Source organism: Lampetra fluviatilis, chromosome 54, assembly GCF_964198595.1.
Source record: "Lampetra fluviatilis chromosome 54, kcLamFluv1.1, whole genome shotgun sequence".
Lineage (NCBI taxonomy): Eukaryota > Metazoa > Chordata > Hyperoartia > Petromyzontiformes > Petromyzontidae > Lampetra > Lampetra fluviatilis.
In genome coordinates this window covers 6,799,297-6,871,385 of record NC_136328.1, presented here as the reverse complement: position 1 = coordinate 6,871,385, position 72,089 = coordinate 6,799,297, and the positions used below count along the sequence as shown (strand labels likewise).

The following is a 72,089-nucleotide window of genomic DNA, read 5'->3' as shown; positions in this document are numbered from 1 at the left end:
GACTCATCTCGCCCACCCAGAGATCAAGACCACAAAAGCCGCCGTGGCCGACATTGGAGTCACCACACCGATCACAATTGAGCCCCTCGATCCGATTTGAGAATCACGTTTTTTTCGTTTGCCCCAATGCGATTCGTGCGGTGATCTCCAGTGCAGAATCCTCCGGACAGTACAAACGGCAAATAATCGCTTCGCGCGCGATCGACTAATGGACACGTGTATCGGTGCGGAGAGGACTACCCCGATAGGGCGGGCCGATCCGAATAGTTCAGTTCCAGCGCTCGGAGTAACACGCCGCACGAAGCCGGACACGCTCATCGTACAGCCGGACACGCTCATCGTACAGCCGGACACGCTCATCGTACAGCCGCACACGCTCATCGTACAGCTGCACACACTCATCGTACAGCCGCACACGCTCATCGTACAGCCGCGCACGCTCATCGTACAGCCGCACACGCTCATCGTACAGCCGCGCACGCTCATCGTATAGCCGGACACGCTCATCGTACAGCCGCACACGCTCATCGTACAGCCGCACACGCTCATCGTACAGCCGCACACGCTCCTCGTACAGCCGCACACGCTCCTCGTACAGCCGCACACGCTCCTCGTACAGCCGCACACGCTCATCGTACAGCCGCACACGCTCCTCGTACAGCCGCACACGCTCCTCGTACAGCCGCACACGCTCATCGTACAGCCGCACACGCTCATCGTAGAGCCGGACAGCGGCACGAGCGAGAAAAATTGCTCAGGAGCGGAGTGCAGGAGTTGATCGCAGGGCCATTCCAACGTAAACTCGGGGCATCCTGAACACGGATCGGCGGCCGCCGCGCTCGCCGTTCAAAAAAACAACCCGGCCTAGCGGAACAAAAAACACGTGGAGTGAAATGACGCGTGCTGGCCACAGCTGGATGGGGTTTGGCAGTCGACACACTGGTGGGGGGTGGGGGGGGGGTGTTGGCAAGGTGCCCGTGGGTTATTCAAGTTTTTCGATTCGTACGCTTTGCGTTCATGGGTTCTCACGTTCACCCCCTGCGGCCACTGGAGGTGGACACCGCTCAACCCCGCGGCACGGGCTGAAGCAGTCGACAGACGGATTCTCAAAACGGATCGTCACCATTCGCTGAATCGCCACACAGACCCATCACACAGAGACCCACAGACTCGCCACAGAGACCCATAGACTCACCACACAGAGACCCATAGACTCCCCACACAGAGACCCATAGACTCACTACACAGAGACCCATAGACTCGCCACACAGAGACCCATAGACTCACCACACAGAGACCCATAGACTCGCCACACAGAGACCCACAGACTCACCACACAGAGACCCATAGACCCACCACACAGAGACCCACAGACTCACCACACAGAGACCCACAGACTCACCACACAGAGACCCATAGACTCACTACACAGAGACCCATAGACCCACCACACAGAGACCCACAGACTCACCACACAGAGACCCATAGACCCACAGACTCACCACACAGAGACCCATAGACCCACAGACTCACCACACAGAGACCCATAGATCCATAGACTCACCACACAGAGACCCATAGACCCACAGACTCACCACACAGAGACCCATAGACCAACAGACTCACCACACAGAGACCCATAGACCCAGACTCACCACACAGAGACCCATAAACCCACAGACTCACCACACATAGACCCATAGACCCACAGACTCACCACACAGAGACCCATAGACCCACAGACTCACCACGCAGAGACCCACCATCCGCGTGTGGAGCGCCGAGTGTTCCACGGGCCTCTCAAAGGTAGCCCTGTGATATCCGCTTCCGCGGGTCGGTTGTACGGTTGACACTGAAGGGTCGTTGCTGCGCTCTGAGGAATCCCATTGGATGCTTCGTCTCGTAGCGTCACGCTGACGGCCACGATTTATAGTGGCCCCGTGATGTGGGAGGGGGAGCGGGAAAAGGAAAATTGTTTTAAAGTAAAGAAAAAAAAATTCAAGTGAGAAGTGCATAAAGTATACAACTGCTGCCTGTCGATTCAAACAAAACGTATACTTGCTTTCCAAACTTTGCGTAAATGTATGAATGTGTCGTTAAACCCGCCACCACCCGACACAGCCAAACTAGTAAGGGTTGTCATGTAAACGGAACGTGGCAGTAATTACAAGTAGCCTGATGAAGCTGGTTGTAATTACTGGCGAAACGTCGTACTCAGATTGTAAATGTTGTGGCTTGGCTCTCCAACACACCGGTTAGTGCTGTACTAGTACACTACACTATACACTACACTACTATACACTACTATACACTACACTACTATACACTATACTACTATACACTACTACACTATACACTACACTACTATACACCACACTATACACTACATTACTATACACTACACTACTATACACTACACTATATACTACTATACACTACACTACTAGACACTACACTATACACTACTATACACTACTATACACTACACTATACACTACACTATACACTACTATACACTACACTACACACTCCACTATACACTACACTACTATACACTACACTACTATACACTACACGACTATACATTACACAATGCACTACATTATACACTACACTACTATACATTACACTACTATACATTACACTACTATACACTATACTACTATACACTACACTATACACTACACTACTATACACTACTATACACTACACTACTATACACTACACTGCTATACACTACACGCTAGTGCTGTACTAGTGACAAATTGGCCACGTTCTGTTTACGTGACAACCCTTACTAGTTGGCTGTGTCGGGTGGTGGCGGGTTTTAACGACACATTTATATATTTACACGCTCTAATCCAAAAAAAACTGTATTATGGATGATATTGGTCGCGAAAGCCTCCGTGTTCAACCGCCCACGCGTTGATATTAAATCGTGAATAATTTTTATAAAATTGTAACGCTGCTGATGACGATCTAAATAAAAAAAACAATCGCAAAGAGTTATTCTTTTTACATGCTTCCATTTAACTCACTCTGTTGTCGTTGTTGTCGTTGTCGTATCCTCAAATATTGTAACTCAAATTTAACCCACTTCCCAATGTGGTATCGACTGCAAACTGTGGTATCGACTGTATACTTAAGTCATAATTTTTTTTTTACATTCTTTTTTATATGTTGTGTTTCGGCTTGGGTCTAATTGTCCACGGTCAACTGACGTTGGCTGTAAATTACCACAGTTCCTTACGTTGTGGCAAGCCTCGGGGCCACTTTTTGGAGTCGTGGAGTTCTGCCATTACTAGTAAGGGTACATTTCATTAAAGCGTGTTTAAAAAAAAAAGTGTTTTTAAATATTATTTTAAAGCGACTCGTCTTTCGATCCAAGCGCTGGGTGAACAATTGCTGCTTGATCTTCTTGGTTCTTTCGGTAAAGTCACGTAGAAGGGAAATAATAAAATAATAATAATAAACATCATAAAATACAATTCTCACGACGTTTCGGCCACAACGCAAGCAGCCGTCCTCAGGTGAAGAACAGGTCTGTCGGAAAGACAGCGTCTGAATGAACACCACCAAGCTTGGCAGCGTATATTTAAGCTGGGTTAGAGGGGGAAGGGCGCCTTGACAAATGAATTTTTCTTCACCTGAGGGACGGCTGCTTGCGTTGTGGCCGAAACGTCGTGAGAATTGTATTTTATGATGTTTTATTATTTCCCTTCTACGTGACTTTACCGAAAAAAACCTAAGAGTATGAATCCTTGCAGTCACGAAAGCTTCAAATCTAGAACCAATTACCCCTGGGCAGAAATACAGCAGTGATACATTCATTCGCTTATACATTATACTATACAGCGAGCAACTCCATGTATATGTAGGGGTGTTAGAGAGAGAGCCGTTATGCATGGCAGCTTATGGGAAACAAACACAGTGGGCGGGGCTACGTGAGTGCACGGAGGGGGTGCTCTCAACGACGTCCGCACCAGGCAGCCCGGGGCCCCACCCCTCAGCGGGGGTTGAGTATAAAGGGGGATGTGTCAGAGGGCTCGGGGCAGAATGTTAAAGCTAAACCAGTGAAGACCGAAGATCGTCTAGCTAGAGCCCTGGACTCCCCTGGGACGCCGCCCTTGTCAGGGCCGCGCAGGACCGAGCCAGCGGCGTGGTCCCGAGAACCAGAGCTAGTGCTCTGGGACTCCGGGTACCGTAGCCCGACTTACCAGTGTCGGGCCAGACAGCCTCCTCTAGCCCGTTAGTGGAGGACTAGGAGGTAGGTCAGAGATAGCTAGCAGTGTATTCCCACCAAGCCGGGTGAGGGGGCCGATACCCCCTCCAGTATTGTATGTCCGCGGTTGTGACAACTGTTGCGGAATAAATACGTGTGCCTCAATCCCGGGTGTCCAAGAGTCCTCAACGGTATTACATCTGGTGTCAGAAGTAAAAATCTATGAACATGGACACGCGCCGGTCAGCTCGGGTCAGGATACCGGGGGCGGAGGACACCGCTGCAGTCGGAGAGCCCGGGACGGGTGAAGAGAGCACGGAGCAGTCGGGGCCAGATACGGCTACGCCACAGCAACAGGAGGGTGGAGAGGTGTCGGCAGAGGGGCTGAGGCAGGCGCACACCAAGCTCATGGAGCTGCTGCACGCCGCTGCCAGCATGCTGGACCACATCACTCAGCTGGGGGCTGCTGGACCGCCACGGGGCGACGAAAGCCGACGACCACAGCGCCTTCCCGCCATTTCGGCGGAACACCAATTTGAAAATCCCGCCATCACCGCAGCTGCAGTTGAGGGCGTGGCCGGCCTGAGCATCGCGTCCAACGGCGGGCATACAGTACCTGCCGCGTCATCGCCAACGGACGGGACGTCACCACGGGTGCGACCGGCGATGCCATCGGTCGTGCGCGCCGAAGCAGAGCCGGGTGAGGGGGACGAGGAAGGGCGACCTTCTGCGGCAGCCGCTGCGCTACATCAGCGACTGCCTCCACTCAAAGAATTTGTGGGCGAGGAAGGCGACTGGGGCGGCTTCCAGCGGCGCTTCCTCGCTCACCAGGAGATGGCGAAGTGGACGGACGCCGAGGCTCTCCGTGCGCTGCCAGCACTCCTCGACAGCGACGCCCTCGCCACTTTAACATCGGCACCGAAGGAGAGGCGCTCTACGCTGCAGACGGCGATGCAGGTGCTGGCTGCAGTTTACGGTCCGCCGTCAGACTGTCGCCAACTCTTCTACGATCGCCAGCGGGGGGCAAAGGAGTCGCCTCTGGCGTACCGCACAAGCCTCCTGGCACTGGCAAAGGCGGCCTTTCCACGGATGGACAACGAAGGTGTCGACGCCATGGTTACAGAGAAGATACTCCTGCTGGCGGACGACTTGGAGATCGTCATCATCGCACAGGACGACGCGGAGATGTGCTCCCTCCAAGCAGCACGACTCCTCCACGCAAACCTGCTCGCGCAACGACGCAAGGCCAGCAAGGCGGCGAGCGGGCGTACCGTGGCCGCAGCCACCCTCCCGGCGGAGGAGATCTGCGCCATCGACCATCAACGGCGGCAGGGAGCGGGAGTACGGGCGGACCGGGGCGGCTCGAGCCATCCCGATCATCCGTCGTCGTCACCAGCGCTCCCGCGCTGCTACAACTGCGGCATCCGGGGCCATGTCGCCTCGGGGTGCCGCTCTCCTCGGCAGCGAGGGACGACACCTCGACGGGACGCCGGCCCTCTTCCCAAGCTCCATCATCATAACCCGGCGAGTCGCGGCACCTCACATGTTTGGCCCACGCACACACCCGCCACACACTCATACACCGCACCGATTGGGGGGCCAATATTGCGCACCATCGCACCAACACGCACCGCTCTGGGTACTCAGATTGAACCCAGCCAGTGGTCCGTGTTGGCCCATCGTGTTGTAGCCGCGTCGTCGGGGTCGTCGGCCGTTGTGGGGCACATCGACGGGGTCGAGGTGCGCATCCTGGTCGATACGGGAGCATCGGCGACCATTATTTCGGAGTTAATTTACAATATTCTCCCTGCCCAGAGCCGTCCTTTGATGCCTGTTAACGTGCCATTAATTGCTGCTAACGGGGACTCATTGGCATCATCGGACAGATTCGAGCCCTAATTTGTATCGGGGATATTAAATTGTCTGGCCCGATTTTTGTTTCCTCCTCGCTGGCGGTTCCGTGCCTGCTGGGGACGGACTTCCTGGCCAAAATGCCGATTAGGATATTAATCGACCAGGGATGCATTGAGCTCCCGTCGGGCCGACGCATGGCGTTTCTGCCATCCCCCGGTACGAGTCGGACGGCGTTCGCAACGGTGCCGGCGTTTGTAGATAGAACGGTGCGCGTTCCTCCGGGGGCACAAATGTTGGTTCCTTTGAAACTTCGGCGGCCCTTCGCTAAGAGCATTGGGGCCCAAGGGGTTCTGCTGGGGCCATCTAGGGCCGGGGTTAGTGGACCTCATTTACTTCCGGCCCAGACCATAGTAAGAGGGGACGGAGACCCCTTCATCGCGGTCCTCAATGTGGGCTCGCAGACGGTGGTGGTCTCGCAGGGGACCGTGCTTGCTCACGCGACGCCGGTGCCCTGTGAGGAACCCGTTGCGAATCATGTGAGTGCTGTCCCTGCGCCGCGACCACATTCGGACAGCGATGAAGGGTGGCTCGAGGCGCTTTGTGCGGGATCGACGGACCTGTCAAATTCAGAGCGTCAACAGCTTAAAACGCTACTGCGGGAATTTTCCGACGTTTTCAGTCGGGACAAATACGATTTGGGTTGCACTCATCTGCTGCGTCACCATATTGATACGGGTGACAGCGCGCCAATACGCCAGAATCCGTTTCGGTTAAGTCCCGCCGAAAAGGACCATGTCAAATCGGCTATTGATGACATGTTAGCCGCCGACATCATTTCTCCTTCCACCAGCCCTTGGGGAGCGCCGATCATCCTGGTTAAAAAGCAGGACGGCTCGTTGCGGTTTTGCGTTGATTTTCGGCGCCTTAACAAAATTTCGGTTGCCGACGCATACCCGCTCCCACGGATGGACGAATCGCTGGACGCCTTGGCGGGAGCGCGATTCTTCTCCACATTGGATTTACTTTCGGGATTCTGGCAGCTTCCTCTGGACGATGATTCAAAGCCTAAAACTGCTTTCCGTACACCGCACGGCCTGTTCCAATTCAACCGGTTGCCGATGGGACTCCACTCAGCGCCGGCAACTTTCCAGCGTTTGATGGAATTGGTTTTGGCTGGATTGCAATAGGATTCGTGCCTGATTTATTTGGATGACGTTATCGTCTTTAGTAAAACTTTTGACGAACATCTCCAGAGGTTGCGGGCGGTTTTCCTAAAGATGCGGGCTGCTAATTTGAAATTCAAACCCCAAAAATGTCATCTGTTACGCGATTCGGTGCGTTATTTGGGACACATCGTGGGGCGCTCAGGTATTGCTACCGATCCCGCCAAAACGCAGTGCGTCAGCTCCTGGCCGACTCCCACCTCGGTGGGAGAGGTCAGGAGTTTTATTGGCTTCGCGTCGTATTACCGACGTTTCGTCGCAGATTTTGCGACCATTGCGAAACCCCTACACGCTTTAACATCAAAAGGGGTTCGGTTCCACTGGGGTCAGGAGGAGGAGGCTGCTTTCTGCTCCCTTCGGGACGCCCTGGTAAAAGCTCCTCCCTTGAGTTACCCCGATTTTTCTAAGCCTTTTTTGCTCGACACCGATGCGAGCAACACAGGTATTGGGGGCGTGCTTTCCCAGGTGGTTGACGGCGTGGAACGGGTGGTTGCGTACGGCAGTCGGGTGTTGTCTCCGGCGGAGCAAAGATATTGTGTCACCCGTCGGGAACTGTTGGCAATTGTCTATTTCATCCAACAGTATCGCCAATATCTGTACGGTCGGCATTTCACCGTCCGCACAGATCATGCGGCACTGCAGTACGCCCTGCGAGTTCAACAGCCATCGGGACAATTGTCCCGATGGTTGGAGATCCTCCAGGATTTTGATTTTGAAACCACGTACCGTAAGGGCGTTCGCCACACAAATGCTGACGCTCTGTCGCGCATGCCAACCACCTCCGAATGTGCATGCCTCCTGGGGTCGGGACGTTGCAGGCCAGCAGGGGACATACCAGTTCCGGTCCTGGCGGCCGCCGGCCATGACGAAACATTGGTTCCAAATTCAATCGCACAACAGGGAAAAGATTCCCTGTTGGGGATGCCCGTCAATGAATGGGGGCGCCTCCAGATGGAGGATACCTCTCTCCTCGGGTTGCGTCGTCGCGTCGGCTGTGCTGGGCAGGGCAGGGGTGATGCCGACGCATGGGAATTGGTGCATGGTCTGCTGATGCACTGGGACGGAAAATCCCATCGACATCGGCTGGTGGTCCCTTCGGGGTTGCGGGGCAAGGCGGTGTGGGCCGCACATGAGCGCCTCCTACACCTGGGGACCCAAAAGACCCTCGCCTTACTCCAACTCGATTATTTTTGGCCAGGCATGACGAAGGATGTCGGGGATTTACTGGGGTCATGCCCTCGGTGCGCGCAACGAAAACCGCCAGCACGTGTGTCTAACCCACCCTTGCAGTCAATCAAAGTGTCCAGAGTTAACGAACTCGTCGCGCTGGATATGTTGGGCCCATTCCCCGCCACACCCAGGGGCAATAGATATTTGTTAACTGGTGTGGAGTATTTTACACGCTGGCCTATGGCCTGGCCCCTTGCCAACCAGTCAGCAGCAGCCATCGTGGAGGCCTTTGTTCAGGGTTATGTCCTGGACAAAGGTGCTCCGGAGCGGCTGCTGACCGACCAGGGCAAAAAATGTTCCGGTAAATTGCTCAAAGAAGTCTGTGAGCTCCTGGGCACGAAGAAAATTCGTACCTCCCCGTATCACCCGCAGACTGACGGGATGGTCGAGCGTCTGCATCGGACCATCGCGTCAATGTTGTCACAGCAGGTGTCGGACTCACAGACCGATTGGGACTTGCAAATTCAAGGGGTATTGGCGGCGTACCGGACGGCCCCCCACGCAGCTACGGGATTTTCACCCTTCTACCTCATGTACGGCCGCGAACCTGACCCGCCTGTTCGTGCCCAGCTGCAGATCCCCGCGCGTCAGGGAAAAACTAAATTGGCTGACCATGTAAAATTTAATTTGGCCAAATTGACAGAGGCACAGGATGCTGCCATGCAAAACTCTGACCTCCGTCAGAAAGCGAATGAGCGGCTCAGACTGGGTCGGGCGCACATGCTGCAGTGGAAGCCGGGGGACAAGGCATGGCTGCACTGTCCCCAGGTGCCACTCGCAACCTCCTCTAAGCTGGTGCGGCCGTGGCGGGACCCTGTGGAGGTGGTCGAGGTTTTGCGACCGCAGTGCGTGCGCATCAAATGGGGGAAGCGGCGGTGGTTCGTCCACCCCTCTAGATTAAAACCCTTCGTTGCGGTACACATCCCCACTTCACACACGCGTGGCCAAACATGTGGGGGGTCGACCGACTCACTGGGTCCGTCTCCGTCGCGCTCACCTAATGCCTTGCCGGCTGTGCCACCTCCAGGTGCATCAGGAATGACGGGCTCACGCCCGATCACCCCTCCTGGGGATGCCAAGGGTCACGCGGCGTCGGATGAGGACTCACTCCGAGACGGACAGTTGCCACCTGACGGTCCACCACCCGGGGTTACCCCGTGTGAGGGGCCCGCTGCACGGACACGCGCTAAAATGCGCAGACTGTTGTGAGGCCGGAAGATGTGTACATAGGTTGTGTTCATTGCGTGTTGTGTGTGTGGTGGGTTCCCTGCAAATTGTGTATAGACTGTTTTTACGGAATTCGTATTTAATCGGGGGGGGTGCGTCGGGTTGTTTTCTCTTCTTGCTGTTGCGTTCTTGTTGTGTTGTTCTTGTTATTGTTGAAAAATAGTGAGGCACACGCGCGGTCAGGGGGTAAATGCGCTTTTATTGTCGTTTTTTTTGTATGTTGGCAGCCGGGACGGCTGCAAGCTATGCGGGGGGGGGGGTGATGTAGGGGTGTTAGAGAGAGAGCCGTTATGCATGGCAGCTTATGGGAAACAAACACAGTGGGCGGGGCTACGTGAGTGCACGGGGGGGGTGCTCTCAACGACGTCCGCACCAGGCAGCCCGGGGCCCCACCCCTCAGCGGGGGTTGAGTCTCAAGGGGGATGTGTCAGAGGGCTCGGGGCAGAATGTTAAAGCTAAACCAGTGAAGACCGAAGATCGTCTAGCTAGAGCCCTGGACTCCCCTGGGACGCCGCCCTTGTCAGGGCCGCGCAGGACCGAGTCAGCGGCGTGGTCCCGAGAACCAGAGCTAGTGCTCTGGGACTCCGGGTACCGTAGCCCGACTTACCAGTGTCGGGCCAGACAGCCTCCCCTAGCCCGTTAGCGGAGGACTAGGAGGTAGGTCAGAGATAGCTAGCAGTGTATTCCCACCAAGCCGGGTGAGGGGGCCGATACCCCCTCCAGTATTGTATGTCCGCGGTTGTGACAACTGTTGCGGAATAAATACGTGTGCCTCGACCCCGGGTGTCCAAGAGTCCTCAACGGTATTACATATACACCAACACACACATTTATTGACACAAATGCACTCAAGCACAGACGCAGACGGAACTTGTACATACAATAGCCGTGCTGTGCTGTCCCTCTGCATCTCTCTCTCTCTCCCCCACTCTCTCTTTTTTTTACGATCAGAGGAAACAAGAAGATGCTCGGTTTAGTCGGCACTTTGCTTCGTTCATCATTGCGGGGTTTTTCACAATGCTTTGCTTTATGTGCACCCCCCCCCCCCTCCCCCCCTTTTAAATGCAAGATTTTACGTGTTTTGCCAAAATCAATCTGTGCTACTTTCTTCGTAGACACAAACATCAACACGAAGAAGCACCTCTGCTCCTCCTACTTACCCCTTCCCTCTCTCTCTACCCCCTCTGTCTACAGCCCCTCTCTCTCTACCCCCTCTCTCTCTACCCCCTCTTTATACCCCCTCTCTCTCTCTACCCCCTCTTTCTACCCCCTCTCTCTCTACCCCCCCTCTCTCTACCCCCTCTCTCTACCCCCCCTCTCTAAACCCCCCCTCTCTCTCTACCCCCTCTCTCTACCCCCCCTCTCTAAACCCCCTCTCTCTCTCTATTCCCTCTCTCTACCCCCCTCTCTAAACCCCCTTTCTCTCTCTACCCCCTCTCTCTACCCCCTCTCTCTACCCCCTCTCTCTACCCCCTCTCTCTACCCCCTCCCTCTACCCCCTCTCTCTCTACCCCCCCCCCCCCCCTCTCTCTATACCCCCTCAACAAATGTCTCCTGTAGCCAAACGCTGCGGTGACCTCCAGTGGAGGTTGGCACACTACACGTTGCCATCGGCCGTGTGGCTCAGCCGAATCTCGCCAGGGGTTTCAGACTTGTGCATTTCCTGCGGTGCCAGGGAGGATCTGCCCCACCGGTACTTACACTGCCAGCGGCTCAAACCAATGTTCCACCTTTTGGGGGACATCTTCAGGAAACTGGGGGTGCCCTTCTACAACAGCAGCTTCGGATATGGGGTGGAGCCTTACCTAGCTAACAAGCGCCATGACCTCGCCAACTTCGCCTCTGCTCAGGCGAAGATGGCGGTGTACAGAACGAGGAAAAATATGCTGCAAGGTGACACTGACGGCTGCTCTGCGCTTCCAGTGTTCAGGGGCCTGCTCAAGGCGCGGCTCCGGCTGGAGCACGCCATGTACCACACACATGTCAGTGATGTGCAGCGCGTCTTCTTCGAACGCTGGGGAGCCGGACAAGCCCCTCTCTGCACCAGCGTGGATGGCACCCTCGTGGTGTTCACCTTCTGAAGCGCTCGCTCGTCACCGTGGCGTGCGCGATGACCACCTGTGATGCCGCCGCCACGAAGCCGTTCGGCCGGCACCCCATCCCCGACCTCGCCACCACCAAGCAACCGAGCCAACCCCTCGTCCCCCTCACCTCACCTCACATGAACACACCCGCACGCATTTCCCCCCCCCATACAGCTGGAAGGGAAGGTCACCTGATTGACCGGTTTTTATCTGAGAAACCCTTATCGGGATTAACTCTCACGGTTTCCGGCGATCAGGGAATTGGACGGCCTCCCCCGACGCTACGTTGCACCGCGGCGCTGCGACCTGCCTTAAGATGGTGTGGCCGCGGCGAGGGGCATTCGGCCACCGCGGTTGAAGCGCATCCCCCACACACACCACCCACGTGTCGACGGGGCAAGCAGGGGAGGGACGGGACAGCATGAGTAGCGGGACCGCAGGGGCTCTTGCGCATAGTCACGGATGGTTGGGATAATTACGCTTGAGCGCGCAGGCACCATTGTTAGGGAGGGAAAGGGATTAATTAGAATTTACGCCGCGCAACGCCGCACATTGATTAGCATATCACAGGCGCCCGGAACCGCGGTGCGCGTGCTAGAGGACGCGAGCCCATTGTTAAGGAAAAGCTGAGGGCCGCCATCCGGCGCGAAGCCGCATCCCTTTGATGTAGGGAGGATAAAAAGGGGGGCAAAGGAGAGATCGAGCTCTCTGACTCCAGCGCCAGGCGACCAGACGCAGCTCCAGCCAGCGACCCGGACGTCCGTGCGACGCACCGAGGTACGCTGTTAGCACAAGGATCAGCGGACCGCCGTGGACACTTAACGGTGAGTAAGGAGGTAAAAGTAGGATCATAGCCGATAAATAGAGAATAGATTCAGGGGTGGTAGAATAGGCCAGCCTCGTCGACTCAAACTGATTTAACATCAATTCGCAGGTAGCAAATAATAAATCATTCATAGCGAAGCGTGGCCTCGCGTGATCTTGTCGAGCAGTGGGAACGTGTGGGTGCGCGTGTGTACACAGTGGTTCGCCACGTGAGTGAGCGCTGCGTAGAGCGGCACACGAGTGGGTGTCGCGTGTGTGCAGGTGTGTGCGCTCGTAGTGTGGGGGAAGGGGTCGGTGCGTCCGCAGGTCCCCGCTCCGTCTGTCGCCGCCGGGACTCGCGCAGTGTGAGGGCAGCGTCGTTCGCCCTCCGACCCCTGACCCCCATTTAATAGCGCGTGAGCCGTGGAGAGACAACGCAGCGTTTGCAGGTGAACGAGAGCGAGCGGCGAGCTATGCCTCTCACACGAGCTCGCGGAGGGACGGACCAGGGAGGGGAGCCGTCGGGCGATGAGCCCAGCGACGGCAGCAGCTGCTCGCAGAGCAGCGAGGGGTCGGCGCACGGCGTAGCCCCTGCCATAGGCACGGAGCAGGGAGGGACTTCGGGGACCAGCGGCCCTAACACACCACCACGTGGCTTTTCTTTTGTGTTGTGTGCGGTGCTTTCAGCACCACAGCACGTAGATTTGTAACGATATGTAACGTTTGTTTTCTTTCGTTTGCTGGTGACTGGTTTTCATATTGGAATCGCCTCCGGTGCTTTTGCTGCTGGCGGCAATAAAAGTTGTTTAAAAGTCAAAAGTCTATCCCCCACTCTCTCTCCCCACTCTCTCCCCACTCTCTCTCCCCACTCTCTCCCTCTTTCTCTCTCCCCACTCTCTCCCTTTCTTTCCCCCACTCTCTCTCCCCACTCTCCCCACTCTCTCCCCACTCTCTCTGCCCCACTCTCCCCCACTCTCCCCACTCTCTCCCCCACTCTCCCCAACTCACTCCCCCACTCTCTCCCTCCCTCTCTTTTGTTACTTCGCTCCGGAGTGTGGTCAAGCGCTTCCGTTCCCTCCGTGACCCCCCACAATGCATCGGCTCCCAGACTCTCGGGGCGACAGATGGAGGTCAGGGCCCCGACTCCCGCTGGGCCTCGAGGAGGGGGAGGGGCTGGGGGGGCGAGGGGGGGGGGCGAGGGGTGGTGGTGGGGGGGGTCACTTCTGATCAACAGCAGGCAGGGTACTCACACAGCAGGTACTTACACAGCAGGTACTTACACAGCAGGTATCCGCACAGCAGGTACCCACACAGCAGGTACCCACACAGCAGGTACTCACACAGCAGGTACTTACACAGCAGGTACCCACACAGCAGGTACCCACACAGCAGGTACTCACACAGCAGGTACTCACACAGCAGGTACCCACACAGCAGGTACTTACACAGCAGGTACCCACACAGCAGGTACCCACACAGCAGGTACTCACACAGCAGGTACTCACAGCAGGTACCCACACAGCAGGTACCCACACAGCAGGTACCCACACAGCAGGTACCCACACAGCAGGTACCCACACAGCAGGTACTTACACAGCAGGTACCCACACAGCAGGTACTCACACAGCAGGTACTCGCACAGCAGGTACTCACACAGCAGGTACTCACACAGTAGGTACTTATGTAGTGACAGTACGCGCTGGCAGGGGTGGATCGTGTGAGAGCGCGTCGGGTGTGGCTACATCGCGGTCTGCAGGCAGATGTCCACATCGCGGTCCGCATAGGCCCCGCCCCCTGGAGCGGAGGACTATTTAGGGCGATGTGCAGCAGCACTCGTGGAGTTGGTAACCAGTGAAGACAGAAGACGGAGGAGGAAGAGATAGGGCCCTGAGACCCCTAGCCCCGCTGTCCTTGTAAGGGCGGGACCCTGTGTGGTTCAGAGGCGAGACCGTGGGACCCGGGGCCGGACGTCCTTGTGGGGGCCGGCTGTGGGACCCAGTGGTCGGGACCCATACCCCAGCCGGGGTGGGTCTGTGAGTTCCCCTGGAAGCTACGGGGCCGGAGAGCCCGTGGGTGTGTAGCCGGGTGGAACGCGTAGCGTAGGCTGTAGTTGGCTACACGTGTTATTGTGGCTAAGTGGGTGTTAATAAAAGTGTGCTACCCGTCAAGTGGTCTCCTGCCGTAATTACTATATTACACTTACACAGCAGGTACTCACACAGCAGGTACTCACACAGCAGGCACCCACAGCAGGTACCCACACAGCAGGTACCCACACAGCAGGTACTCACACAGCAGGTACTCACACAGCAGGTACCCACACAGCAGGTACCCACAGCAGGTACTCACACAGCAGGTACCCACACAGCAGGTACTCACACAGCAGGTACTCACACAGCAGGTACTTACACAGCAGGTACCCACACAGCAGGTACCCACACAGCAGGTACCCACACAGCAGGTACTCACACAGCAGGTACTTACACAGCAGGTACCCACACAGCAGGTACCCACACAGCAGGTACTCACACAGCAGGTACTTACACAGCAGGTACTTACACAGCAGGTACTCACACAGCAGGTACCCACACAGCAGGTACCCACACAGCAGGTACTCACACAGCAGGTACTTACACAGCAGGTACCCACACAGCAGGTACTCACACAGCAGGTACTCACACAGCAGGTACTCACACAACAGGTACTTACACAGCAGGTACTCACACAGCAGGTACTTACACAGCAGGTACTCACACAGCAGGTACCCACACAGCAGGTACCCACACAGCAGGTACTCACACAGCAGGTACCCACACAGCAGGTACTCACACAGCAGGCACCCACACAGCAGGTACCCACACAGCAGGTACTCACACAGCAGGTACCCACACAGCAGGTACCCACACAGCAGGTACTCACACAACAGGTACCCACACAGCAGGTACCCACACAGCAGGTACTTACACAGCAGGTACTCACACAGCAGGTACCCACACAGCAGGTACCCACACAGCAGGTACTTACACAGCAGGTACCCACACAGCAGGTACTCGCACAGCAGGTACTCGCACAGCAGGTACTCACACAGCAGGTACTCACACAGCAGGTACCCACACAGCAGGTACTTATGTAGTGACAGTACGCGCTGGCAGGGGGGGGATCGTGTGAGAGCGTGTCGGGTGTGGCTACATCGCGGTCCGCAGGCAGATGTCCACATCGCGGTCCGCATAGGCCCCGCCCCCTGGAGCGGAGGACTATTTAGGGCGATGTGCAGCAGCACTCGGGGAGTTGGTAACCAGTGAAGACAGAAGACGGAGGAGGAAGAGATAGGGCCCTGAGACCCCTAGCCCCGCTGTCCTTGTAAGGGCCGGGACCCTGTGTGGTTCAGAGGCGAGACCGTGGGACCCGGGGCCGGACGTCCTTGTGGGGGCCGGCTGTGGGACCCAGTGGTCGGGACCCATACCCCAGCCGGGGTGGGTCTGTGAGTTCCCCTGGAAGCTACGGGGCCGGAGAGCCCGTGGGTGTGTAGCCGGGTGGAACGCGTAGCGTAGGCTGTAGTTGGCTACACGTGTAATTGTGGCTAAGTGGGTGTTAATAAAAGTGTGCTACCCGTCAAGTGGTCTCCTGCCGTAATTACTATATTACACTTACACAGCAGGTACTCACACAGCAGGTACTCACACAGCAGGCACCCACAGCAGGTACCCACACAGCAGGTACCCACACAGCAGGTACTCACACAGCAGGTACTCACACAGCAGGTACCCACACAGCAGGTACCCACAGCAGGTACTCACACAGCAGGTACCCACACAGCAGGTACTCACACAGCAGGTACTCACACAGCAGGTACTTACACAGCAGGTACCCACACAGCAGGTACCCACACAGCAGGTACCCACACAGCAGGTACTCACACAGCAGGTACTTACACAGCAGGTACCCACACAGCAGGTACCCACACAGCAGGTACTCACACAGCAGGTACTTACACAGCAGGTACTTACACAGCAGGTACTCACACAGCAGGTACCCACACAGCAGGTACCCACACAGCAGGTACTCACACAGCAGGTACTTACACAGCAGGTACCCACACAGCAGGTACTCACACAGCAGGTACTCACACAGCAGGTACTCACACAACAGGTACTTACACAGCAGGTACTCACACAGCAGGTACTTACACAGCAGGTACTCACACAGCAGGTACCCACACAGCAGGTACCCACACAGCAGGTACTCACACAGCAGGTACCCACACAGCAGGTACTCACACAGCAGGCACCCACACAGCAGGTACCCACACAGCAGGTACTCACACAGCAGGTACCCACACAGCAGGTACCCACACAGCAGGTACTCACACAACAGGTACCCACACAGCAGGTACCCACACAGCAGGTACTCACACAGCAGGTACCCACACAGCAGGTACTCACACAGCAGGTACTCGCACAGCAGGTACTTACACAGCAGGTACTCACACAGCAGGTACCCACACAGCAGGTACCCACACAGCAGGTACTCACACAGCAGGTACTCACACAGCAGGTACTTACACAGCAGGTACCCGCACAGCAGGTACTCGCACAGCAGGTACTCACACAGCAGGTACTCACACAGCAGGTACCCACACAGCAGGTACTCGCACAGCAGGTACTCACACAGCAGGTACCCACACAGCAGGTACTCGCACAGCAGGTACTTACACAGCAGGTACTCACACAGCAGGTACCCACACAGCAGGTACCCACACAGCAGGTACTCACACAGCAGGTACTTACACAGCAGGTACCCGCACAGCAGGTACTCGCACAGCAGGTACTCACACAGCAGGTACCCACACAGCAGGTACTCACACAGCAGGTACCCACACAGCAGGTACTCGCACAGCAGGTACTCACACAGCAGGTACCCACACAGCAGGTACTCACACAGCAGGTACTCACACAGCAGGTACTCACACAGCAGGTACCCGCACAGCAGGTACCCGCACAGCAGGTACTCACACAGCAGGTACCCACACAGCAGGTACCCACACAGCAGGTACCCACACAGCAGGTACTCACACAGCAGGTACTCACACAGCAGGTACTCACACAGCAGGTACCCACACAGCAGGTACCCACACAGCAGGTACTCACACAGCAGGTACCCACACAGCAGGTACCCACACAACAGGCAGGGTACCCACCATTATACAGAGGCCTTACTAATACTAAACACACCGATACACAACATTATACAGATGCTGCCCTACCAACAATCGCATTGACTGTGGGTGTGGACACGTGGGGGTGGAAGTGGCCAGGGAGGAAGGGGGGCTCACCAATAACACCGAGAACGGCTGATACGACAGGAAGCAATTCATATGCTTCGGTTTTTTCGGTAAAGTCACGTAGGTAAAAAAATCAAAATTAATAAAAGTAAAATAAAATAAAAATCACGACGTTTCGGAGGCAACACAAGCTTCCGTCTTCGGGTGGAACCGTCACAGCCACGCTTGCTGTGTCAAGTAAATGAGAGATTCGAAGGGATACTACCCCGTATATATAGTGGTTTAGGGGAGGGGGATGGGCCAGGACCGGCCCACTTTTATTGTTATGGTAAGGTGCAATTCAATCTAAAAAGAGGGGGGGGGGGGGCGGGGTAAGAAGAGGGAGGGCCCCCCACGCCCCCCAAAATTAAAAATCCTATAACCACCCACGGCCACCATCAAACCTAATCAGGCCGTGGGGTGTTGGAGGGGAGGTTGGTGGTGGTGGTTGTGTTGGTTGGTGGTGGTTGTGGTGGTGGTGGTTGGTGGTGGTGGTGGTTGGTGGTGGTGGTTGGTGGTTGGTGGTGATGGTGGTTGGTGGTGGCTGGTGGCTGGTGGTGGTGGTTGGTGGTGGTGGTGGTGGTTGTGGTGGTGGTTGTGGTGGTGGTTGGTGGTGGTGGTGGTTGTGGTGGTGGTGGTTGGTGGTGGTGGTGGTTGGTGGTGGTGGTTGTGGTGGTGGTGGTTGGTGGTGGTGGTTGTGGTGGTTGTGGTGGTTGGTGGTGGTGGTTGGTGGTGGTGGTGGTTGGTGGTGGTGGTTGGTGGTGGTGGTTGTGGTGGTTGGTGGTGGTGGTTGGTGGTGGTGGTGGTTGGTGGTGGTGGTGGTTGGTGGTGGTGGTTGTTGGTGGTGGCTGGTGGTGGTGGTTGGTGGTGGTGGTGGTGGTTGGTGGTGGTGGTTGGTGGTGGTGGTGGTTGGTGGTGGTGGTGGTTGGTGGTGGTGGTTGGTGGTTGGTGGTGGTGGTGGTGGTTGGTGGTGGCTGGTGGTGGCTGGTGGTGGTGGTTGGTGGTGGTGGTGGTTGTGGTGGTGGTTGTTGTGGTGGTTGGTGGTGGTGGTGGTTGTGGTGGTGGTTGGTGGTGGTGGTGGTTGGTGGTGGTGGTTGTGGTGGTGGTGGTTGGTGGTGGTGGTTGTGGTGGTTGTGGTGGTTGGTGGTGGTGGTTGGTGGTGGTGGTTGGTGGTGGTGGTTGTGGTGGTTGGTGGTGGTGGTTGGTGGTGGTGGTGGTGGTTGGTGGTGGTGGTTGTTGGTGGTGGTGGTTGGTGGTGGTGGTTGGTGGTGGTTGGTGGTGGCTGGTGGTGGTGGTGGTTGGTGGTGGTGGCTGGTGGTGGTGGTGGTTGGTGGTGGTTGGTGGTGGTTGGTGGTTGGTGGTGGTTGGTGGTGGTGGTTGGTGGTGGTGGTGGTTGGTGGTGGCTGGTGGTGGTGGTGGTGGTGGTTGGTGGTGGTGGTTGGTGGTGGTGGTTGGTGGTGGTGGTTGGTGGTGGTTGGTGGTGGCTGGTGGTGGTGGTGGTTGGTGGTGGTGGTTGGTGGTGGTGGTGGTTGGTGGTGGTGGTGGTTGGTGGTGGTGGTTGGTGGTGGTGGTTGTGGTGGTTGGTGGTGGTGGTTGGTGGTGGTGGTGGTTGGTGGTGGTGGTGGTTGGTGGTGGTGGTTGGTGGTGGTTGGTGGTGGCTGGTGGTGGTGGTTGTTGGTGGTGGTTGGTGGTGGTTGGTGGTGGCTGGTGGTGGTGGTTGGTGGTGGTGGTTGGTGGTGGTTGGTGGTGGCTGGTGGTGGTGGTGGTTGGTGGTGGTGGTGGTTGGTGGTGGTGGTGGTTGGTGGTGGTGGTTGGTGGTGGTGGTGGTTGGTGGTGGTGGTTGGTGGTGGTGGTGGTTGGTGGTGGTGGTGGTTGGTGGTGGTGGTGGTTGGTGGTGGTGGTGGTTGGTGGTGGTGGTTGGTGGTGGTGGTGGTTGGTGGTGGTGGTGGTGGTTGGTGGTGGTGGTGGTTGGTGGTGGTGGTTGGTGGTGGTGGTGGTTGGTGGTGGCTGGTGGTGGTGGTTGTTGGTGGTGGTGGTTGGTGGTGGTGGTTGGTGGTGGTGGTTGGTGGTGGCTGGTGGTGGTTGGTGGTGGTGGTTGGTGGTGGTTGGTGGTGGCTGGTGGTGGTGGTGGTTGGTGGTGGTGGTGGTTGGTGGTGGTTGGTGGTGGCTGGTGGTGGTGGTGGTGGTTGGTGGTGGTGGTTGGTGGTGGTGGTGGTTGGTGGTGGTGGGGAGCGGAGTGGAGAGGAGCCCCAGACCCCCCCCCCCCCCCCCCGTGGTTTTGGGCGAGTCGGGCGGGCGGGCAGACGCCGGTAGGAGGGCAGAGGCGGTGGATTGGATGGGTGGGGGTGGATTGGGATGGGTGGGGATGGGTGGGGATGGGTGGGGGTGGGTGGTGGTGGGTGGGGATGTGATGGGGATGGGTGGGGGTGGGATGGGATGGGTGGGGATGTGATGGGATGGGTGGGGATGTGATGGGATGGGTGATGGGATGGGATGGGTGGGAATGGGTGGGGATGGGATGGGGATGGGATGGGAGGGGATGGGATGGGATGGGTGGGGATGGGATGGGGATGGGTGGGAATGTGATGGGATGGGTGGGGATGGGTGGGGATGTGATGGGATGGGTGGGGATGGGATGGGGATGGGATGGGTGGGGATGGGTGAGGATGTGATGGGATGGGTGGGGATGGGATGGGGATGGGTGGGAATGTGATGGGATGGGTGGGGATGGGTGGGGATGTGATGGGATGGGTGGGGATGGGATGGGGATGGGATGGGTGGGGATGGGTGAGGATGTGATGGGATGGGTGGGGATGGGATGGGTGGTGATGGGTGGGAATGTGATGGGATGGGTGGGAATGTGATGGGGATGGGTGGGGATGGGTGGGGATGTGATGGGATGGGTGGGGATGAGATGGTATGGGTGGGGATGGGATGGGATGGGTGGGGATGGGTGGGGATGGGTGGGGATGGGATGGATGGGATGGGATGGGTGGGGATGTGATGGGATGGGATAGGTGGGGATGTGATGGGATGGGTGGGGATGTGATGGGATGGGTGGGGATGTGATGGGTGAGGATGGGTGGGAATGGGTGGGGATGGGATGGGATGGGTGGGGATGTGATGGGATGGGTGGGGATGTGATGGGTGAGGATGGGTGGGAATGGGTGGGGATGGGATGGATGGGATGGGTGGAGATGGGTTGGGTGGGGCTGGGATGGGATGGGTGGGGATGGAATGGGATGGGTGGGGATGGGATGGGTGAGGATGGGTGGGGATGGGTGGGGATGGGATGGGTGGGGATGGAATGGGTGGGAATGGGATGGGTGGGGATGGGATGGGATGGGTGGGGATGTGATGGGATGGGTGGGGATGGGTGGGGATGGGTTGGGATGAGTGGGAATGGCATGGGATGGGTGGGGATGGGATGGGATGGGTGGGGATGTGATGGGATGGGTGGGGATGGGTGGGGATGGGTGGGGATGGTTGGGGATGTGATGGGTTGGGTGGGGATGGGTGGGGATGGGTGGGGATGGGTGGGGATGGGTGGGGATGGGATGGGTGGGGATGTGATGGGTTGGGATGAGTGGGGATGGGATGGGATGGGTTGGGATGGATAGGGATGGGTGGGGATGTGATGGGATGGGTGGGGATGGGATGGAATGGGTGGGGATGGGTGGGGATGGGTGAGGATGGGATGGGTGGGGATGTGATGGGTTGGGATGAGTGGGGATGGGATGGGATGGGTTGGGATGGATAGGGATTGGTGGGGATGTGATGGGATGGGTGGGGATGGGTGGGGATGGGTTGGGATGGGTGGGGATGGGATGGGTGGGGATGGGATGGGTTGGGATGAGTGGGGATGGGATGGGATGGGTGGGGCGGGGTGGGGATGGGATGGGTTGGGATGAGTGGGGATGGGATGGGATGGGTGGGGATGGGATGGGTGGGGATGGGTTGGGATGGGTGGGGATGGGATGGGTTGGGATGAGTGGGGATGTGATGGGATGGGTGGGGATGGGATGGGTGGGGATGGATGAGGATGGGTGGGGATGGGATGGGATGGGTGGGGATGGGTGGGGATGGGTGGGGATGGGTTGGGATGAGTGGGAATGGCATGGGATGGGTGGGGATGGGATGGGATGGGTGGGGATGTGATGGGATGGGTGGGGATGGGTGGGGATAGGTGGGGATGGGTGGGGGTGGGATGGGATGGGTGGGGATGGGTGGGGATGGGTGAGGATGGGATGGATGGGGATGTGATGGGTTGGGATGAGTGGGGATGGGATGGGATGGGATGGGTTGGGATGGATAGGGATTGGTGGGGATGTGATGGGATGGGTGGGAATGGGTGGGGATGGGTTGGGATGGGTGGGGATGGGATGGGTGGGGATGGGATGGGTTGGGATGAGTGGGGATGGGATGGGTGGGGATGGGATGGGTTGGGATGAGTGGGGATGGGATGGGATGGGTTGGGATGAGTGGGAATGGGATGGGATGGGTGTTTCTGGGGTTTGTGGGGAGAGGCAGGAAGAGGGAAACGGAGCTGGCCAAATTATTGCCACGTGCCGCTCCCCGGCTGCAGCGCTGGGGACAGACACCGCGTGCCTCGTGCGCCGATGTTGCCGGTCTCTTGTGACTGGAGTTGTCGTGGTCGCGGGGGTTGTGGTGGCTGTGGCCGAATTGTTGTGCTTGGGGTCGTCGTGACTGGGGTTGTGGTTGTGGTTGGGGGGGTTGTGGTGGCAGGGTATTCTCGCGGCTGTCTCTGGTGTGGACCAATCAGTTTAAAAGACAATGCATATATTATCAGAGCGTGTGTTTTTGTTTGCATTCTGACCACACGCATTGTGGTCAATCCAGTAACGTGATTCCTTCTAAAGGGTTTCAGTCTGGTGTTTTGACATCTCAACACCTGTTTTCTTACCAGAAAAAATAGGGGAAACCTCAAACCTCGTATATAATTTTATTATTTATTTATTCTTAGACCGATTTGCAACATTTCGGTGACAGAGGCAGTGTCGGGTGGCCGTCATCATTGCCGCCCGCCGGCAGGCGAGGAGGCGCTGGTGTCGAGCGACTTGCCCGCAAGCGGAGTCCTCAGCTCGGCTTCAGGTCGAGCGTCAATGGGAGGGGACCCCCCCCCACCCCCCAGGGCGCTCGTGAAGCGGTGGGGGCTCCCTCGCATTTTGGGGGGTGGGGGGGTGACAATCACAGAGACACGAGCCCCACTGAGTCTGCACTGTTCGTCTCTGTGTGTGAGTCTATGGGTCTCTCTGTGAGTCTGTGGGTCTCTGTGTAAGTCTATGCGTCTCTGTGTGAGTCTGTGGGTCTCTGTGTGAGTCTATGCGTCTCTGTGTGAGTCTGTGGGTCTCTGTGTGAGTCTATGGGTCTGTGTGTGAGTCTATGCGTCTCTGTGTGTGAGTATATGCGTCTCTGTGTGAGTCTGTGGGTCTCTGTGTGAGTCTATGCGTCTCTGTGTGTGAGTCTATGGGTCTCTGTGTGAGTCTATGGGTCTCTGTGTGAGTCTATGGATCTCTGTGTGAGTCTATGCGTCTCTGTGTGTGAGTCTATGGGTCTCTGTGTGTGAGTCTATGGGTCTCTGTATGAGTCTATGGGTATTTGTGTGAGTCTATGGGTCTCTGTGTGAGTCTGTGGGTCTTTGTGTGAGTCTATGGGTCTCTGTGTGTGAGTCTATGGGTCTCTGTGTGTGAGTCTATGGGTCTCTGTGTGTGAGTCTATGGGTCTCTGTATGAGTCTATGGGTATTTGTGTGAGTCTATGGGTCTCTGTGTGAGTCTGTGGGTCTTTGTGTGAGTCTATGGGTCTCTGTGTGTGAGTCTATGGGTCTCTGTGTGTGAGTGTGCGGGTTGTCTGTACGAGTCTATGGGTCTCTATGTCAGTCTATGGGTTTCTGTGTGAGTCTATGTGTCTCTGTGTGAGTCTATGGGTCTCTGTGTGAGTCCATGGGTCTCTGTGTGAGTCTACGGGTCTCTGTGTGAGTCTGTGGGTCTCTGGGAGTTGATGGTCTGTGTGAGTCTGTGAGTCTGGGAGTTGATGGTCTGTGTGAGTCTGTGAGTCTATGGGTCTCTGTATGAGTCTATGGGTCTGTGTGTCTGAGTCTGTGACTCTCTGTGTGGTGAGTATAAATGTGTGTGTGATTCTGTGGGCCTCTGTGTGATTCTACGGGTCTCTGTGTGCGTCTGTGGGTCTCTCTGTGAGTCTATGGGTCTCTGTGCGAGTCTATGGATCTGTGTGTCTGAGTCTGTGACTCTCTGTGTGGTGAGTCTAAAAACATGTGTGTGTGTGTCTGTGTGTGTGTGTGTTATGTATGCCGATGATTTGGTAATAGCTGCTCATTCAGAAGAGGAGTTGGAGACGCTGCTGCTGAGACTGCAGCGTGCCACTAAGAGGTGGGGCCTTACCATCAGCCCCACCAAAACTAAGCACCTGCCTGGGTATTTTGTACCATCGGACACTCCACCCCCACAACTCCCAATCGGCGATGGGGCAGTAGTTGAGAGAGTGGAGAGTTTCCCATACTTGGGCAGTGTGCTTATGACCGGCTCCAGTTTAACAGCAGAGGTCTCACTCCGAATCAGTCGAGCGGCAATATCTTTTCATCGGTTGCGTAACGCTGTGTGGAAGCTACCTGGTCTGTCGCTTCGCACGAAGCTTGAGGTCTTCTCGGCCACAGTCATTCCCTCCCTTCTCTACGCTTGCGAAACGTGGACCCCCCTAATGGAGCATCTTCGCCGGTTGGAAACATTTAGGCTGGCCTGCCTACGATCCATCCTGGGTTTAACCAGGCTGGATTGTGTGAGGAGCTCACAAATCTTTGAAAGATCTGGGCAAAGTCCCATCGGTGAGCTCCTCCGGCAGGCAAGGCTGCGTTGGCTGGGTCATGTAGCCCGCATGCCCAGCCACCGCATGCCTAAACAGCTTTTGTTCGGCCGGATCAAGGGGGCTAAACGGGCGCGGCACGGACTAGAGAAGAGATGGAGTGATGTGGTACAGGAGGACGTGGAGCTGAGTGGACTTGCCGATGACTGGTACCAGCGGTGTCAAGATCGGCCTCTGTGGAGGAGGCTCGTGAAGGACGCCCTCCAACAACAACGGAGGGCAGAGGAGCGACGCTCACAACAACGAGCGGAGCGCCGGGTGGCTAAAGCACAGCAAGTTGGCACAGTAGGGGGCACAGGTGGTGCATCAGCCAGTCATTTCGGTCATCTCGGTCAGTCGACCCGTGGCACCTGGCCTCAAGCTGCACATGACCTGGCACAAGCGTCGTGGTGACGTCACCGCCACTTCGTGGCGAACGGCGGTTGTTGTTGATGATGATGGTGATGATGGTAATGATGATGGTGGTGATGATAGTGAGGATGATGGTGATGATGGTGGTGATGATGATGGTGGTGATGATGGTGAGGATGATGGTGATGATGATGGTGATGATGGTGGTGGTGATGGTGATGATGGTGATGATGGTGATGATGATGATGGTGATGATGATGGTGATTATGATGGTGGTGATGGTGGTGATGATGATGGTGATGATGATGATGGTGATGATGATGGTGGTGATGATGATGGTGATGATGAAGGTGGTGGTGATAATGATGATGGTGATGATGGTGGTGATGATGATGGTGATGATGATGATGGTGATGATGATGGTAATGATGATGGTGGTGATGATGGTGATGATGATGGTGATGATGATGGTGGTGATGATGATGGTAATGATGAAGGTGGTGGTGATAATGATGATGGTGATGATGATGGTGATGATGATGGTGGTGATGATGATGGTAATGATGAAGGTGGTGGTGATAATGATGATGGTGATGATGGTGGTGATGATGGTGGTGATGATGATGGTAATGATGATGATGGTGATGATGGTGATGATGGTGATGATGATGATGGTGGTGGTGATAATGATGATGGTGATGATGGTGGTGATGATGATGGTGGTGATGATGGTAGTGATGATGGTGGTGATGATGGTGATGATGGTGGTGGTGATGGTGATGATGGTGATGATGATGATGGTGGTGGTGATGGTGATGATGGTGATGATGATGATGGTGATGATGATGATGGTGATGATGGTGATGATGGTGATGGTGATGATGATGGTGATGATAATGATGATAATGATGGTGATAATGTCGATGAAGGCATCTCCACCGAAGCCTCTGAGGCTGCCACGCCAGGGATCTTCTTCCTCGTGGCAAAGCCGAAGATCCCGCGTGATAATCTGTTGGGGACCGTCGTAAAGCCGCCTCGGACATCGCATCCCGCCTTCGGTTCTCCGTGTCAAATGGAAATAAATAAAATAAAAAGATAAAAGAGCGGAAACGGCCTCGCGCGAGCAGTTTCAGATTTATTGCTCGCCTTTGAGGTCGCCGTATCTTTATCCTCTACCCCAGTTCAAAGGGTCCACACGTAGCTGGCTTATCTGTCGTTCAGTGCGTTCGTGCGTGCAGAGCGGTGGCGCAGCGGTTAGCGCACTGAGCGGTGAACCCTGCCACCCCCCCCCCTCCCCCCCCCCCCCGAGTTCGTAACGTATTTTCTAGAGCTGAGCCCCGGAGAGCTCCAGGTTTGACCTAATTCTGGCATAATTTAGGGCAGGGGCAGAGGTCGCAACCGGGTACCCGATACCCGTACCCTACCCGTACCCGGCCGGGTACCCTACCTGTACCCGGCCGGGTACGGGTAGGGTACGGGTACAGCCGGGTACGGGTACCTGTTTGCGACCCTGGTGCGGCCGGGTACGGGTAAGCAATCAAAACCCGTTTGCGACCTCTGGGCAGGGGTCGGAAAACCTGAAATAAGAAGAAGAGACACAGAGCCACGTGGTTCCGTGGCCCCGTGGCTCCCTGGCCCCGTGACTCCGTGACCCCGTGACTCCGTGACCCCGTGACTCCGTGACCCCGTGACTCCCTGGCTCCCTGGCCCCGTGACCCCGTGACCCCGTGACTCCGTGACCCCGTGACTCCATGACCCCGTGACTCCCTGGCTCCCTGGCCCCGTGACTCCGTGACCCCGTGACCCCGTGACTCCGTGACTCCGTGACCCCGTGACTCCCTGGCTCCCTGGCCCCGTGGTTCCGTGGCCCCGTGGCTCCATCGCTCCGTGGCTTGCGCAGCTGAAACGTCGCGTTGGGCCCGGCACCTCCCGTCCGTTTGTATTCCACGCAACCCGACGGCTTCATGTGCCAGCGGACAGAGCTCCCTGCTTAACGTCCCCAACCCCGCACCGTCAAAGTCGTTTCGCTCCCACGTGGCCGCTTTATCATCAACCCCCACGCGTCCTTGACTTGTGTCTTCTCAACCCTCGCTCTCACGTCGCTGTCTGTCGCCTCCACCAGAACCCAACACCCCAATCGCCCACGACTTCACAAGAGAGGTGTTGTGGGTTCGATCGCGTAAGCGTATAAATGTTGTGTCGTTAAAACTAGTAAGGGTTGTCGCGTAAACGTGGCCGATTCGTTACTAGTACAGCACTAGTGTGTAGTGTATAGTAGTGTATAGTGTAGTGTATTGTGGAGTGTATAGTGTAGTGTATAGTAGTGTAGTGTATAGTAGTGTAGTGTATAGTAGTGTAGTATATAATAATGTAGTGTATAGTAGTGTAGTGTATAGTGTATAGTAGTGTAGTGTATAGTAGTGTATAGTGTAGTGTATAGTAGTGTAGTATATAATAATGTAGTGTATAGTAGTGTATAGTGTAGTGTATAGTGTAGTATATAGTGTAGTGTATAGTGTAGTAGTGTATAGTAGTGTAGTGTATAGTGTAGTAGTGTATAGTAGTGTAGTGTATTGTAGTGTAGTGTATAGTAGTGTAGTGTATAGTATAGTGTATAGTAGTGTAGTGTATAGTAGTGTAGTATATAATAGTGTATTGTATAGTAGTGTAGTGTATAGTGTATTGTATAGTGTAGTGTATAGTGTACGTTTCGCCAGTAATTACAACCAGCTTCATCAGGCGACAGCCAGATTTGTAGAGAAGTCCACCTGTTTCGTTCCTTACATAGAGGCGTAGATGTGGTGACCACGCTTCTGCGCTCTTGTGCAAAGTGGGGGGGGGGGTTAATGAATCAACGTACATTATGCGTGCGCATTATGCGAGCCACTACTACCGCTACCCCTGTGACATCGCTTCGATTTATTGGCGTCGTTTCGAAATTCACCATCGCACCTTTCAGGAACGCATCCCCCCCCCCCCCCCACCATGACGTAAACCGGGATACTGCTGGATTAATTTTTTATAGTTTTTATTGCTGACCGTTCAATGATCGCTTATAGACTCTTTAAACATTCCGTGTATGTTGAACTTCTTCTGCACTGCACGTGGCCGACCGCGTTGATCGCCGCTTCCTCCAGCGTCTCGGGATCAAGTTACCGCACTGACGACTTCACCACCATCATCACCATCATCACCATCATCACAAAGCTGTCACCCCACGCGGTTTACCCCGTATTCTTGTACGGGGGCATTGAGATTTCAGGTCCATACGCCGTACAGCCGTTTTCAATACGGGCAATTTTTTTTGTTGATTTGTGTTTCTCTCGCTTGTGATGGGACTTTATAGGATAAACGTGGAGATTTATGACCAATAAGGTCTGAGTTGGTCTGTAATAAGGTGGGCACTGATAAGGGGTTGACAGGTATGGAATAATGATTACTTTGGGTCTCAAAATAGGTGCAGCACCACCACTGGACCAAGAACATCCCACGAAAGGGCCTCTGCAATAAAGAGGTGAGGCTCATTTAAGCTCTGCTTGGATTTATATGCAGAAATTGACAGGAATAAGACAGGCAGCACTGAGAAGGGGTTGACAGGGATGACTCCCTCAGGGCCCCTCCCCTCCCCCAGGGCCCCTCCACTCCCCCAGGGCCCCTCCACTCCCCCAGGGCACTTCCTCTCCCCCAGGGCCCCTCCCCTCCCCCAGGGCCCCTCCTCTCCCCCAGGGCCCCTCCTCTCCCCCAGGGCCCCTCCTCTCCCCCAGGGCCCCTCCCCTCCCCCAGGGCTCCTCCTCTCCCCCAGGGCCCCTCCACTCCCCCAGGGCCCCTCCCCTCCCCCAGGGCCCCTCCCCTCCCCCAGGGCCCCTCCCCTCCCCTCCCCCAGGGCCCCTCCACACCCCCAGGGCACTTGCTCTCCCCCAGGGCCCCTCCCCTCCCCCAGGGCCCCTCCACTCCCCCAGGGCCCCTCCTCTCCCCCAGGGCACTTCCTCTCCCCCAGGGCCCCTCCCCTCCCCCAGGGCCCCTCCTCTCCCCCAGGGCCCCTCCCCTCCCCCAGGGCCCCTCCCCTCCCCCAGGGCCCCTCCACTCCCCCAGGGCCCCTCCTCTCCCCCAGGGCCCCTCCTCTCCCCCAGGGCCCCTCCTCTCCCCCAGGGCCCCTCCTCTCCCCCAGGGCTCCTCCACTCCCCCAGGGCCCCTCCACTCCCCCAGGGCCCCTCCTCTCCCCCAGGGCCCCTCCCCTCCCCCAGGGCCCCTCCCCTCCCCCAGGGCCCCTCCACTCCCCCGTAGGCTGAAGAAGTCCTCTCGCGACAGACACATCGTGACTCTGCCGAGGAGGATCCTCGTCAAACATCCGGAGCGACGAGGCGTCTGGGAGTCGAGCTCAGTGCGGCGCTGCAGCGTCACTGACGGGAGCTGCCCCGAGGGTAGGTGTCGGTGCAGAGGTTGGAAACTCACGTCTTGGGGACTGATTTTTAAATCCTTTATATTAAGTTCGCTTGCTTGCGTGCTTGCTTGCGTGCTTGCTTGCTTGCTTACGACCGTGCAAATCTTTCGCTCGTTTTTTAACCCACTTCCCGTGATCCAATCGAGCTGACATTTTCCACACAGACTCGTTGTGCGAGACAATTAATGTTCGTGAAAAAAAATTCCCAAAATTTTACACTGTTTAGGGAAAACAAATTAAATATTTAATCACCAATTGCTTAATACTGGCAGACAATCATCTGACCCATAGGTGGCAGCCATCTCAAGCCAGAGGACGAGAAGACTCTAGCCGCCACGCATATAAAGGATTTATAGTGAAAAACTTTGTTTTTACGGGTTTACTTGTTGCCTGTTGGTTTGTTATCCTTCCTCACGCCCGCGTCTACGATTAGCACGGTTGGCTACGTACGGTGCGAAAGAAGTTGTATATATATACAAACATACGACGTGACGTAATTCCCAGTGACGTCACGCCCTCTGATCATTATTAAATATTGATCGTGCCACATGTCACACCTCGGGCCCAATTGTCGGATTGTTTTCCGCGATCGAACTCCCAAAAGTCGCTGAACACAATCCCCCACCACCGCCACCACCCCCCAGGAGACATCCATGCCAGAGGCGGTATCGTTCCCCGTTGAGGAGTTTAACTGCTGAGCATGGAGCCCCGGTGCGAGATGGCCCACCGATGGCCAAGTTTGGTGCGGGCCCTGCCGACAATAAACAAACCCCCAAAACGTGGCGTGGAACGGTGCGGAGACACGCACACAACTGCTGGTGTCCCCACTGGACGTGCCGCGAAGAAACGAAAAATAATCTAGAGAGATTTATAGCTGATCGGATTCGTCGACTAGAAGTAACGATGTCTGTTTGCTCGTGATTTGTGATGTCTCATCGGAGAAAGTGCCCTCCCCCCCACCCCCGCCACCTTCTGAAAATTACTCTTTCAAAGACGTAATCGACCAGGCTATGCGTTAATTGTGTGTTGACCGACCCTCTGTGTTGCATTACATTACATTTCGATATTTTACTAGGTTGTTTAATTTTAGTGTGTCCTCCTGATTTTCAGGCTTGCTTGCCGTGTCATCGCACTTGCAGCACCACGTTTTGTTGTCCACTCATTGATATGCTAATTTTTGTCTCTAACCCCCCTCCCTCTCTCTGCGTCCGCCCTCCTCTGTCTATTTAAGGCCACCCCACAGAGACGACCACCTCTCTCTGTTACCTGTGTTGCTCTCTCTATGTATCTTGGTGATATCTGTCTGCTAATATGTCTGTCTATAGTTTTCTGGTTAGATTTTATGTCGCCATTTCATTATACCTGATGATGATTGCTTGTGTTGCAATCGAAACGTCGTATTCTATTATTTAATTTAATTTATTATTTAATCTTTAGACGTGACTTAACCGAAAGAAACAAATAATAAAATAAATGTTGTTTTTTATTTGGGTTTATTTAAATAATTTTTATTTAGTTTTATTTAAAGTCACGTAGGTAGAAAAATAAAACAAAATAAAAATAACATTTTTGTTTCATTTAAATAATTATTTATTTTTATTTCTCTACCTACGTTACTTTTAATAAAACGAAATAAAAATTATTGAAATAAAACTAAAAAAAAAACACATTTATTTTGTTTTATTTTGTTTTATTTTTCTACCGACATGACTTTTAATAAAACTAAATTTAAAAAAATCAATAAAACTAAATAAAAAACACATTTATTTTGATTCACTTTATTTTTCTACCCACGTAACTTTACCGAAAGAACCAAAGAGTATTGAATCCTGCAGTCACTAAAGCTTCAAATCAAGATTCTGAAAATGAGTGAAGAACACCAAATGGGGGTCCAAGAACCTCTTCAGACGACGACAACGATCCTCCTCCATCTTCTTGGTTCTTTCGGTAAAGTCACGTAGAAGGAAAATAATAAAATAACAAAAACAAAACATCGTAAAATAATTCTCACGACGTTTCGGCCACAACGCAAGCAGCCGTCTTCAGGTGGAGAACAGGTCTCTCGACGTTTCGGCCACAATGCAAGCAGCCGTCTTCAGGTGGAGAACAAGTCTGTCGAGAGACCTGTTCTCCACCTGAAGACGGCTGCTTGCATTGTGGCCGAAACGTCGTGAGAATTATTTTATTATGTTAAATTTTTATTATTGTATTATTTTCATTCTACGTGACTTTACCGAAAGAACCAAGAAGATGAATCCCTGCAGTCACGAAAGCTTTAAATCGAGATCCTCCTCCACTTGCCAGGGCAGATAACGACATCCCCGCCGGTAGCTCCAGCGCCCGGAGCGATGAATGAATCCTGTCGCTCACGAATGATGATGATCAAACCCGTGCACCTCTGGGGTTCAATATGTAATAAAGGTCGTGGAAGCGACTTCTGGAATCCGGTCTTTATTTGTCTTTCGATCACAACACTCCCATCTTACTCCTTCACGCTGCTGACAGACAGCCTGAGAGGGATAGAGAGAGAGAGACACGTGCGGCCACGTGGCAGCCTGGACCACGTGGCAGCCTGGACCCCGCTCCAGCGTGGCCTCACCCTCCGTTCGTTCCAGATCTGACCACGTGTTGTTCGTCTCCACCCCTTGTAATACCCGGGTCACGTGGTACCTTTCCACCAATCCTGGTTAACCTCTATGGAATCTTCTCGACTCCATGGTAGGCTCCCGGGACCACGCCCCTGACTCGTCCCCCCATTGGCTGTGGCCAAAGCCAGCAGAACCAATCCTCCACTTACAGATGGCACCTTCCCATTACGTCAGGGCCACGCCCCTAGGCTTCTCCCCCATTGGCTATGGGCCAGGACCGGCAGAGCCAATCATCGCACGAGGTGTAATCCAACAGCAACCCGGATATATCCTCACATTACAAATATGTAGACGCAATTGCCCCGATTCGTCGATTTTAATGAACGCCCGCGATCGGCTCAACCAAGGAGGAGGCGAATTCTCTCCGTCCTAATCCCGAGTAACGATTCGTCGATGCCTCTTTGAGAGACTCGTTGCGCGCGCCGGGCGGGGGAGCGGTGATGCAGTGGTTAGCGTCGCCGGCGCGACCCCGAGGTTCGATTCCCCCTTGCTCGCGGCGGACCGGAGATTATCCGCACCTCCCCTAGGTTGACTCGGCCTCAAATGGAGCGTACAGGAAAAAAAATCGATGCTCGGGAGACAAAGGCGGCCGGGCGTGGTGCCGCTCGCTAGCAACAGCCACTTGCCCCGGCAGTCTGCGAAGGCTACACGGGCGGGCTGTCCCTTTTGTCTTTGCGTGACAGCTGGCGCGTCTGTCAATCATTTCCCGGCAGGTAACCCCGCCCACAGCAGCCCCACACCTGGACCCTGTCACGTGACTCCCCCCGCGCCCCCCCCCCCCCCCTCTTGCACAACTTTCACGTGGTCTCAACGTGCACCTAGCCTGGCACGCCGTGGCCACCGCAGGCTGTCGTGGTGTGATAAGAGTTGTGTGTGTGCTAGGGTTGTGTGTGTGTGTGTGTTAGGGGTGTGTGTGTGTTAGGGTTTGTGTGTGTTAGGGGTGTGTGTTAGAGTTGTGTGTGTGTTAGGGGTGTGTGTGTTAGGGGTGTGTGTTAGGGGTGTGTGTTAGAGTTGTGTGTGTGTGTTAGGGTTGTGTGTGTGTGTGTTAGGGTGTGTATTATGGTTGTGTGTGTGTGTGTAAGGCTTGTGTGTGTGTGTGTTAGGGGTGTGTGTGTATTAGGGCTGTGTGTGTGTGTGTGTTAGGGGTGTGTGTGTGTTAGGGTGTGTGTGTGTTAGAGTTGTGTGTGTGTTAGGGGTGTGTGTGTGTTTAGGGTTGTGTGTGTGTTAGAGTTGTGTGTGTGTTAGTGTTGTGTGTGTGTTAGGGTGTGTGTGTGTGTGTTAGGGTGTGTGTGTGTGTTAGGGGTGTGTGTGTGTTAGGGGTGTGTGTGTGTGTTAGGGGTGTGTGTGTGTTAGGGTGTGTGTGTGTTAGGGGTGTGTGTGTGTTAGGGGTGTGTGTGTGTTTAGGGTTGTGTGTGTGTTAGAGTTGTGTGTGTGTTAGTGTTGTGTGTGTGTGTGTGTTAGGGTGTGTGTGTGTGTGTTAGGGTGTGTGTGTGTGTTAGGGGTGTGTGTGTGTTAGGGGTGTGTGTGTGTGTTAGGGTGTGTGTGTGTGTTAGGGTGTGTGTGTGTTAGGGGTGTGTGTGTGTTAGGGGTGTATGTGTGTTAGGGTTGTGTGTGTGTGTTAGGGGTGTGTGTGTGTTAGGGTGTGTGTGTGTTAGGGGTGTGTGTGTGTTAGGGGTGTGTGTGTGTTAGGGGTGTGTGTGTGTTAGAGTTGTGTGTGTGTGTTAGAGTTGTGTGTGTGTTAAGGGGGTGTGTGTAAGGGTTGTGTGTGTGTGAATCAGGACTGTGTGTATTAGGGTTGCGCGTGTGTGTGTGTATTAGGGTTGTGTGTGTGTGTGTTAGGGGTGTGTGTGTGTGTGTTAGGGGTGTGTGTGTGTGTATTAGGGTTGTGTGTGTGTGTTAGGGGTGTGTGTGTGTGTGTGCATTGGTTGCGTTTGTGTATTATGGTTTGTGTGTGTTGAGGATTAAGTGCGTGTGTATGGGTTGACTGTGAGCACTTAGTGTGTGTGTGTACGAGTGCTCAGTGTGTGTATGGGTGCTGAGTTGTGTACGTTAAGGGTTAGAGAGTGCGTGGTAACTGGACATGCGAGTGAGTGTGGGGAGCGGTGGTGCAGTGGTTAGCGCTACGCTGCGCTACGAACCCGGCGACCCGAGTTCGATTCCCGCTCACGGCCAACACCGGTGACGATTATTTGAACCGGTCCTGACTGGGCCTCCCCTAGGTCGACTCAGCCTCGAATGAGTACTTGGCGCGGTGTGTAAACATCGCCACTGGGGAGACAAAGGAGGCCGGGCGTGGTGCTGGCCACCCACCCCCTCGTGTATTGTGTCGGCCTTCATAGGTGCTCGCTAACAGCACTTGCCCCTACAGTCTGTTACAGGCTACACGGGGGTCTTTGTATATATGGGTTTGAAGTGTGACAGGGGGTGTGTTAGATTACGTGAGACCCAACTGAGTGTGTGTGTGTGTTACAGATGAGAGTGTGTGTGTAACGTTCAGAGAGACAGTGTGCACGTGTGTGTTACAGATGAGTGTGTGTGTGAGTGTCACGTTCAGAGAGAGTGTGAGTGTGTGTGAGTGTTCAGGGAGAGAGAGTGTGTGTGTGTGTGTGTTCAGGGAGAGAGTGTGTGTGTGTGTTCAGAGAGAGAGTGTGTGTGTGTGTTCAGGGAGAGTGTGTGTGAGTGGTCAGGGAGAGAGTGTGTGTGAGTGTTCAGAGAGAGAGTGTGTGTGTGTGAGTGTGTGTGTGAGTGTGTGAGTGGTCAGGGAGAGAGAGTGTGAGTGTTCAGTGAGAGAGAGTGTGTGTGTGTGAGTGTGTGTGTGAGTGTGTGAGTGTGTGTGTGAGTGTTCAGGGAGGGAGAGTGTGTGAGTGTGTGTGTGTGAGTGTGTGTGTGTTCAGGGAGAGTGTGTGAGTGTGTAACTACGACTCGAGACCAACATCGGTGAGAACGAGAGCGCGGTGGTGGTGGTGGTGGAGGGGTGGCCGTGAGTTGTTGGTGGTGGTGGTGATGGGGGGAGTGAATTGGGGGAGGGCAGTGGTGGTGGTGGTGGCGAATTTGAGAGGTTGGGGGGGAGGGAGAGAACAGAGAGGGAGGAGAGAGAGGCAGGGGAGGGGGAAGGCTTAGGGAATGCTTTTATCTGCGGCCAAAAACCTCAGCAGCGAGAGAGAGAGAGCTTAGTGTTGGAGTTAAGAATACGAGAATACGAGAGAGCGAAGTGAGAGAGTGGCGACTCAACCACCGTTCTGTCCAGGCCACCACCACTCTCATCACCACCACCACCACGATCTGGTGATCACTACCACACCACCATCAGCATCATCATCACAGTACCATGATCTGAATACAATCGGTACAATAACAGAATCTCAGTGCTATCATCATCAACATCACCACAGTATCGTGATCATCTGAATAGCAGCATTGCAATACCGTCATCACAGGACCACCATCATCATCACATTAGCGTCATCATCAGAATACCATCGCCATCACCACTCACAGCACCACTATCATTATCATCATCACCACCACCGGATAGTGTGTTCATCGTCACGGTTACCATCATCTTCACTGCAACACAATCACATCCGCCGAGCGTATCATCATCATCGCCGTCATCGCCATAGCGCCACCACCATCATCATCATCATCGCCGTTGCAGCAGCAGCATCGTCGTCATCATCACCACCATCATCATCACGAGCATCACAATCATCACCATCATCATCACCACGACCAAGGAGGGGAGATGGATGGGGGCTGTCGGGTTACCATCGCGTGGCTGTGAGACGCCGGGAACCGGATTGAGAATTACAACTTTTAGGGGCATCAACAACATCAACAACAAGAACGTCAACATCAACAACAACAACATCAACAACAAGTGAAGACGGAACGTGGTGTACCCTCAATACATCCACAGTGTTGGGAGGAAAAGAAAACAACAACAATGGGCAAGTTTCAGTCGAAACAGGGTAAGTGTTGGACGCGTGCTTGTCTGCGGCTGCCGATGATGATTCTCTAATCACCCGTGGTGGTTGTGTGTCGTATGTGAGTGTCGTGTTGTGTGTGAGTGTTTTTTTTAATGTCATTTTAACGGTGGGGAGCGGTGGCGCAGCGGTTAGCGCTACGCTGCGCTACGAACCCGGCGACCCGGGGTTCGATTCCCGCTCACGGCCAACACCGGTGACGATTATCTAAACCGGTCCTGGGCATCCCCTAGGTCGACTCAGCCTCAAATGAGTACCTGGTGCGGTGTGTAAAACATCGGCACTGGGGAGACAAAGGCGGCCGAGCGTGGTGCTGGCCACCCACCCCCTCGTGTGCCGTGCCGGCCTTCATAGGTGATGCTCGCTAACAGCACTTGCCCCAACAGTCTGTTGAGGCTACACGGGGGATCTTTGGTGTGTTGTACACGCTTTATGGACAGTCGGGACAAGCTGTGTTGGCGAGCACCTATTAAGGTCGGCACGGCGCACGTGGGCATGGTGTGTCCGAATACCTCCCCGGCCGCCTTTGTCTTCCCAGTATTTGTGTAATTATTAGACTAGACACCACGTGTATGTATGTATGCAACAACAGGCACATTCAAAGCGATTGCCACTGCGACTTATACTCACAAAGGTACTTGCACAACTGCCATCTGGGATACATTGCAGAGGTCGCAACCGGGTACCCGATACCCGTACCCTATCCGATACCCGGCTACCCGTACCCGGCCGGGTACGGGTAGCCGTTTGCGACCCTGGTGCGGCTGGGTACGGGTACGGGTAGGCCGTGAGTCACTGGTGAGTAACCGTTTGTCACTCATTTCGGGTAGGGTACGGGTAGGGACCCTGGTGCGGCCGGGTACGGGTACGGGTAAGGAATCAAAACCCGTTTGCGACCTCTGATACATTGCTATGAAATCGTGTTTTACGATTGAACAAGAAAGCTATAACAGGCGACGTTTCGGACAGCAGGCCTTATTAACAGCACACTGAGAGGCTAGAGAGATAGGTCATGATCACGGCAAGGCTTATTATACACGTCGTGGAAGTTAAATAAGTTAAATAAAACAACTATCTAATCGTACGGTGGCTATCCACTGCTGGATGAAGGCTTCTGCTAATCGGGTCGGTCTTGGGGGTTGTTTGACCATTCTTCACCACGCTGGTTCAGCGAATGACCTGCCCATTACAGGACATCTGCAGTAACAAAAAAGGGGGGCTTCATAGCTCATCGAATTTTTCCAGTCTAAAGATTTAGATTTTGAATGATTCTGTACTGTGAATCGGTTCAGATGCCGCTGATGTTGGCTCGCGACAGCCGTGGCAGGGAATCGAACCCGGCGCTCACACAAGGTGCAAGCGTGCTAACCCACCCCTCGTGTGCCGTGCCGGCCTTCATAGGTGCTCGCTAACAGCACTTGCCCAAACAGTCTGTTAAGTAAACTTAATTTGGAGCTTTCGTGACTGCAGGAATTATTCTTTGGTTCTTTCGGTAAAGTGACGTATAAAGATAAAATAATAAATTAAATTAAATACTAGCATACGACGTTTCGATTGCAACACAAGCAATCGTCATCAGGTATAAATTAAATAGAAACACAAATCTAGTTTACTTAGAAATGTAATGTAATACAACAGAGAGTCGGATAACATAACAGTCAACACCCTACCTGGTTGATTACGTTCTTCCTGAGAATGCTAAATTTGAGAGAGAGATCAAACATATCTGTCTGATATCTGTCTGCTTATAAGTCTGTTAAGGCTATAGGGGTTTTTTTTGTCTTTAGTGTGGGATCATTAATAGCATCGTGAGAGGATCGTGAGAAGTAGCGACTGACGGCTTGGGGAAGCCTTCATCTGGCAGTTGATTGACGGTGGCTTAACGACGATGATGGTGGTGGTGATGGTGACTGCAAGATTAACTCAAAGATCCATCAGAAGTGATTTAATCCGGCAATTTTTGGCATTTGGGTCGCTCTTGTTCAGGAAAGAACGTCACCTTCTCGCCAAATTTTGTAATTTTATTGTGACCGCAAGGCCAGCGTGTTTGATGTTCCCCCGGCTAATTTCAGGCTCTGTATTTTCATTGTGTAATCTGTCTCCTGCCAAAGGGGGGGGGGACGGGGGGGAGGGGAACACGTGGTGGATTAGAGAATATGCACAGGTTGTATTATGTACGTTGAACTTCTTTCGCACCGCACGTAGCCAACCGTGCTCATCGGAGGTGCGGACATATCAGGCCCACCAGATTATGTCCCCGCCTATATACTCCGTACCGTCATCAACCCACGCTGACCAGCGTGGTGAAGTATGATCAATTAACCCCATGCCACCAGCATGGCATGGGGAGGCCCTCACCCGGCAGTGTATTGACTGTGGGCTGTGCAGCGTATACAGCGATGTATACGCTGCTGCGGTTAATCCGTGTACTGGCCTGTTGCTGGCATCATACGCATTTCAGGCCTCCCACAATTCCAGCTCACCGGATTTCAGGCCCACCAGATTTCCAGCTCACCGAATCTCGGGCCCACCAGATTTCCAGCCCACCGAATTTGAGACCCACCAGATGTCCAGCTCACCAGATTTCACGCCCACCAGATTTCCAGCTCACCGAATTTTAGACCAACCAGATTTACAGCTCACCAGATCTCAGGCCCACCAGATTTCCAGCTCACCAGATCTCAGGCCCACCAGATTTCCAGATCACTGGATCTCGGGCCCACCAGATTTCCAGCTCACCGAATTTTAGACCAACCAGATTTACAGCTCACCAGATCTCAGGCCCACCAGATTTCCAGCTCACCGGATCTCAGGCCCACCGGATTTCCAGCTCACTGGATCTCGGGCCCACCAGATTTCCAGCCCACCGAATTTGAGACCCACCAGATGTTCAGCTCACCAGATTTCACGCCCACCAAATTTCCAGCTCACCGAATTTTAGACCAACCAGATTTACACCTCACTAGATCTCAGGCCCACCAGATTTCCAGCTCACCAGATCTCAGGCCCACCAGATTTCCAGCTCACCGGATCTCAGGCCCACCAGATTTCCAGCTCACCATATTTCAGGTCCACCAGATTTCCAGCTCAACGAATTTTAGGCCCACCAGATTTCAGGCCCACAAGATTTACAGCTCACCAGATCTCAGGCCCACCAGGTTTCCAGCTCGCCGGATCTCAGGGCCACCAGATTTCCAGCTCACCGGATCTCAGGCCCACCATATTTCCAGCTCACCGGATCTCAGGCCCACCAGATTTCCAGCTCACCATATTTCAGGTCCACCAGATTTCCAGCTCAACGGATTTCAGGCCCACCAGATTTCAGGCCCACAAGATTTCCAGCTCACCAGATCTCAGGCCCACCAGGTTTCCAGCTCGCCGGATCTCAGGGCCACCAGATTTCCAGCTCAACGGATTTCAGGCCCACCAGATTTCAGGCCCATCATATTTCCAGCTCACCGGATCTCAGGCCCACCAGATTTCCAGCTCACTGGATCTCGGGCCCACCAGATTTCCAGCTCACCGAATTTGAGACCCACCAGATGTCCAGCTCACCAGATTTCACGCCCACCAGATTTCCAGCTCACCGAATTTTAGACCAACCAGATTTACAGCTCACCAGATCTCAGGCCCACCAGATTTCCAGCTCACCAGATTTCAGGCCCACCATATTACCAGCTCACCGGATCTCAGGCCCACCAGATTTCCAGCTCACCAGATCTCAGGCCCACCAGATTTCCAGCTCGCCGGATCTCAGGGCCACCAGATTTCCAACTCACCGGGTCTCAGGGCCACCAGATTTCCAGCTCACCGGATCTCAGGGCCACCAGATTTCCAACTCACCGGATCTCAGGCCCACCAGATTTCCAGCCCACCAAATTTCAGGCCCACCAGATTTCCAGCTCACCAGATCTCAGGCCCACCAGATTTCCAACTCACCGGGTCTCAGGGCCACCAGATTTCCAGCTCACCGGATCTCAGGGCCACCAGATTTCCAACTCACCGGATCTCAGGCCCACCAGATTTCCAGCCCACCAAATTTCAGGCCCACCAGATTTCCAGCTCACCAGATCTTAGGCCCACCAGATTTCCAGCTCACCAGATCTCAGGCTCACCAGGTTTCCAGACTCGCCGGATCTCAGGGCCACCAGATTTCCAGCTCAACGGATTTCAGGCCCACCAGATTTCAGGCCCATCCGATTTCCAGCTCACCGGATCTCAGGCTCACCAGATTTCCAGCTCTTCAGATCTCAGGCCCACCAGATTTACAGCTCACCAGGCAGCACAAGCCGCGAGGTTTGGTGGATCGCCGCACTCATGCTGTGAAACTCCCTTCCCGTGCGAGTCGAGGAGATGCCCTACCCTGGCTGTGCAAGGAGAAGGCGGTACAGCAAGTGGACTGATCACCATCTGCTTCCCATCTGTACGGGGGGAGGGGGGGATAGACTGTTGACCCTTCATGCAAGGCGTGGGCTCCAATTTCCTCATCCCCACGTGAATAATAATAATAAACACAGATCATCATTAATCGAGCTGACAGCATCTTACAAATGAAATCTCCCAATGTAGCAGGCAGCATAACCCTCCTGAAAAAGAATCCTACAGCTCAAGTGTGGCTCTCCTGAACAATTAACCCTTTCCCGGTCCGAGACGTCTACAAGTTGCCGGGTGGTTGTCCCGTTCAGCGCTGAATCGCGAACACGTGAGCGGTTCAACGTTCATTTTACTTCGAGAGGCATAGCGTCGCAGAGAACCGAAAACGACACGATAGCTGGCGCCAGACTGCGCCGCACACGCCCCCTCCCGCGTGGCCTTGTGGGAGCCTCGGTTCCCGATGACGCACGCACGTACGCCATCGGAACGGGAAAGCGTTTCTTAAATTATCTCCACCACCAAGGAGGAGATGGAGCAATGAAATCGGGTCGTGTGCCGGCGCAATGTGAGTTATGATCAGTTTAACACGGAGGCTGTCGCGATCACTATGAATTATTATGGGTTACGATGTCGCAGGATCATGAGAGGTGGTCGTCAGTGGTCCGTGGGGAGGCCTCCTTCATCCAGCAGTGGCTTGACCGTGGCTGCTGCTGATGAGTTTGTCTCTTAATTGCACGTCACGTTAAACGTATGTCGACTTGAGATTAATAAATCCACGTTGTTTTTTCCCGATTCCCTCGCCCCCAAAACAACAGCGTGCAGGAGAAGAGAAAGTCCAGAAGGTAATTCATTAATTCAATCACTCATTGCCTTCAATCACTACATTCATTTAAACCATGTGACCACACATCCCATTGAGGGCAGAAGTTTCCCTTTTGAACTACTGCAGAGGTTTACATAGAGACCCACAGATGTACACAGAGACCCATGTATAGAGACACATACACTCATGGTTATTCTTGGAACTTAACGGACTTGAACAGACACTTTATTGACTTAGGTAGAGATCTATACAAGCTCTAGATTTGAAGCTTTCGTGACTGCAAGGATTCATACTCTTAGTTCTTTCGGTAAAGTCACGTAGGTAAAAAATTTAATTTAAAATATTTAATTACTTTATTTTTTTTCTTGGTTATTTCGGTAAAGTCACGTAGAAGGGAAGTAATAAAATAATAAAAACAAAACATAATAATGTTTTGTTTTTATTATTATGTTTTATTATTTTATTACTTCCCTTCTACGTGACTTTCCCGAAAGAACCAAGAAGATGAATCCCTGCAGTCACGAAAGCTTTAAATCAAAACTTTATTTTTTATTAATTTTAATTTCATTTTTTACCTACGTGACTTTACCGAAAGAACTAAGAGTATCTATAGAAGCGCACAGAGACCCATAGGCATACACACAGAGACCTGCAGCAGTTTTGTCAAGGTCACATTTCATTAATTAGTGTTCAAAATGGTAAATTAATGATTGTGTTGGGATGAGGGGTTGAATATTAAAATCGGCTTCTGCCCTTGCCCATGCCCCGTCAAGCACCCAGTCCCACCGCCGTGCCCCGGCCACAATGGCCCCCTTCTGCCTGGGCCCTCAATGCCCTCTTCCTTTGCTTTGTCTCTCACTGTCTCCTCTCACTCAACACGAGCCCTCAACTCCCAATACTAACCCTAAGCCTCACTCCGAAGCCTCACTCCTAACCCTCACCCCGAACCCTGACTCCTAATCCTAACCCACACCCTCACTCCTAACCCTATCTCCCAATCCTAACCCTCACCCTCACTCCTAACTCTCACACCCAACCCTGACCCTGACTCCTAACCTTAAACTATAATCCACACTCCGAACCTTAACTCCCAATCCTAACCCTCACCTCTAACTCGAACCCTCACTCCCAATCCTAACTCTCACTCTCACTCCTAACCCTCACCCCAAACCCTGACTCCCAATCCTAACTCTAACTCTCACTCCTAACCCTCACTCCTAAGCCTGACTCCCAATCATAACCCTCATCCTCACTCCTAACCCTGACTCCCAATCATAACCCTCACCCTCACTCCTAACTCTCACACCCAACCCTAACCCTGACTCCCAACCTTTAACTATAATCCACACTCCGAACCTTAACTCTCATCGATAATGCTAACTAACCCTCAATAACCTCTCAGTCTTAACCCTGACTCACCCATAAATGTTGATGTCACTTTGTCTCCATCCTTGTAACCTCCGTCGCTCCCTCGCTGGCGACTGACCAACAGGAGACAGCTTCGTGGTGAACGCTTACGCCAACCGGCGAGGATTGGAAGAGGTGACTGCGAGTGTCCTTCCCCCGGCGTACCGGGTAAGCCCACGTACGCGCACGCCCGGAATCCGGGAGACAGAAATCTGGTGGAGGGGGTAAATCCAGGGACTGGTCGTCCAAGGGGCTGGATACCTAGGAGGCAAATATCTGGTGGGCGAATATCTGGTAGGCCTGAAATGCAGGGCCTGGAAATCCAGGGGGCCAGAAAATGCAGTGGTAAAATGTTTGGTGGGCCCTGAAATCTGTTGGGTGGGAAATCTGGTGGGCCAGAAATCTGGTTATCTGGAAATCTGGTCGGTCAGAAATCCGGTGAGCTTGAAATCTGATTCACTGGAAATGTGGTGGGCCTGAAATCTGGTTCACTGGAAATCTGGTGGGACTGAAATCTAGTTAGCTAGAAATCTGGTGACTGAAATTTAGTTAGCTAGAAATCTGGTGTGACTGAAATCCGGTTCACTGGAAATGTGGTGGGCCTGAAATCTCGTTAGCTGGAAATCTTTTGGGTCAGAAATCTGGTGGGCCTTAAATCTAGTTCAATGGAAATCTGATGGGACTGAAATCTAGTTAGCTAACAATCTGGTGGGACTGAAATCTGGTTCACTGGAAATCTGGTGGGTCTTAAATCTGGTTATCTGTAAATTCAAGGGGGCGGGTATACGTGGGCAGTTCCACAAATCCAGCGATGTCACTATTAACATTTCCTAATCATAATAATGATAAATATGGGTTACCATTTTGGAGGTAACTATGTTTATCTATACAGACCTTGATCAGTCCACTGCTGGATTAGGACCTCCTTCTACGGAGAAAGCCACTAATAGCAAGAGATGTTAACTCGCCACTGTGTCACGGTGTCGAGATGTTAACTACCTCATTTGGTGTACAGGAGGTCGTGGGTTCGATCCCGACCCTGACGCCTGCTGCTGCTGTATATTTGTAGTTTTCTCCGGTTTCTCCGTCCACATTTAGAATCAACGCCTGGCGTTCAGAGCGTTTAGCTGCTGCACATTTCCACGCGATGACGACGATGTTGTTGATGATAAGCCACTTCGTTGGGCTATCGTTCGCGATAGCCAAGTCCCTTCTGAAAAAAGATCTGCGCAGCTCAGTGGGGCCTTGCCTGGTAAGATTTCAAAAAAAGCAACGCAACTTCGCACTCAAGCCTCGTTCACGTGGGGGTCATCATTACGAGCGGGTTAACGCTGACCACCCCCCCCCCCCCAACCACCACCACCCCGCGCGTCGCAAGGCGCGATGGGAGTCGTCGCCTTCCTGCCGGCTTTGTGAGCGGCATCAAGCGCAGCTGGGCGAGTCGTCGAGCCCGTCCGAGTCTCGCCTGCACGACGCATCCCTTCAGCACTGAAAGGGGGTTTCTCTTCGCGCGCAGACGTAGAACCTCGTTCGCGGGGTACGTTAGCCAACCGTGCCGATCTTCGCGCGCGCAGAAGGGGGAAGGGGCGCGGGGGGTTTGGCTTTCGGTCGCTTTGCTTTCAACCTGAGTTGGAAAGCGTTGCGCGTAATTACGCATTTTGCCGGCGTAAGCTCTTGGCTCGGGGGGGGGGGGGGGCACACGTCAGCAACGGGAGTCGAGGACGCTTTTGTGTTGTTCCTGCAACTCCTTTCCTCGGCGTCGCCGCGCTTGTGAAGAAGCACGCGGCGGGGCAGGCGGCAGCGGCACGAGCATTGAAAGTGCGGCAGAGCGTCAGCGGTGATGACTGATGGAGACCGCTGGCTCCTGGGGGAATTCGAGAAAAGCCCTGAAACTCCCCGCCCACCAAACCCCCCCACCAACCCCCCACCAACCCCCCACCAACCCCCCCCCCCCCCTCATCAGCCCCCAACCCACGGCAACCCCAGTCGGGGGGGGCCTGGGAGAGTGAAATCTCCTTGATTTTAAGAGCGAGGAGGAACTCCCCCCCCCCCGACCTCCCCCCCCACCACCCCATCTCCCCCCACCTCCACCCCCACCACCCCATCTCCCCCCACCTCCACCCCCATCTCCCCCCACCTCCACCCCATCTCCCCCAACTCCCCCCCACCACCCCATCTTCCCCCACCTCCACCCCCACCACCCCCACCACCCCATCTCCCCCCACCTCCCCCCCCCACCACCCCATCTCCCCCCACCACCTCCCCCCCCACCACCCCATCCCCTCCCACCTCCCCCCCACCACCCATCTCCCCCCACCTCCCCCCCCACCACCCCATCTCCCCCCACCACCTCCCCCCCACCACCCCATCTCCCCCCACCTCCACCCCCACCACCCCCACCACCCCATCTCCCCCCCACCTCCCCCCCACCACCCCATCTCCCCCCACCTCCACCCCCACCACCCCCACCACCCCATCTCCCCCCACCTCCCCCCCCACCACCCCATCCCCCCCCCACCTCCCCCCCCACCCACCCATCTCCCCCCACCTCCCCCCCCACCACCCCATCTCCCCCCACCACCTCCCCCCCCACCACCCCATCCCCCCCCACCTCCCCCCCCACCACCCATCTCCCCCCACCTCCACCACGTGACTCGACGTCACCCGTGCCTGTACCCTGCCCTTAACCTCCCGCCCGCTCCGCCCGCCCGCCCACCCATCACAGATGTCTCAGAGCCGTTATAATCGTTACCATCTCTTTGGTTGATTGCAGAATCATCGTTATCATCTCTTTGGTTGACTGCAGAATCATCGTTATCATCTCTTTGGTTGACTGCAGAATAATCGTTATCATCTCTTTGGTTGATTGCAGAATAATCGTTACCATCTCTTTGGTTGACTGCAGAATAATCGTTATCATCTCTTTGGTTGACTGCAGAATCATCGTTACCATCTCTTTGGTTGACTGCAGAATAATCGTTATCATCTCTTTGGTTGACTGCAGAATAATCGTTATCATCTCTTTGGTTGATTGCAGAATAATCGTTACCATCTCTTTGGTTGACTGCAGAATAATCGTTATCATCTCTTTGGTTGACTGCAGAATCATCGTTACCATCTCTTTGGTTGACTGCAGAATAATCGTTATCATCTCTTTGGTTGACTGCAGAATAATCGTTATCATCTCTTTGGTTGACTGCAGAATAATCGTTACCATCTCTTTGGTTGACTGCAGAATCATCGTTATCATCTCTTTGGTTGACTGCAGAATAATCGTTATCATCTCTTTGGTTGACTGCAGAATAATCGTTACCATCTCTTTGGTTGACTGCAGAATAATCGTTATCATCTCTTTGGTTGACTGCAGAATAATCGTTACCATCTCTTTGGTTGACTGCAGAATAATCGTTATCATCTCTTTGGTTGACTGCAGAATAATCGTTACCATCTCTTTGGTTGACTGCAGAATAATCGTTACCATCTCTTTGGTTGACTGCAGAATAATCGTTACCATCTCTTTGGTTGACTGCAGAATAATCGTTATCATCTCTTTGGTTGACTGCAGAATAATCGTTACCATCTCTTTGGTTGACTGCAGAATAATCGTTACCATCTCTTTGGTTGACTGCAGAATAATCGTTACCATCTCTTTGGTTGACTGCAGAATAATCGTTACCATCTATTTGGTTGATTGCAGAATAATCGTTATCATCTCTTTGGTTGACTGCAGAATAATCGTTATCTTCTCTTTGGTTGACTGCAGAATAATCGTTATCATCTCTTTGGTTGACTGCAGAATAATCGTTATCATCTCTTTGGTTGACTGCAGAATAATCGTTATCATCTCTTTGGTTGACTGCAGAATAATCGTTACCATCTCTTTGGTTGACTGCAGAATAATCGTTATCATCTCTTTGGTTGACTGCAGAATAATCGTTATCATCTCTTTGGTTGACTGCAGAATCATCGTTACCATCTCTTTGCTTGACTGCAGAATAATCGTTACCATCTCTTTGGTTCACTGCAGAATAGTCGTTATCATCTCTTTGGTTGACTGCAGAATAATCGTTACCATCTATTTGGTTTACTGCAGAATAATCGTTACCATCTCTTTGGTTGACTGCAGAATATACGTTACCATCTCTTTGGTTTACTGCAGAATAATCGTTACCATCTCTTTGGTTGACTGCAGAATAATCGTTACCATCTCTTTGTTGACTGCAGAATAATCGTTACCATCTCTTTGGTTGACTGCAGAATAATCGTTACCATCTATTTGGTTGATTGCAGAATAATCGTTATCATCTCTTTGGTTGACTGCAGAATAATCGTTATCATCTCTTTGGTTGATTGCAGAATAATCGTTACCATCTCTTTGGTTGACTGCAGAATAATCGTTATCATCTCTTTGGTTGACTGCAGAATAATCGTTACCATCTCTTTGGTTGACTGCAGAATAATCGTTACCATCTCTTTGGTTGACTGCAGAATAATCGTTATCATCTCTTTGGTTGACTGCAGAATAATCGTTACCATCTCTTTGGTTGACTGCAGAATCATCGTTATCATCTCTTTGGTTGACTGCAGAATAATCGTTATCATCTCTTTGGTTGACTGCAGAATAATCGTTACCATCTCTTTGGTTGACTGCAGAATAATCGTTATCATCTCTTTGGTTGACTGCAGAATAATCGTTACCATCTCTTTGGTTGACTGCAGAATAATCGTTATCATCTCTTTGGTTGACTGCAGAATAATCGTTACCATCTCTTTGGTTGACTGCAGAATAATCGTTATCATCTCTTTGGTTGACTGCAGAATAATCGTTATCATCTCTTTGGTTGACTGCAGAATAATCGTTACCATCTCTTTGGTTGACTGCAGAATAATCGTTACCATCTCTTTGGTTGACTGCAGAATAATCGTTGCCATCTCTTTGGTTGACTGCAGAATAATCGTTATCATCTCTTTGGTTGACTGCAGAATAATCGTTATCATCTCTTTGGTTGACTGCAGAATAATCGTTACCATCTCTTTGGTTGACTGCAGAATAATCGTTATCATCTCTTTGGTTGACTGCAGAATAATCGTTATCATCTCTTTGGTTGACTGCAGAATAATCGTTATCATCTCTTTGGTTGACTGCAGAATAATCGTTATCATCTCTTTGGTTGACTGCAGAATAATCGTTATCATCTCTTTGGTTGACTGCAGAATAATCGTTACCATCTCTTTGGTTGACTGCAGAATAATCGTTACCATCTCTTTGGTTGACTGCAGAATAGTCGTTATCATCTCTTTGGTTGACTGCAGAATAATCGTTATCATCTCTTTGGTTGACTGCAGAATAATCGTTACCATCTCTTTGGTTGACTGCAGAATAATCGTTATCATCTCTTTGGTTGACTGCAGAATAATCGTTATCATCTCTTTGGTTGACTGCAGAATAATCGTTACCATCTCTTTGGTTGACTGCAGAATAATCGTTATCATCTCTTTGGTTGACTGCAGAATAATCGTTATCATCTCTTTGGTTGACTGCAGAATAATCGTTATCATCTCTTTGGTTGACTGCAGAATAATCGTTACCATCTCTTTGGTTGACTGCAGAATAATCGTTACCATCTCTTTGGTTGACTGCAGAATAGTCGTTATCATCTCTTTGGTTGACTGCAGAATAATCGTTACCATCTATTTGGTTTACTGCAGAATAATCGTTACCATCTCTTTGGTTGACTGCAGAATAATCGTTACCATCTCTTTGGTTTACTGCAGAATAATCGTTACCATCTCTTTGGTTGACTGCAGAATAATCGTTACCATCTCTTTGGTTGACTGCAGAATAATCGTTACCATCTCTTTGGTTGACTGCAGAATAATCGTTACCATCTATTTGGTTGATTGCAGAATAATCGTTATCATCTCTTTGGTTGACTGCAGAATAATCGTTATCATCTCTTTGGTTGATTGCAGAATAATCGTTACCATCTCTTTGGTTGACTGCAGAATAATCGTTATCATCTCTTTGGTTGACTGCAGAATAATCGTTACCATCTCTTTGGTTGACTGCAGAATAATCGTTACCATCTCTTTGGTTGACTGCAGAATAATCGTTATCATCTCTTTGGTTGACTGCAGAATAATCGTTACCATCTCTTTGGTTGACTGCAGAATCATCGTTATCATCTCTTTGGTTGACTGCAGAATAATCGTTATCATCTCTTTGGTTGACTGCAGAATAATCGTTACCATCTCTTTGGTTGACTGCAGAATAATCGTTATCATCTCTTTGGTTGACTGCAGAATAATCGTTACCATCTCTTTGGTTGACTGCAGAATAATCGTTATCATCTCTTTGGTTGACTGCAGAATAATCGTTACCATCTCTTTGGTTGACTGCAGAATAATCGTTATCATCTCTTTGGTTGACTGCAGAATAATCGTTATCATCTCTTTGGTTGACTGCAGAATAGTCGTTACCATCTCTTTGGTTGACTGCAGAATAATCGTTACCATCTCTTTGGTTGACTGCAGAATAGTCGTTATCATCTCTTTGGTTGACTGCAGAATAATCGTTACCATCTATTTGGTTTACTGCAGAATAATCGTTACCATCTCTTTGGTTGACTGCAGAATATACGTTACCATCTCTTTGGTTTACTGCAGAATAATCGTTACCATCTCTTTGGTTGACTGCAGAATAATCGTTACCATCTCTTTGGTTGACTGCAGAATAATCGTTACCATCTCTTTGGTTGACTGCAGAATAATCGTTACCATCTATTTGGTTGATTGCAGAATAATCGTTATCATCTCTTTGGTTGACTGCAGAATAATCGTTATCATCTCTTTGGTTGACTGCAGAATAATCGTTATCATCTCTTTGGTTGACTGCAGAATAATCGTTACCATCTCTTTGGTTTACTGCAGAATAATCGTTACCATCTCTTTGGTTGACTGCAGAATAATCGTTATCATCTCTTTGGTTGACTGCAGAATAATCGTTATCATCTCTTTGGTTGACTGCAGAATAATCGTTATCATCTCTTTGGTTTACTGCAGAATAATCGTTATCATCTCTTTGGTTGACTGCAGAATAATCGTTACCATCTCTTTGGTTGACTGCAGAATAATCGTTACCATCTCTTTGGTTGACTGCAGAATAATCGTTACCATCTCTTTGGTTGACTGCAGAATAATCGTTACCATCTCTTTGGTTGACTGCAGAATAATCGTTACCATCTCTTTGGTTGACTGCAGAATAATCGTTATCATCTCTTTGGTTGATTGCAGAATAATCGTTACCATCTCTTTGGTTGACTGCAGAATAATCGTTATCATCTCTTTGGTTGACTGCAGAATAATCGTTACCATCTCTTTGGTTGACTGCAGAATAATCGTTATCATCTCTTTGGTTGACTGCAGAATAATCGTTATCATCTCTTTGGTTGACTGCAGAATAATCGTTATCATCTCTTTGGTTGACTGCAGAATAATCGTTATCATCTCTTTGGTTGACTGCAGAATAATCGTTATCATCTCTTTGGTTGACTGCAGAATAATCGTTACCATCTCTTTGGTTGACTGCAGAATAATCGTTACCATCTCTTTGGTTGACTGCAGAATAATCGTTACCATCTCTTTGGTTGACTGCAGAATAATCGTTGCCATCTCTTTGGTTGACTGCAGAATAATCGTTACCATCTCTTTGGTTGACTGCAGAATAATCGTTATCATCTCTTTGGTTGACTGCAGAATAATCGTTATCATCTCTTTGGTTGACTGCAGAATAATCGTTATCATCTCTTTGGTTGACTGCAGAATAATCGTTATCATCTCTTTGGTTGACTGCAGAATAATCGTTATCATCTCTTTGGTTGACTGCAGAATAATCGTTATCATCTCTTTGGTTGACTGCAGAATAATCGTTATCATCTCTTTGGTTGACTGCAGAATAATCGTTACCATCTCTTTGGTTGACTGCAGAATAATCGTTACCATCTCTTTGGTTGACTGCAGAATAGTCGTTATCATCTCTTTGGTTGACTGCAGAATAATCGTTATCATCTCTTTGGTTGACTGCAGAATAATCGTTACCATCTCTTTGGTTGACTGCAGAATAATCGTTATCATCTCTTTGGTTGACTGCAGAATAATCGTTATCATCTCTTTGGTTGACTGCAGAATAATCGTTACCATCTCTTTGGTTGACTGCAGAATAATCGTTATCATCTCTTTGGTTGACTGCAGAATAATCGTTATCATCTCTTTGGTTGACTGCAGAATAATCGTTATCATCTCTTTGGTTGACTGCAGAATAATCGTTACCATCTCTTTGGTTGACTGCAGAATAATCGTTACCATCTCTTTGGTTGACTGCAGAATAGTCGTTATCATCTCTTTGGTTGACTGCAGAATAATCGTTACCATCTATTTGGTTTACTGCAGAATAATCGTTACCATCTCTTTGGTTGACTGCAGAATAATCGTTACCATCTCTTTGGTTTACTGCAGAATAATCGTTACCATCTCTTTGGTTGACTGCAGAATAATCGTTACCATCTCTTTGGTTGACTGCAGAATAATCGTTACCATCTCTTTGGTTGACTGCAGAATAATCGTTACCATCTATTTGGTTGATTGCAGAATAATCGTTATCATCTCTTTGGTTGACTGCAGAATAATCGTTACCATCTCTTTGGTTGACTGCAGAATAATCGTTACCATCTATTTGGTTGATTGCAGAATAATCGTTATCATCTCTTTGGTTGACTGCAGAATAATCGTTATCATCTCTTTGGTTGACTGCAGAATAATCGTTACCATCTCTTTGGTTGACTGCAGAATAATCGTTATCATCTCTTTGGTTGACTGCAGAATAATCGTTATCATCTCTTTGGTTTACTGCAGAATAATCGTTATCATCTCTTTGGTTGACTGCAGAATAATCGTTACCATCTCTTTGGTTGACTGCAGAATAATCGTTACCATCTCTTTGGTTGACTGCAGAATAATCGTTACCATCTCTTTGGTTGACTGCAGAATAATCGTTACCATCTCTTTGGTTGACTGCAGAATAATCGTTACCATCTCTTTGGTTGACTGCAGAATAATCGTTATCATCTCTTTGGTTGATTGCAGAATAATCGTTACCATCTCTTTGGTTGACTGCAGAATAATCGTTATCATCTCTTTGGTTGACTGCAGAATAATCGTTACCATCTCTTTGGTTGACTGCAGAATAATCGTTATCATCTCTTTGGTTGACTGCAGAATAATCGTTATCATCTCTTTGGTTGACTGCAGAATAATCGTTATCATCTCTTTGGTTGACTGCAGAATAATCGTTACCATCTCTTTGGTTGACTGCAGAATAGTCGTTATCATCTCTTTGGTTGACTGCAGAATAATCGTTACCATCTCTTTGGTTGACTGCAGAATAGTCGTTACCATCTCTTTGGTTGACTGCAGAATAATCGTTACCATCTATTTGGTTTACTGCAGAATAATCGTTACCATCTCTTTGGTTGACTGCAGAATAATCGTTACCATCTCTTTGGTTTACTGCAGAATAATCGTTACCATCTCTTTGGTTGACTGCAGAATAATCGTTACCATCTCTTTGGTTGACTGCAGAATAATCGTTACCATCTCTTTGGTTGACTGCAGAATAATCGTTACCATCTATTTGGTTGATTGCAGAATAATCGTTATCATCTCTTTGGTTGACTGCAGAATAATCGTTATCATCTCTTTGGTTGACTGCAGAATAATCGTTATCATCTCTTTGGTTGACTGCAGAATAATCGTTACCATCTCTTTGGTTGACTGCAGAATAATCGTTATCATCTCTTTGGTTGACTGCAGAATAATCGTTATCATCTCTTTGGTTTACTGCAGAATAATCGTTATCATCTCTTTGGTTGACTGCAGAATAATCGTTACCATCTCTTTGGTTGACTGCAGAATAATCGTTACCATCTCTTTGGTTGACTGCAGAATAATCGTTACCATCTCTTTGGTTGACTGCAGAATAATCGTTACCATCTCTTTGGTTGACTGCAGAATAATCGTTATCATCTCTTTGGTTGATTGCAGAATAATCGTTACCATCTCTTTGGTTGACTGCAGAATAATCGTTATCATCTCTTTGGTTGACTGCAGAATAATCGTTACCATCTCTTTGGTTGACTGCAGAATAATCGTTATCATCTCTTTGGTTGACTGCAGAATAATCGTTATCATCTCTTTGGTTGACTGCAGAATAATCGTTATCATCTCTTTGGTTGACTGCAGAATAATCGTTACCATCTCTTTGGTTGACTGCAGAATAATCGTTATCATCATCGTAGACGTTGCAAACTTTTTCATCCTCGCAGCGGCAGCGGCGGCGGCTTTCGGCAGGCCATCGACCAACACTATACACTACACTATACACTACACTATACACTACACTATACACTACACTATACACTACACTATACACTACACTATACACTACTACTACTATACACTACACTATACACTACACTATACACTATACTATACACTACACTATACACTACACTATACACTATACTATACACTACTACTATACACTACTACTATACACTACACTATACACTATACTATACACTACTACTATACACTACACTATACACTACACTATACACTACTACTATACACTACACTATACACTATACTATACACTACACTATACACTACTACTACTATACACTACACTATACACTACACTATACACTATACTATACACTACACTATACACTACACTATACACTATACTATACACTACTACTATACACTACTACTATACACTACACCATACACTATACTATACACTACTACTATACACTACACTATACACTACACTATACACTACTACTACACTACACTATACACTACACTATACACTACACTATACACTACTACTACACTACACTATACACTACTCCTATACACTACACTATACACTATACTATACACTACACTATACACTACACTATACACTACACTATACACTACACTATACACTACACACTACTACTATACTACTATTATACACTACTACTATACTACTATTATACACTACTATACTACTACTATATACTACACTACACACTACACTATACACTACTATACTACTACTATACACTACACTATACACTACTATAAACTACACTATACACTACTTTACACTACACTATACACTACTACTATACACTACTATACTACTATTATACACTACACTATACACTACTATACACTACACTATACACTACACTATACACTACTACTATACTACTACTATACAAAAACTACTATACACTACACCACACACTACTACTATACTACTATTATACAAAAACTACTATACACTACACTACACACTACTACTATACTACTACTACTATACACTACACTACTATACACTATTATACTACTACTATACACTACACTACACACTACTACTATACTACTACTACTATACACTACACTACTATACACTATTATACTACTACTATACACTACACTATACACTACTATACACAACACTATACACTACTACTATACACTACTATACTACTATTATACACTACACTATACACTACTATACTTCTACTATACACTACATTATACACTACTATACACTACACTATAGACTACTACTATACTACTACTATACACTACTATACACTACACTACTATACACTACTATACTACTAAATTGAATAATAATTTATTTGGGAACTGCTTTTTGTGTGCTTAGTTTGTTGTCTTTCCTCCTGCACCTCCGATTAGCACGGTGGGCTAGGTACGGTGCTAAAGAAGTTCCTACACACACACGTACACACACACACACGTACACACACGTACACACACACGTACACACGTACACACACACGTACACACACACACACACGTACACACACACGTACACACACGTACACACACGTACACACACGTACACACACACACACACGTACACACGCACACACGTACACACACACACACGTACACACACACGTACACACTCACGTACACACACGTACACACACACACACGTACACACACACGTACACACACGTACACACACACGTACACACACGTACACACACACGTACATACACACACACGTACACACACGTACACACACACGTACACACACACGTACACACACGTACACACACACACGTACACACACGTACACACGTGCACACGTCTCGTGCATAAACCACCACGCAAACTCCGTCGTCATCCTCGCAGCGACGGTGTTGTGGCCGCTCGCCATCGGACAAAAGTGGCGGCGGTCACCGCATCGTCGTCACGCGGCGCTTTCAGGGTGCGCTTCTGTGGCCGTCTGGAACGTTCTTCCCTTGCGATGTCAGGAAGCCCCTGGGAGCTGTACACTTTTAAATCGTATGGATTGACAAAATCACTTCTTTAGAATAGCTTTTCGCGTTAAGTGTCGTTGTGTTTCGCCCCGCACCTCCGATTAGCGCGGCTGGCTACGTACGGCGCGAAAGAAGTTCAACGTCCACACGTGGGTACTTTCTAGATTTGAAGTTTTCGTGACGGCAAGGATCCATACGCTTTGCTTCTTTCGGTGAAGTCACGTAGGTGAAAATAAAAATTAAATAAGAATAAAAAATATAAATAACTAAATTAAATCACGACATTTCGATCGCAACACAAGCAATCGTCATCAGGTGTGAAACTCAACTGATTGCTTGTGTTGCGGTCGAAACGTCGTGATTGAATTAAGTTATTTCTATTTTATATATTTTTTTATTCATATTTTATTTTTTCACCTACGTGACTTCACCGAAAGAACCAAGGAGTTCACGTGGGTGCGTTCGTGATCGAAATGAGTCGAGCTCTTCGCCATCCGTCGGGCGCCCGGCGTTTCTGCAGCGTGCGTTCATCCTCCTGAGCGATCAATATGGACTTGTTCTGACAAACAAGTCCATATCCTCGGTGGGGCTTTTCTTGGTCGGATGCGGATGGTTTCGTGTTGTGTTTGTGTTCGGGTGATTTGTTGACCTTTCTTGTACTTTGCACGGCTGTCGTGTTGTGGTGACGTTCTTGCCCGCCCCGACTGGGCATCTGTGACAAAGAGCTTTATAGCTCATCGGATTCCTCCTGCAGCTTAAATTAATAAGCCCCAAACCCTTCCGTACTGCGCTCTGCCTCCCGTTCTTAACTAAAACAATAAAAACATTTTTGATTTTACCAGGAAAGGTCCACTGGTTTTTTCCCCCCCAGGAGCCATCTGACCATCATCACAAATGATAGCTACAACGAGGTGGCTCATCGTCACACGGACATTCACAGCAGCGGCGCGAATACTCTGAGACGCGTGGACGTCCATTATAAATGCGGGAAGAGAGAGAGACACCGCACGTAAGATCTAAATATACAGCAGCAGGCGTCAGGGTCGCAATCGAACCCACGACCTCCTGTACACCAGCCGAGGTAGTTAACATCTCCTAGTCACCGTGATGATGAGAGAGAGAGACACGCAAATTCCAAATAGACAGCAGCAGGCGTCAGGGTCTTAATCGAACCCACGACCTCCTGTACACCCGGCGAGGTAGTTAACATCTCCTAGTCACCGTGATGATGATGAGAGAGAGACACGCACATTCCAAATATACAGCAGCAGGCGTCAGGGTCTTAATCGAACCCACGACCTCCTGTACACCCGGCGAGGTAGCTAACATCTCCTAGCCACCGTGATGATGATGAGAGAGAGAGAGAAAGTGTGCGCGGTCCCTTTGCGGGTCTGCGAGAGCCCTCGACTCGATCCGCGGGGGGCCTCTGGGGCGTCCGGGAAGTGGAGGAGGGGGCTGGGTGGTGCGGGCTATGGGGCTATGGGGCTATGAGGTTGCAGGAGCCGTGGCGCTTTGAGGTGGGTTTGGGGGAGGGGGTAGCAGGGGGTGGGGGATTGTTTTGGGGGTGGAAGTGGAGGGAGGAGGTAATTGGAGTAGAGAATTACATCTCCAAGGTCTGCGGTTTGCGCCACCCTGCCACAAGCTGGGTTCACACTGGATGCACTCCCCTCCGACTCGCAGCAGAAGCACCCCACCCCGTCACCACCACAGCCGCAACCACCACAACCACCACCACAACCACAGCCAACAATACAGCCACCACCATCACCACAGCCGCAAACCACCACAACCACCACCACAGCCATCACAACCACCACCGCAACCACAGCCAACAATACAGCCACCACCATCACCACAGCCGCAAACCACCACAACCACCACCACAGCCATCACAACCACAACCACCACCACAACCACAGACACTACTATCACCAACACAGCCACCACCGTCACCACCACCACCACAGCCACTACCACCACAACCACCATCACAGCCACCACAACCACCACCACAATCACCACAACCACCATCACAGCCACCATAACCACAGCCACCACCACAACCACAGCCACCACCACCACCACAACTGCCATCACCACAACCACCACAACCGCCATCACCACAACCACAGCCACCGCCACCATCACCACAGCCACCACAACCATCACCACAGCCACCACCACAACCACAGCCACCACCATCACCACAGCCACCACCACCACCACAACCGCCATCACTACAACCACAGCCACCGCCACCATCACCTCTCTTATTTTTTTTGGCACTAATAATGACAGCCGTGCAAACAAGCTCACTCGCTCGCACTCACTGCCACTCTCTGCCCCTCTTAATCCTACACAAAACAAAGACGGATGCACAGACGACAACAGCAACAACAACAGCAACAACAACAACAGCAACAACAACAACAGCAGCAGCAGCAGCAGCCTCCACTCGCCACTAAGTGGTGTGTCAACCTCGGTGTCATCTTGAGATGCGAGCACAAATACAAAGATCCCCCCCCCCCCGAATAGCCTTCGCGGACCGCTGGGGCAAGTGCGGTCGGTCGGCCGTTAAATTTCGCCTGCGAATCGTTCGTCCAGTCGGCCGATCGGGCTGTGTCTCTCTCTCTGTGTGTGTCCGTCTGTGTGTCTATGTTGTGTGTCTATCTCTGTGTGTCTATGATGTGTCTCTCTCTCTGTGTGTCTCTGTGTTGTCTCTCTCTGCTTGTGTGTCTGTCTGTGTGTCGATGTTGTGTGTCTCTCTCTGTGTGTCTCTGTGTGTCTGTGTGTGTGTCTCTCTCTCTCTGTGTTGTCTCTCTCTCTGCTTGTGTGTCTGTCTGTGTGTCTCCGTGTCTGTGTTTTGTCTCTCTCTCTCAAATTTACTTCGACCTGATGACGCTTGCTTGTGTTGCAATCGAAACGTCGTATTCTATTATTTAATTTATTTCATCTCCACGCGACTTTACCGAACTAACTAAAGAGGTCTGCTTCTTATTCTTATTAATTCCTTCGCTGCCCCCCCCCACCCCCATTTTTTGTTTTTAAATCAACGCGCCTGGTTGCAAGGGAGCTGGCTAAGAGAGAGAGAGAGAGTCAGAGAGAGAGAGAGAGCGAGAGAGAAGTGGGGGAAAACATGAAGCTATTCACTCGCAAAATCTTCAATTAAGAGTCTTGGCCGACTTTAAAAGGCCCCGGACTCCAGCTATTTAGCGAAGCTGGCGGCATTGATATATACGTCGGATTAAACCACCACGGGGCTTTTCAATCTCAGGAACAACCCCGGCCTTTCCCCCCCCCCCGCCTCCCTCCCCGCAGCATTGCGTGGAATTTTTTTGGGTTGTTTTGTTTTGTTGGGATTTTTTTTAAAAAGAGAGAATTTTTTTTTCGTAATCGAAACAGGGCTGCCAACGGTCAGCTGTCGGGGAGCGTCGCTGCGATTTGAAAATAAAAAAGAGAATTGGAAGATGGAGGAGGAGGATGGAGGGGTCGGGCGAAAGGACTGAGGATTATTTTGTGGTGTTTTTGTATTATTTTTGCATGTTGTTTTTCGTGTAGTTTTTCGTGTAGTTTTATGTGTTGTTTTGTGTTGTTTTTCGTGTCGTTTTGTGTTGTTTTGGTATTGATTTTGTGTGTGTTGTTTTTCGTGTAGTTTTATGTGTTTTTGTGTTATTTTTCGTGTCGTTTTGTGTTGTTTTGGTATTGATTTTGTGTGTGTTGTTTTTCGTGTAGTGTTTTGTGTTGTTTTTGTGTTGTTTGTGTTGTTTTGTCGTGTTGATTTTGTGTGTGTTGTTTTTCGTGTAGTATTTTGTGTCGTTGTTTTGTGTAGTGTTGTGTTGTTTTGTGTAGTTGTGCCATTTTGCGTTGTTATTTTTGCGTGAGTTTTTTTTCGTGTAGTTTGTGTTGCTTTGTGTGGTTTTGTGTTGTTGTTTTTGTGTTGTTTTTGTGTAGTTTTTGTGTTGTTTTTTGTGTTATTTTCCCCTTTGTGTCGCGGCCAAGAGGGCAGCGTCACACGGACTTGGCGACCTTGACGGGAGGCGGAGACTCGCCCCCGTCGCTCCGTTTGACGACTTCAGCAGTGACTTGAGTAAGCGACTGTGAGCGCCACGCTGGTGAGATGTTAACTACCTCGCCTGGTGTACAGGAGGTCTTGGGTTTGATTCTGACCCTGACGCCTGCTGCTGTATATTTAGAGTTTGCGTGTCTCTTTCTCTCTGTGGTGAGATGTTAACTACCTTGTCTGGTATGCAGGAGGTCTTGGGTTTTATTCTAACCCTGACGCCCGCTGTATCGTTGCAGTTTGCGTGTCTCTCTCTACCCGTGGTCAGATGTTAACTACCGTGCCTAGTATACAGGAGGTCTTGGGTGTGATTCTGACCTTGACGCCTGCTCTATATTTGGAGTTTGCGTGTGTCTTTCTCTTTCGCCCCGTGGTCGCGTGGAGTTTTCTCCGGGTCCTCCGGTTTTTCCCTCCACATTTAAAATCGTGCGCTTAAGAATATTTGGCTGCTATAAATGTGAGCCACACAGCTCAGCGGGCCTTACCTGGTAAAATATAAAATAATACTTTAGTTTATAGTTTAAGCAATTGCAGGGCTGCACCTACGCCCGCACTACAACAATATTGTCGTATTCTTAGGTTTTTTCGGTAAAGTCACGTAGGTAAAACATTAAAATTAATAAAAGTAAAATAAAATAAAAATCACGACGTTTCGGAGGCAACACAAGCCTCCGTCTTCAGGTGGAACCGTCACAGCCACGACAGCTGTATCAAGTAAATGAGAGATTGCAGGAGCTACCACTCCGTTTATATAATGGTTGGAGAGGGGGGAACCATTATATAAACGGAGTGGTAGCTCATGCAATCTCTCATTTACTTGATACAGCTGTCGTGGCTGTGACGGTTCCACCTGAAGACGGAGGCTTGTGTTGCCTCCGAAACGTCGTGATTTTGATTTTATTTTACTTTTATTAATTTTAATGTTTTACCTACGTGACTTTACCGAAAAAACCTAAGAATATGAATCCTTGCAGTCACGAAAGCTTCAAATCTAGACTATTGTCGTAGTAACACCAACAATAACAGCGAAACATTTAAACGTGCGTATTTGTTTGAGGGATGAAAATGCGTACGGACCTTTTTGAATTTCCCCCACCACCCGCCCCGTCATTGAAAATTAAAAAAAAAATTCGCGTTCCGGCCTCGGCAGTTGGCACCGGCTGGCGGCTGCCGCTCCGTGAAGGGGGCCTTTCTGAAATTCTGGAAAAAAAAAGGAGCAGCAGAAGGAAGAAATCCGCGGAAAAAAACGTTAAATGAGAACAGAGAACAGGGGCTGGCGTGAGATAAAAGATTAACTCTGGTCACAGGCTCCCTCTCTCTCTCCCTCAACATTTATTTTTATTTATATAATCAAAAACAGTTGCCCTTATTGGCAGAAGCGGAACTGATTCCCCCCCCCTCCCTCTTCCCCCGTCCCCCCATCCTCACTCTCTGCTTTAAATGTCGTGCATATTTCCCGGAAGGAAGGTTGAATTGAAACAAGATGAGGGCCTTTTGTATTTTATACATTTAATACGACGTCGGGTTTTTTTTCTTTTTTTGCTTTATGACAAGGGCGTGCTCGCACACCACCACTGCCACCGCCACCATCACCGCCTCCACCACCATCATCGCCGCCACCACTGCCACCACCACTGCCACCACCACTGCCACCGCCACCATCACCGCCTCCACCACCATCATCGCCGCCACCACTGCCACCACCACTGCCACCACCACTGCCACCACCACCGCCACCACCACCGCCACCACCACCATCATCGCCGTCGCCAATGCCACCACCAATGCCACCACTACTGCCACCACCACCACCGCTACCATAGCCACCAACACTGCCACCACCACTACTGCCACCACCATTGCCACCACCATTGCCACCACCACCGTCGCCACCACTGCCACTACCGCCACAACCACCACCACCACCACCGTTGCCACCACCGCCACGCCACCACCACTGCCACCACCGCCGCCACTACCGCCACAACCGCCACAACCACCGCCACCACGGTTGCCACCACCACCACCACCACTGCCACCACCACTGCCACGTCCTCCCGCAGCTAAAACAGAACCCACCCACACAGAGTCTATCGCTGGCGTTGGCCGAACGTTGACTCAAAACAAAAAAGCCGCCCGCAAAAAATTGCTCAAACGAGGGACCAAACCGCGGCCGCTTCATGGCAGGACCCTCCCGGCAACGAGCCTCGAGCACGGGGTGGACAACGTTGCCAGGTTGACAAGCCACAAACAAACAAACAAACGACGACGATAATCCCCCCCCCCCCCGTGCCGAGCGTTATGACCCCCCCCCCCCCCGTGCCCTCCCGCGACGTAGGAAACGACCCGCGGGGGAGGTCAAGGTGTTTCATTGCGAGGCTGTCGCCCTCGATGAGTGGCAACCGCAGGAGGAGGCAGGCGGCAGGTGAAGAAGGATGATGATGATGATGATGAGAGAGTGCGGGGGGGGGGGGGCTATGCGGTGATCCGCTTTGGCGGTGACGATCGCCCGAAGCCGGCGGGTGAACTCGAGCTTAGCGGTGGGTCGGTGTCACGGTGGGGACGTGGGGGTGCCGCCTTAATAGGTGCTCGCCAACAAGTTCGGTGAAGCTGTGCGTGCGTGTAAGGATGGGGTTTCACCCTTTCTGGCAAATAAAACGGGCGTCGGAGATGCTAAAACACCGGCGAGAGAAACCTCTTGGTGATCATGCAAACGAAAAAAAATTGCTCCGATAATTATCCCAAAACATTGCAACCATGAAGGCCGTGCCACCACCACCACCGTCGCCACCACCGCCGCCACTACCGCCACAACCACCGCCACCACTACCGCCACAACCACCGCCACAACCACCGCCACAACCACCGCCACCACCAGGCCGTGCCGGCCTTCATGGGTGCTTATGCTGCTGCTGCTGCTTCTCGCTAGCAGAACTTGCCCCCAGCAGTCTGTCGAAGGCTATGCGGGGGATCGTTGGCTTTGTTGCGTCTCTTCCGCGTGCATCTCCGTCACCACCACCACCGCCACCACCACCAACACCGACACCTCCGCCACCACCACCACCGCCACCACCACCAACACCGACACCTCCGCCACCACCGCCACCGCCACCACCACCAACACCGACACCTCCGCCACCACCGCCACCACCACCGCCACCGCCACCACCACCAACACCGACACCTCCGCCACCACCGCCACCACCGCCCTGGTTTTCGTTTTCTTGCACGGAGCTTTGAGGCCGTCGCCAGCCCTCTGCTCGGCCACGTGGTTCCAGTTTTGGTCCCAGAACTAAACGAGATGCACGTGAGGGAGGGAGGGAGGGAGTTTATAGCCCTAATGCCACTCCACTGCTGGATGAAGCCATCCCTCTCGTCCTACGCACTTTGTTTTTTTTACGATTTTGTTCCATCTCCTGGCACCTGATGTCGAACCCAGGCGCTCGTACCGATGTGTTGTCCCGGTCGCACCTGTGCTGTGTGTGTGCTGTGTGTGTGTGTGCTGTGTGTGTGCTGTGTGTGTGTGTGCTGTGTGTGTGTGCTGTGTGTGTGCTGTGTGTGTGTGCTGTGTGTGTGTGCTGTGTGTGTGTGTTGTGTGTGTGTGCTGTGTGTGTGTGCTGTGTGTGTGTGCTGTGTGTGTGTGCTGTGTGTGTGTGCTCTGTGTGTGTGTGCCGTGTGCCATGTACGGAAGCCCTTGGCTCGGCTCCACTGCTGGATGAAGCTGCCTGCCAGTGCCGCGTCGGTCATGGGCACAGTGCCGGATGATCCCAGTAGCGAAAGTAGCGACAAATGTAATAGCTACGGGCCCCGCACTTTCAAGGGCCCCGCGCTAAACGCTTTCAAGATATCATTTCCGGTTCAGTGATTCTGCACTTGCTCTATTACTACAGTACCATACCGCCTTCAACTTTTACGAGCGACTGGGTGTTTAGCGATTTGTCGTGTTATCCGGCTGTATAGCGAATGAAAAAAATACAATGACTTTACTATGCAAGTTAAAAAATGTGCGTTTTAATATTTACGTGTTTTTATTTTAGATTTAGGGCCCCTTTATAACAACATCTGACACAGGGCCCCGCGCTCGCTTCATCCGGCACTGCGTGTGCAGGCGGGTCCGGCGCCGCACGTTTTGCAGTCTCTGTAGGGGAACCCGCACCGCTCTCGCTTGTCGCTTTGCGCCGCGGCTCTGTGAACGTGGAGTCTTTCTTTCACCCGCAATTCGAGGAAACAGAGGTGTGGACTCGAGTCATGTGACTTGGACTCGAGTCAGACTCGAGTCATGAATTTGATGACTTGCGACTCGACTTGGACTTGCATAACAATGACTTTGTCCCACCTATGAGATGTGGACTCGAGTCATGTGACTTGGACTCGAGTCAGACTCGAGTCATGAATTTGATGACTTGCGACTCGACTTGGACTTGCATAACAATGACTTTGTCCCACCTCTGCGAGGAAATAAAGAAGAGTGCCTCTACTTGCTGTGATTTGTTTACCGTCCGCAGCGTTCTGACCAGCTCCCTACAGGGCAGCGGTGACGGAAGGGAGCTTTAGAGCTCGCTGGATTCCTCCCGCGGTTTAAATGAAACATTTGGTGTCGTGGGGGGTTGTCTGCCCATACTTCACCACGCCGGTCAGTTGGAGTCGGTGCGGCGGGGGGGGGGGGGTCTGTCGAGGGGTGGGGGGTGACGGATTGCCAGACGGTGCCAGCTCAGTCACGAGAAGTTTTCCGCGGGAGCCGCCGCGTGCCCCCCGCTTGTGTCGTGATTGGCCGCCCGCTCGCTCGCAAAACATTCCCACGCAGCCCCCCCCCCGCCCCCCCCCCCTCTCGAGCCGCGCGTCACCCACACCCCCAGGTCTCGCGTTCCACCAACACCCCCCCCCACTCCGCTCTCGGGGGCGAGATGCGGGCTGCACCCCCCCCCCCCGCCCGCTTTGTCTCTCCCCTCGTCGAAGAGGTGCGGGCGCGGCCTCGCGACCGTATGCGGGCGCAAGGCCCTCCGTCGTCCGTCGTATCGTCGGCAACTTTTCTTATTTTTTACTTTGGAGAACAAAAACGAGAGCTGCACGGGCGAGCGCGTGGACGGGCCGACGGACGGAGGTTCGTGCGCGCCTTTTGCTGAATCCGGGATTGAAAACTCATTTGTTTGGAACGGATATTTTAGTTTTTAGTCGATTGTACTCCCCCCAACGTCATCCCCCGCCGCACCTCCAATTAGTACGGTGCGAAAGGAAGTTCACCGTACGTGCATGCGTGCGTGCGGACACTCGAGACAACCCACCAGAGGTCACAAACGGGTTTTGATTCCTTACCCGTACCCGGCCGCACCAGGGTCGCAAATGGGTACCCGTACCCGGCCGGGTACGGGTAGCCGGGTATCGGGTAGGGTACGGGTATCGGGTACCCGATTGCGACCTATGCAACCCACCCCCCCCCCTCTGGAGGCTTACTTTGGCCTACTCTTTCACGCTGGCCTGGACCGGCTCTTTATTCACAGATGCCCAGTCGGGAGCTGGTCAGAACGTCACACCACACGAGGTGAACAAATCACTGAAAAAGTATGCGGGTATAACCACGTGATCTTTCACGTCCCCAGGTAGAGCCCACTGGGGCATTAAACGTATTCTTCTTCTTCAGAAGCGACCAGTCCACAAATGTTAGCTCATCAAATTCATAGCAGCAGCAAGATAAATCTAAATCATCCCGACGTGACTCTGCGTTGTTTAGCTTGGTAACCGGCGTAGGTGCTTCCAATCCATGTGCTGGTCTCTCAGCCTCGTTCCCTGCGCCGAGCCTTGCCCGCGAGCTCGATTGCTTTTGCCTGCTGCCCGGCGTGTTCCATGAAGAAGAGAAAAAAAAAGCACAAAATCAAAACATCTGTGCAGTTTCCGTGAAGGCATTTTGTGTTTTTTTCTCTCTCTCTCTCTTCTGTTTCTGGTGACGGAATCGAATGGATGTCTCGAGGAATAGCGGCTCACGCCTTAGGGCTCAGAAACTAAAAAACTAAAAAGATGAATTTCATCCCCATCATGAGAGACCCACGTGACCGATGATTGGCTCCGTGTGGGGCATTGCCCGCACTGGTTGTTGCCGTGTTAACATTTAAAAAACATTTATATTATTATGACGACCGTGCTTGTTTAAGCAGAGGATGCCTCACCGAGCCTCATCTCGCATTTTTTCAGGAGGGTCCTGCCCACTGGTGGAGCCAGTGGGGGGGTGGCACGTGCCCCCCCCCCCCCAATGATCCGATCGAAATTAGGGATTTCGATCGGATCATTGGGGTTCATCGTCATATATTAAAGGCAAAGTTGTGATTATGTGTGTCTGTTCAAAATATTTAGCGTACTTCCCGACATGCAACAAACTTGAAATTTGCCATGTGGGTACTTTTCACACTGTACACCATGCAAACATTATAAAAATACACTTTTGTGTTTTTTTTGGGGGGGGAGCTCAATAATGCATATATTTTTTGCACGCCAAGTGAGCTGTGACGTCACATCTGTCACGTGATTCGCGCATGTGGAAGCGTAACGCATTGTAGTGTAGCGGTTAGCGCACTGCGCTACGAACCCAGCGACCCGAGTTCGATTCCCGCTCACGGCCAACATCGGTGACGATTATTTGAACCGGTCGCGGGCTTCCCCTAGGTCGACTCAGCCACAAATGAGTACCTGGTGCGGTGTGTAAAACATCGACCGCTGGGGAGACAAAGGCGGCCGGGCGTGGTACTGGCCACCCACCCCCTCGTGTGCCGTGCCGGCCTTCATAGGCGCTACTCGCTAACCGCACTTGCTCCAACACTCTGGAAAAGGCTATACGGGGGATCTTTGTCTTTGATCCTAATTGAATAGTTTGTAGGTGGCTTTTCACAATTGGGAATGTCATTTTTGGACCAATACCGGGTCCACTATGTCTGGTGTGTGTTTAGGGGGCACAGGTGTTGCATCTGCCAGTCATCTCAGTCTACACTACTATACTGTTTACAATTTTTATTCACTGAGCTATAGAGTTATTTTTTAGAAGCGACCTGGCTCCACAAATGACACCTCAACGATGTCGATGTGGCACATGTGGAAATGTATAGCAGCCAAATATTCAAAACCACATGTTTTCTAAATGTGGAGGGGAAAACCAGAGGACCCGGAGAAAAATCTACGGGACCACGGGGGGAAAAGAGAGAGAGAGAGAGAGACGCAGACTCCAAATACACAGCAGCAGGCGTCATGGGGTTGGGATCGAACCCACGACCCCCTGCAGACCAGGCGAGGGAGTCAACATCTCGCCGCACGGGTCTCGGAGTGCTCCTGGCCTCTCACCGCCGCTCGGTGGCGGGTTTGTGGCTGTCGGTGATGTTGGTCTGTGTTTAGCTGCGATAGGTGAACGTACAAGGGGACGTGCAAACTCCACACAGAGAGGAGAATAAACCATCACGCAGAACGACGGTCGTCATCACTGCGGCGACTTTTGACCGCATCGCCATCGTCGCGCGGCGCTTTCAGACGCGTTTCTGCGGCCGTCTGGAACGCTCTTCCCTTCCGATGTTAGGAAGCCACTGGAGCTGCTTCTTGCTGCTTGGTTTGTTGTCCTTCACCCGGCGCGTGTGCGATCAGCGCGGTTGGCCACGTTCACTTTCGAAAAGAAGTTCAACGTACACACGCACGCATGCACACACGCACGCACACGCACGCGCACACACACACATGCACGCACGCACGCGCACACGCACGCGCACACACGCACACACGCATACACACATGCACACACACGTGCACACACGCGCACACACGCACGCACACACGCACACACGCACGCACACACGTTTATACTCGAAGCGAGCCCAGCTCTTCCCTTCCTCCGCATCACCCGCGGGAGCCCAGCCAGGCACCTCCACCGCGACTTCGTTTGAAACCTCGCGGCGTGGTGGACACCGACACTGGGGCGTTTACTTGGCGACACGGGCCGACTCACGGCCAGTGCCGAGCCTGGGCGGATTCATCTTCTGTTCTAGATTTGAAGCTTTTGTGACTGCAAGGATTCATAATTTTAGTTCTTTCGGTAAAGTCACGGAGGTAAAAAAATAAATAATAATTAAATTAAAATTAAATTTAAATAAAACAATAATAATATTATTATTATTATCTTCTGTTGTTTGGCGGTTCGGAAGAGTTGGGTCGGGGATGGGGGGAATAGCGGTAACGTTAACAAGAACGGAGCAGTGGAGAGGCATAAGGGAAGGGGTGGTCGGCAGAGGAGGAGGCATCAGGTACAGCTGGAGGAGGAGGCACCAGACATAGAGGAGGAGGAGGAGGGGGGTAGAAGTGGAGGAGATGCCAAGGGGGGGGTGGGATGGGGCACTGAGGATAAGACTGGGGAATTCGCACCTCCCCAAAGTGACATCTGAAACAATTTAAATTCTGGGATCAGGAGTGTGTGAGAGGTCAGTGTTTGGGAGGATGACGGAGGGCGAGGGAGGGAGGGAGGGATGGAGGAGGGGGTGGAGGGGGGTGCTGAAGTATTCGTGACGGCGTCAGGCATAGCAAGATAAGCAAAAAAGCTGTTGGGCCCCAAGGGTTTCATGAATAAAATTTGGTGCGTGAAATGTCACCTCGCAACAAATTATCGTGGACAGACCTGTTCTTCACCTGAGGACGGCTGCTTGCGTTGTGGCCGAAACGTCGTGAGAATTATTTTATAATGTTTTATTTTTATTATTTTATTATTTCCATTCTACGTGACTTTACCGAAAGAACCAAGAAGGCGTGACAAGCTGTTTAACACGTGGGGCTTTCGCGACCAATTTTATTCATGATAAAGGCTTTTGGGGCAAATCGCCGGATGATGCTGGATGTGATTGCCAGCGGAGAGTCACGGTACTACTCAAATTGTGAATGTTGCGGATTAACTCTCCAACACACCGGTGGGCTGAAGCAGTACACTACACTATACACTACACTACTATACACTACACTACTATACACTACACTATACACTACACTATACACTACACTATACACTACACTACTATACACTACACTACTATACACTACACTATACACTACACTACGAAACACTACACTACTATACACTACACTACTATACACTACACTATTCACTACACTATTCACTACACTATACACCACACTACACTATACACCACACTATACACCACACTATACACTACACTATACACTACACTACACACCACACTACACTATACACCACACTATACACCACACTATACACTACACTACACACCACACTACACTATACACTACACACTACACTGTACTAGCAACTAATCGGCGTTTTGTTTACGTGACAAATCCCTCACTGATTGTCTGTGTCGGGTGGTGGAGGGTGACGACACAACATTTATACTTACGCGATCTTCCCCCCAAAACAAACTTTATTATCAGCAAAACAAGCTCCTCCTCCTCGACAAAACGAGCCAATTCATCAGCTGCCATCCCATCCGCCGCATCTCTCTCCTCCCATCTCGCCAACCCCACCGCCTCCGACGCAGCGTGGGAGGTGGCTACGTACGGCGCGAAAGAAGTTGAACGCGCTTTGCGCTGCGCGGACACTCGCTCCGTTCGCCCCTCCTCCACCTCGTGCCGTCTCGGCCGTCACCTCGCCAGGAGGTTGCAGATTTAAAGGGGGCAGCCTCCCTTCCTCCCATCTCATCCTGATTCGTGCAGCCAGCTATGGCTGCAGGGTTCTGGTGGTACATGTTGTTCATGTCGTTTATTGCGGAAATTCGGTCACAGCTCCTACGATCGCCGTTACATTGCTTTTATGGCTTTGTTTTGGTGATTTCGAAAACTTTTTTTGGTTTGGCCATGTTTGTTTGTTGTAGTACGGAGTTAGACTGATGGCCTTAATCTAAGTTGTCTTGTGGTTGTTGTTTGACTTGCAAAATCACTGGGATTTCTGCACACAGCGTTGGTGTACGGTGCTTTTTCTGCAATATTTTGCTGTCTTTTCTTGGATTTTCTGTTTGCGCTTAGTCACATATTCACTTTAAGATGTTTTCTTGTTCATGTTTTTTGTTTGTTGCGGTTGCACCCGATTCAAGAGGCGAATGGCTCACAGGGCTCTACCACCAAATACATGAAACTGAAACTCCTCCTGCTGCTCCCCAAATATAAATGTGGGACCCCCTCCCGGGAGATAAGCCCAGCAGCACCCCCACTGGGTGAGTATTTAAAAACGGCTCAGTGCGTCAACGTCGAATTCCGCAATGCTAAAGGTCTTAAGCGAGGAGTACGTTTATTGGTCGCAGTTTGATGGGCACATTCATCGCGTACCGTCAATACGGAACGTGTGCGAAGTTGACCAACCTTTGTCGGGTGAGATGGAGTGTTTGGGGGGTGGGGGGGGAGGGGTTACCGACAGGGAATTTTGTTGGCAAACTAAGGCGGCGGTGGTGGTGGTGGTGCAGTAAGGGAGGAAAAATGGGGCCGCATTTGGGCGGCTGTGTGGGTGTGGAACGAGAGAGGGAGGGAGAATAGATTCGTGGGTGGGGTGGAGGGGGAGGGTGGAAGAATGATGCTGTGAGTGAACTTCAAAGCTCGCTGGCGAGTGGATCATTTCCAGACCTTTGTACCGGGCACCGTTTAGTTCGAGGCCGTGTGTGCGAGCAGCCAGGAACTCAAAGCTTGGGTTGCACTGGATTTGTTTTCTGCATGCGTTTGCGTGCGCGCGTAACGCACGAGTGTGTGTGTGCGTAATAAACGAGTGTGTGTGCGCGTGTAACACACACGTGTGTGTGTGCGTAACACACGCGTGTGTGTGCGCGTAACACGTGTGTGTGTGCGCGCGTCTGTGTGTACGGGGAGCGGTGGTGCAACGGTTAGCGCTATGCCGCGCTACGAACCCGGTGACCCGAGTTCGATTCCCGCACACGGGCAATACCGGTGACGATTATCCGAACCGGTCCTGGGCCTCTCCTAGGTCGGCTCGGCCTCAAATGAGCACCTGGTGCGGTGTGTAAATATATAAATTGCGACGTTTCAGGCAATGGCCCTATTTCGTAGCACTCTACCCAAAACGTGGTCTATGATATACAATTTATTTTATTTTAAGGCCACATGTTTCATTTATCGAAACGGATGGTGCTGGGTTTTTTTATTTTGTTCATTCAGCTTTTTGCACCAATGCAGCAGCAGCAGCAGCAGCGCCACCAGATGTCATTTGTTGACGACATTTTCTCTCGTGTGGACTGGCTAAAAAGAAATCATGCTTACATCCGACACTACCCTTTGACAGGTGTCAGACTCGCGCCAATACCTGTGACTTTCACGAGATTGCACGCACGTGCGCGCAGTAGGGGACACGGGCGGTGCATCGGCCACTCATCTCAGTCAGTCGACCCCGTGGCAGAGGTCGCAACCGGGCACCCGATACCCGTACCCTACCCGATACCCGGCTACCCGTACCCGGCCGGGTACGGGTACCGGTTTGCGACCCTGGTGCGGCCGGGTACGGGTAGACCGTGAGTCAATGGTGAGTAACTGTTTGTCACTCATTTCCCAACGTCTTGTCTCTTCTCACAATTCAAGTTCCTAGAATCAACCCACCCACGCCTGCAACATGGCTTCATCCCAGAGGTTGCAATCGGGTACCCGATACCCGTACCCTACCCGTACCCGGCCGGGTACGGGTACCCGTTTGCGACCCTGGTGCGGCCGGGTACGGGTAAGGAATCAAAACCCGTTTGCGACCTCTGCCCCGTGACCTCCTCCTGCCGGCGGGCGTTCGACACTTCACGTGGTGGCCTCAACGTGCACCTAGCCTGGCACAGACGACGTGGTGACGTGGCGGTTGTTGTTGTTGCCTGTAGCTGCCCACTGACACCACGTGCCTCAACAGTTTGTTTATTGGGGGGAGCTGGTGGTTGTCTAACCTCGGTGCCGGGCCTCCCCTAGGTCGACTCAGCCTTTAAACAACTACCTCGTGGCGGACGTGTGCGCATCGGCGCTGGGGAGACAAAGGTGGCCGGGGCGTGTTTTTTTTTGGGGGGGGGGCACACCACCACCCTCCCCCCCCCTCTTTGTGCTGTGGTGCCGGCCTTCCATAAGCTTGACCCACACAGTCCGTCGAAGGCCGCACTGGGTGACCTCTACGCCTCGTTTGGTTCTGGACTTTGCTGCCTGTTGCTACAACAAACGAAAGAACGCGCGCGTGCACGCGGGTTCACGCGCACGCACGAGTTCACGCGCGTCGCGTTCGCTTGGCGGTGGCAATCGTACGTCGTGTGAACGTCGTGTGAACGTCGGCCAACAACGTCGCTCGGTTATCGCCTCCCCCCCCCTCCCTACTAGCCCTAGTCGACTCACTACCCCCCTCCCCCCGCGATGTGGAATCGCGTTTCACGATTTGCAAGCCCCCCCCACCCACCCACCCCCCCCACGTGGCGGGGTTTTTTGGCGCACGTTGCAGATGACGACATCGCTACGTCACCGATTGTGAGGTCACTGCTCCCTTGTGTGTGCGTGCGTGCGTGTGTGTGCGTGCGTGCGTGTGTGTGCGTGCGTGCGTGTGCGTGCGTGTGTGTGCGTGTGTGTGTGCGTGCGTGTGTGTGTGCGTGTGTGTGTGCGTGTGTGTGCGTGTGTGTGTGTGCGTGTGTGCGTGCGTGTGTGTGTGTGTGCGTGCGTGTGTGTACGTGTGTGTGTACCTGGTGCGGTGTGTAAACATCGCCACTAGGGAGACAAAGG

General features: G+C 51.9%; 2 protein-coding genes across 2 annotated transcripts in view; both read left to right on the top strand.

Annotated features, from left to right (window-relative positions):
• The window catches only part of ACOT8 (acyl-CoA thioesterase 8), a 23,103-nt gene extending 20,094 nt beyond the window's left edge, over positions 1-3,009 (top strand). The window contains exon 7 of the mRNA XM_078879454.1: positions 1-3,009. This exon is cut by the window's left edge and continues 985 nt beyond it. The gene's annotated coding sequence lies outside the window, so the exon portion shown is untranslated.
• Positions 3,010-35,378: 32,369 nt separating this feature from the next.
• On the top strand, positions 35,379-59,413 carry NKD2 (NKD inhibitor of Wnt signaling pathway 2). The gene is made up of 4 exons (XM_078879415.1): positions 35,379-36,274; positions 41,479-41,505; positions 42,979-43,061; positions 59,306-59,413. Exons 1-4 carry the CDS (start codon positions 36,250-36,252, stop codon positions 59,405-59,407), a joined length of 237 nt encoding a protein of 78 aa, XP_078735541.1. The 5' UTR covers positions 35,379-36,249; the 3' UTR covers positions 59,408-59,413.
• Positions 59,414-72,089: the final 12,676 nt, after the last annotated feature.

What these genes read in the sequence shown, in the direction of transcription:
- NKD2 (XM_078879415.1), top strand. Translation starts at nt 36,250, where the DNA reads ATGGGCAAGTTTCAGTCGAAACAGG. An exon ending in CAAGTTTCAGTCGAAACAGG is followed by an intron (nt 36,275 to 41,478) that starts GTAAGTGTTGGA and finishes CCAAAACAACAG; the next exon opens with CGTGCAGGAGAAGAGAAAGT. An exon ending in GAGAAGAGAAAGTCCAGAAG is followed by an intron (nt 41,506 to 42,978) that starts GTAATTCATTAA and finishes ACTGACCAACAG; the next exon opens with GAGACAGCTTCGTGGTGAAC.